A 71,340-nucleotide genomic window follows, 5' to 3' on the forward strand; every position below is an offset into this window, starting at 1 on the left:
AAAAATAAAGGAGACTATGAAGGCAACATTGAGAAATATAATTCAAGACTTTTTATTGCCAAAGGATTATTTTAGGGAAAGAAATTGATTATACCAAAATAATTTCTTTGGTAATTTAAGAAAAAATTCTATTATAGAATTATGGTATTGGTACATCAACTTAATTTTGAGTTGCATGAAATAAATGTGAAAATGGTTATCCTCAATGATGATTTAGAAGATTTACCTGAAGTAAATAACTTGAAAGATCTACCTCTAATAATAGTGATTACATAATTTGTAATCCTAATAAATTCTCATACAAAAGCCTCCGATTCATGGTACTTGAAATTTCATGATATGGTTACTCATTTGTTTTAAAGGAAATACCATAGATTATTATAGATACCAGAAGGTTAGTGGGAGCATTATTTATTTTTCGTATTATATATGGATAAAGTGAGCTTGCAACTAATAATAAGGATATGACATATTAAGTGAAACAAATTTCTTAAAGAATTTTGACATAAAACGTATAGAATATTTCTCTTGTACATTGGCATTAAGATCAAAGAAATAGATATAAGAAAAGATTTCATTTATCTCACAAGGCATGTGTCAACAATGTTTTATTGAAAGTTTAATTTGAGAAGCTATTCACCAAGTGTAGCTCCCATTATGAAGGGTGATAAACTTGATTTAAGTCAACTTTAAATGAATGATTTTAAAAAAATATTAGAGTATTGCAAATATTGACCACTAGGAAATACAAATAAAGTTATATTATACTTTCAAGATACAAAGAACTACATGCTCATGTACAAATCAACTATATTTGTTTCTCATGTGGTGTATGATTAGAATGATTGATTCTATATCTAGGCCAATAAGTTGTATATCAACAAATATGTTGCATTATGGTAAAAAATAATATATCAAATTAAGTACTCGACCATAAAAGATTTTTTTTTAAGAGACTAAAGTGTTCATTGAATACATTAACACAATCGATAATTTGTGATCCTTAAGTGAAGGCATACCACTTAAAAATTTTAAGGATCATGTAGTGTGAATGGAACTTTGTTCCTGATGCAATTTAATTTATGAATATTCGTCAGTTGATGAAAATCTTATTCAGTTTGATATTTTCTCATATTGTTATGTATACATTCATTTATCTTGAGAAAAATGATTTAAGTTGACTTGCAATAAACATTAGGTTTATTCATTATGATTGGAGACTAAGTTTAAGAAACTTGACATATTGTGATACAAGAAAAGGTAATACTCATTTGACAGTGGAACTATCACCATGATTTGATTGTAAAGTTTACCTAATTTGACCAATGCAAAGAGACTTATGTTTAGGGTACCAACTTAAATCCATCCACTAAATTAAAATTCAAGAATTTAATGGATAAAATATAAATCCATAAACTCCATTCAAAAAATAAGAAAAACCATAACCAAACTAATCAAATATTTACTTAATATTATGGCAAGACCCTCTTCAAAAGCACTTTCACGAAGCCTCTATCTCAGATTCTTGTTTTACTTTTTTGGATGTTCCGATGAAGTCAAATACCCCTTATGCAAATCTTTTTTCTAGTGAACGTGATCAAAATAATCTGAAAATAGCTTGGATGAAAACCCAAACAAAAGAAAAGAAACAGTTCAATGATGCCCTCACTTAATATATGATTTTCATCCTTAAAAGTATTCCCTGTCAATGGAGCGCAATAATTACAAGGCATAATGGATGGATATATAATATGGGATGACAATACCTTACTCGACCAACTTTGGTCATTGATCCGCAACTATATTTTATGTGGGTACCTAGTATAACGCTTCATTGTTGTTTTCAATGGAATTGAAGAAGATTGATTTTGATGCACAACTTCCATTAACGCCAAAATCTTTAAGGTTGCGAGCTCTAAATAGAATTAATTACTTTAAAACATTGGAATATTAGTTTCTAGAAGCATCAATTTCATATTCTAATGGAAAAAGATGTGAATATTGTGCAATGAATATAACACATAAATGACTACCAAAATCTGTTATAATAATAATAAAATTTAAATGTAAAATAGACATGAACATTGCCCCTAGAACATGCAATATATGGATAAACTATGAGCTTCATCCACCATCCACATATAGCGAAAGGTCTAGTTGATTAAAAAAAAAGACTTGTTAATTTTCCAATAGAGATTAAAAAAAAAAAAAAAAACAAATGGCGAGGTGTTGAGCCTGCTGCCTGCTTTTTTATCTATCCAGATGGTTATTTGATTTAGGAACTCTCAGGCACAATCATTTTCCTATGCTTCTTGGCTGCACATTTCTACGAACGAAAGGATGTATAAGTAATGGTTTGTGTGTTGTTTGTGTTAACTTGTAAAGTTCTAATTATACTGATTATGATTGGGGAGTAAAGACTTACCTCTTTCTTCTGCCTCGTACTCCTGTGTAATAAATCATGTTAGTTTGTTGTAAATATATACATGGACATATATATATATATATATAGTCATCTCTCACAATGTTTGAATACTAACCTAGAAGGTTGAGATATCACCCATTTTTTAACGATTATTTTCCATTCACTGCAGTCGAGAAAAATAACATTTCAAGTTATCAGAAGCTATTCATATATTTCATCTAGTGCTAATGCAATTGATGAACCAAGAAAGAAACAAATTGATTTCTATAAGCATAGACTTCAAATTAGATACAAATTCAAAAGTGAAAAATATATAATGAGGAGATAAAAAAAAAAAAAAAAAACATTGAAGTTCATATATTAATGGAAAAATAAGATCATAAATGGAGTAAATATTGTAAAACAATCGCAACACGTAATCAACTATGAAACCTTATTATAAGCAATGATTAGGTAGCACAAAATCAAACTTTAAATGAAAGGGGCATAATAACAAATTAAAGTAATTATTAAAATCCTTACTCGATAATTGCTTGAGAGAGTTTCCGAACTACCATTGATTGATGGGGATATTGCAATCTACCAACAGTTAATCCAATCTTTGTCTCCTAAAAGTATAAACAAATTCTTTTAAAAAAACATTATGGCACATATCATGGAATGATGAATCATACATCTGTAAAAAGTATCATCAAACCTCTAGATTCTCCTTCGTCATATTCATCTCATAAAGCTGCCTCAGTAATTGGACCATTTGCATGTCAGACTGTTGAATCCAAACAATTTTTAATCAAAACCAAACCATACAACATTCGATGAAAACTAGAATCTATCATACCAAATAGAAATCGTTCACACAATGCTATAAACAAAATTTTGAAGTTGTTGTATCTGGAATTCAAATATTCTATTCTTGGATGGCCTAAGAAAGCCATGTGAAAAATATATGTAAGGGTTCCTAAAATACTCCAAAAGTCCTTAGGAATAGATTGTTTTGTGTCTAATGGATCAGTAAATAAAATTGGATGAAACAAAAATTCGAAAAGGAACAAACATACAAAATGTATTAAACTTAAATTAGAAGGCTAGAAACAATAACAACATGCATAAATAAGTAAGGAAAAAAAAAGGCGGGATTGAACAACACAAAGAAAAACAAAATAGGATAAAAATAGAGAAAATTATAGTGTGTTTGATCAATGTGTTGTTCTTGTGTGTGTTGTTCTCGCTCATTCATCTCTCATTTATCCCTCCTTAAATGTTCTCTATTGATATTTTGAGTAACTATTGACCAAGCAACCATTTTCATGAGTGAGTATCTAGTTCTTTCATTATATATTTAACTCTAAGTAACCCATTTCTATCAATGAGTATCTACTTCCTTAATTACATGTAACGTTTGTAACCTCCATGGCCATTTTTTATCTCCCTCTCAATCGTTTTCCATCTCATCTTGGGATAATTATCACTTCTCCTTGGCCATCATCATCATCTTTATTTTTTGAGCCATGCTAATTTATTTATCTTCCTCTCTCATTTTTACAAGTCCAACACTCCTATTACCTCCTCTTCTGAATAAGAATTTAGGTTCCTCATTTGCACAATTTGCTTATCCCTCTTCCTAGTGTGTCCACCACTTCAACTTGGACTGAAATCCAATATTTTCTCATATACATTTTTTGGTATAACAAAAGTCATCTAACAAAAGCTACTTAAGAACATGACAACTATTTTATAGCAAGTAGTAAAACTTGTAAAATATATATATAAAAAAAAGCTATAAAATAAATAAACTAGGCAACCTTTTTGTTGCCATTCTTGATAATAGCTTTTATACTCAGAATTCTTTCAATCTTCGTCGCATTCGGCTCCTCATCTTGCAGCGCCTTGGCCTCATCTTCACTAACATGACCCAACCTCAATTTGTCCATCTGAAAATTTTAAAACAAAAGGTGTCGACAAAAATTAATAGACAAACATTTATATAATCAGAAGCAACTATATTAATTACGAAAAGAAATGATTTTTTTCCTTGTAAAAACTAAAGTTCTACCAAACTTTTGAGTGAGAATCACCTTAAAAAAACCTATTCAATTAAGAACCAACAAAGGAATATTGGTCCCTGAAATTGATTGTGTGAAGATTATGATGAACAAATGAAAAAATGGTGTTTGAAAAGGAAAACCAGATATTTAAAGTGGAGCTTTTAGATATTCCTAAAATGCAGAACCTAAGATCTTAAAAATTAAAATTGACCTAGTAAAAAATAACCTAGAACATGAATGAAAAAACGAGAAGATGAAGACTCTAATGAAATGAAAAAGAAGCTAATCTAACCAATAACATCCTACTAAATGCTCAAAGAAACACATAGGAAGACTCATTGGACAACGGGATGTCTATTAATTGTATCATCAAAACAAATTACCAGAAAGAAATAACACGGAGAACAAAAAGACCGAAAGAGAGTGATAGAAAGAGAAATGAAATCACGACAATGAATGAACCATCTCATCAAAACCTACCTTGGATGGGATTAAACTTGCCTAAAGGATTCGAGCCGTCGAAGCGAATTGAACTTTTCTTTTACCCTAAAATTCCTTTATAACATTAAAGAATTTATAGCGAGGACCAAAACTCACATGAACTTACAATGTGGGCCAATTCAAAAATCTAAAACTCAAGCCCAAACACAAAATCAACATTTATGAAAACAGAGGCTTAAGCCAGTCACAGAGGGCCCAACTGCCTACATCCCAACCTAGCTTGACCTAAATAAAATATGGGTCACTCCATACTAAAATTCAATAACAACCTAATCATGCATACCAAAAAAGGCCTATCAATTAAAAGTAGGCCCAAAATAAGTATAGTCTCAAAAGAGATGGGCTCCCAAGCACAAAAATTGGTCCCCTATTTCCAAACCATGTCAACCACCCCTAAAAGCTTCTCAATAGACATAAAATTTGTCCAAAATCCCCAAGAATCAACATAACAGAACCCAGGACCTATCCCAATGTCATGAACTAAGTAAATACAAGGCCTAGAATAAAAATATTTTTTGGAGGAATAATTCACAAACTTTCTTGGTAATATGTTATCAAACCAACAATTATTCTTTATTTGAAAACTATCTGCAATATCCTCTGGTTGATCCTCATGCCAATTAATGATAAGCCAAATTATCAATATAATATGGAAAATAAGCCGTCTTATCATCTTTGTCTAAATTGTTAGAACCTGAAACTTGGAATTTCAAGTTTATTAATGCCTATAATACCTCAGATTTGATCTATAATCTGGTGTGGTTTGAGAGTTTGGGAGGCATTCGTGTCACAAGCATGATCGGCAAGCTAGTCTGTCTGCGATTGCCTTCCTGATAAATATGTGTAACCTTGAACTTGAAATACCGAAGAATTAATTCCAAAATTCCAAAATTCTAGCAAGGCTTTCACCAAAGTAGTATCTTGGAGAAACAACTCGGTACTCGAATACAACATATAATAAATACCCTATTTTTTCCACCAAACGTCAAAAGAGGGTTCTAATATTTCTACATGTGATGTAAAATTAGTCGTATCTTTAGGAACATTAAGTATGCGATGGAAGCTCTTCAAAGTAAAGCCTGGTTGGGCAAAATGGAACTTACCATTTTCGAACACGTCGTCGACTCTTTCCAAAACAACACATATCTTCATCATAAAATGGGCGAACCTTCGTCGACCACCATGAGAAAATTGAATGGGGCCCTTCAAAGATACGACTTTTGCCCAACCAGATGTAAGCATTGGTTTATCCCTTGATACCTGCAAACCCGCACCGGCCATCTCTTCGCTCAAAGAGTGCAAATCTTGGAGGAATCCCTCGATATTTCTTGGACCGGAGAGGATCGAAATGGATTAGAAGGAGAAAGGAAAAATGGAGATTATGAGAAAAAGTGTGGGATAAGTTTTAGAAAAATCTTTGTTTTGAATTATTGTCATCAGGATGCACATGTGCTTGTTTGTTTGAATCTGTTTCCAAATCTTACAAAAAAATATATATTGGAGTTGGAAATTTTAATTTTTGCCCCAAATACTTTTGTAAGTGGGCATTTGTTGTCCACCAAAGTCCACATTGAGTCCAAGCACCAGCAACCTAAGGAAGAATAGTAGACCCGAAATATTTTACAGCACAAGGGGGAAGAGTCAACTATCGTGAATTAAGTCAAAAATAGACTTAGGATGTTGGAGACTAACATGAAAAGTGGGATAGAATTGTAAAAGTTGAGAAAATTGAGAGATAATAGGGAGGAATCATCAAGAACCAGAGAAACAATAACAATAACATAACCTTTTTTGTGTTTTTCTTCTAGTTTTCATTACTTTATCAAACCGGCAGCAGTTTAAGTTAGAATTGCCGGTATGAACAATTGTTTTTTAGTATATACATTAATTTTAATCTTAATTCTCAAATAGTATACTAATAAATAATTTTTTAAAATACTTTAAATATTTTTAATAGATTTCTTGAAAATAATGTCCTCTTTCGCTATTATTTTAATAAATACTTTGCTAACTTTTTTTCAAAAGGATTGGTAAAATAGGCCAAACCGGTGGTTAATGCCATAGTTTGCGACAAAGAGTTTGACTTAGCATCGTACTTCTTGGGTTTTATGTACCATCGCATTGACGATTTTCTATCTAAGATAATTGGATTTTTGTCCCAGGAGTTTTATGTCGGCGGGCCCCTATGGTTCTTGGAATTGTGGGTGTGGCTCTACATTCTGAGTTTTTTCAATTGCCCCATTGAATTTTTCTTATGTTCGTCATTCTCTAGTTTAGGGCTAGCACTATTCTGACATTCCTCTTTCCAAGGTAATGACCATTATTTTACCTATGCCTTGTTGCATTGAGAAGAAAGTCCACCAAACGTCTTATGTCCTTAGGTTGGGTGCACTCGCAACTGTTCTTGGTTTATTCTGTCTAAAGAGGGCGGACGATATAACACTCTCAGTTGGCTTATACTAAAAATGCTAATATTATACTATATCATAAGCTCTTCACCTCCTACTTCAAGCCCCACCTATAATGTTACATCTAAAATTAACTATAAAAATATCTTATTAGTGCAGACAAGCCGCTTTATGAATATTTACAAAAAAAAATAACACACTCCTAAACATAAGGTTTTTTCGGTTAGTAATTTACATACAATATCCTACTTATATAACCTGTATACCTCATAATATCTATATTATCCGATAATTAAATAAGAATGTTTAAATATATGAACAAGCAGACATGTGCAACACACTACTATTTTTTATTCAACTTGGATCGATACAAAATTATTTTAATATAACGCTAGAGCTAGGCTATTAGCTAAATAGTTATGCCGATCAATAATTATGCCAATCAAATAGCTAATTAACCAATTATAAATTTTCAAAATAATTCTAGTTTAATGCATTGGAATTCAAATTCATATTTAAAATTAATTAAACTCTATTCATAGTAATAATTTTAAAAAAAATCACAATACCAAAATCAGAATTAAAATCCATTGCTAAACTCTATTTTTCTGGTTGTGTTTGTTTAGTCATGTACGTATATTATTATTATTATTATTATTATTATTATCACCACCACCATCGTCATTATCTTATAATATATATTATTATAATATATTATTATTTATATATGTGTTAAATTTTATACATATCGATATCGTTATTTATCCATTCAATTATAACTGATATTTCAATAGAAATATAATTTATTTTACAATATTAATGTCTTGTTTTTATTAAAATTATAAAAATATTTATTTGATATAATAATATTATATTGGGTAAACTGTTTTTTAGTCCCGTAGCTGGACCCCTTATCATTTTAATCCCGTAAGTGGAGCCTGTCGCAAACTAGTACCATAAGTGAAAAATTTTCGTTGTTTTAGTCCTCCGGTGCTGGAGACGCCCGCGTGGCTCGCCGGAGGTGACATGTCCGCCAAGTGTCCCGCCAGCAACACTTGGCAGACACGTGAATTCATTTTTTTTAATTTTTTTAATTGGACCAAATAAAAAAATTAAAAATAAATGAAAATAAGTTTTAAAAAAAATTTAAAAAATTAAAAAAAAAAATCCACGTGTCTGCCAGGTGTCGCTGACCTGGCGGACACGTCACCTCCGGCGAGCCACGCGGGCGTCTCCGGCGCCGGAGGACTAAAACAACGAAATTTTTTCACTTATGAGACTAGTTTACAACAGACTCCACTTACGGGACTAAAATAATAAGGGAGTCCAATTACAGGGACTAAAAAAACAGTTTACCCTATTATCTTATATATTTCAAAATACAAGACATTACAATTGACCTCCCTTAAAAAGATTTTGTTCCTAAAATCTAAATTCGAACGTAGAACATTACTTAACTAAAAACCTATGAGCATAATTTAAACATCTTTTATTCTACTTTCCACATGGCTTCTTCTGCTCCATATTGGGACTACACTACCGGTACCATATGAATATCCATGTTCCTCGTGGTCCAAACTTTTGTATTTATGATCCCAAAAGATTTTTCTTCATTTGAAAAATCCTCATTCAACTTTAGTTCATTTAAAGATAAAATTTAGAAGGATCTACGATATACCAATGAAGTTGTGATACATGGAACGAATATGTTCCATGAAATTTGAAAAGGATCATAAGCAATAAGCCCAATCACATATAAACATGCTTCAATCACCACTTGATCAACATACGGAAACCACCAATTTAAGAAGAACCAAGATTAAGAAGCAAACTTAAAATATTTGTCACGTTCTGTAAACTTTTGGTCAAATTACAGAAACCTGATCTAAAATCCCACCATTGGATTGAAAAACAATGAATCACGAGCATGCACAATGTTGGGCGGAAATGTCATTCTGATTTTTTTTTTTGGACGATTTTGGCTTGATTATTTGGTTTATCTCTCCAATCGTGATAAAATAAATAATAAATAAATATTTGATTATATAGACTTTCTATAATTTGAACTTATTCTTCACATAGGAATAGAGTCCAATTTATCTCAATATCATTATAACAAACTTTAATTTATCTGCTTTTTCTAACAAATTTTAGTTATGAAAAATAATTTTTATAAATTATCCAAATTTATTAATATATTAAATATAATTTCTAAACCTAAACTATCAATAAAATAAAAAATTAAATTTTAAATATAAATCTATATCAACCAATTAGATAAATAAGAATTTAATAAATTAGTATTTGGGACCGCTTAAATATTTATATATTATTTATTTTATTTTAAAATATAAGAAAACAAGTTCTATCAACAATTTCATAAGCCATTTTGATTTTTTAAAAAACTTAATTAACAAAATGATATATTTATTTTCTTCTCTATCCAAACTCTAAGGGAGTATTTGTTTTGTGAAATTGATATTTTTATGTGAGCTATAGGGAATTAGGCAGGTAATATAAAAATAATGAAGGTATATAATATATTATTTTTTTGGGAAAAATATGTATAAAAAAAATAAAACAAAAAGAACACATCCTAATCATTTCCACTTTTATTTTTCTCTATTATTTTCTATTCTAACGACGAGCAAAGGCCAAGCGCAAGATGATTTATGTGTCGATTTGATCGAGGTTTTTTGGCTTGAGGTTGCTTTATTTGAAACTTTAGATTGTATCACTCTCTATTTGGCTTGTTATTTGCTAGTTTTTCTAATAAATTTTGAATTAATTTGAAATATACTTTGTTATTTATGTATATTTTTAATTTAAAATTAGTCTAAATGATGGAGTAATATTTTAATTGAAAAATATCGGAAGAAAATTAGTGTTGATTTAATAGATGACACTCCTGCCTCTTAATCCATTCATATTACTCAACTGCTAAAGATTTTGTTAACGTGATAGCCTCCCTTTAAATCCCACATAAATAAAAAATATATTTGAATATAATCCCAACCAAGTTGATACAATTAGAAAAGCTTATTTATTAAAGAGTCTTTGTCAACCGCAATGTCATAACTTACTTAAAAAAATTATCTGAGGTAAATTGCACTGTTTCAATCCAGATTAGTTTGATAAATATGCTAATTGTTTAGAGTATAGTGTCAAAGAAGATAAATTCTTTTGTTTGTGTTGCTATTTGTTTAGAAATCAAATTAATAGTAAAAGTGGTGGAGGGACTTTTGTGAATGACGGATTTTGTACTTGGAATAAAAGGAAAAAAAAAAAAAAAGAGGTTAGATGTCTATGTTGGTATTGTTAATAGTGTTCATAATATATTAGTGAAGAAGAGCAATGATTTAATGATATAAGAACAATCTATTGCATTGCTCATCATAGTCAATCATATATTGTGAGAAATGAATATCGAATTTAACTTTTGCTTCAATTGATTTTTGTAAATTTTTGTTGCACTAAGGATTGTCTTTTCATGATCATGATGAAATTATGAATTCTTAAAATCGAGAAATTTTTTGAAGATACTTAAATATACCATTGACCAAAATGAAATTGTTCGTAATGTTGTTTTAAAAAATTCTAAAGAATTGCCAAGTGATTTCTCCTTAACTTCCAAAAGGACATTGTTTAATGTTTTGCAGAAGAGATAGTGCATAAAATAATTGAAGAGTTGAAAGATTATTATTTCTCATTGATGGTTGATGAACCTAGGGACATATCTGGGAAAGAATAAATGGTTGTTGTTGTTCGATTTGTCGATTCTTGTGGGAATGTGAAATAGAGGTTTATTTGCGTTGTTTATGTCTCATCTGCTTTGTGTTTGAAAAATAGTGTCCATAATGTGCTTTCTTATTGAGGTTTGAGTTTAATAGAGATTTGAGGCTTTGATGGGGCAAGTCATATGAATGGAGAATTAATGAGTTAAAAGCTTTGATTATAAAAAAAAATCAGTTGTAGTTATTTATTGTTTCATTGGCTAGAAAAAATATTTATATTGCAAGCTTTTTTAATAGATTTCATTTTTATTTAATGTTGTTGGAGCTTCTTGTAAACTTAAAGACATAATTCAACAAAAATAAACAGAAAAGGTAGTGAAAAGAACCAAAAGTGATTTTCTTGAAACTAAAAAGGAATTAGTATGTGTCATATAAATTAGTAATATTAATGTGTTGAAAGTGATAAAAAAAATAATTTAAATATTGAGATAAATATGATGTAGATGAGAAATATAAAAAAAAATAACTAAGCAAAAATAATGTAGTAATAGATACTTTAAATAAGACTTTAGAATCATACTGAACTAATATTTTCTAGTAACTAGGACGGATCCGGGATATGCAAAACCCATTCGGAACCCGTCCGTTGCCGTCCTTAAACAAAACATACATTAGATAGTGTCATTACCATATCCAATACGACAACTACTGCAACGGCGACTTTTACGCCCCGTTGACTTTTGGGGTCGAGACGAGATGAGAAAAGCACCGTACCTAACCAGATGAGAGCCTCGTCTAAACTCGTCGCCCCCCCTCTCTACAACTTTGCAATTTTTCTCTCCCCCTCTCTCTCTCTCTCTCTCTCTCTCTCTCTAGGGTTTTGATATTCTTCGCATATTCCTAATTTTGGTCTCTTCACATATGCGAGGAGGAGGATATTAGAAGGAGGAATTGGGCAATTTCATTCCATCATACATTCAAATCCCCATTGATTTCATTCAATTCAATTCAATACCTCTATTTATTTCCTCAGCTCAAAGTTCGAATTTCAGATCTCGCAGAACACCGACCCCGGATCTCTCTCCCTCCTCTCCTCGCAAATTTCAATTCTTTTGCGTGTCGGGAATTTTCTTGATTTTCGCGTTACATTCATTGCCATCTCATCTCTTCTCTTCTTGGCCCCTTCCTTATCTTCAATGCTGATAAGGTAGATACATAATTTCGAGTGCGGGGCAGCGGCTGAAGGTGCAATGACCGAAACCCGAGAACCGATTTGAATGCCTCCTCCTTCCTTCCAATCGTAATTATTAACTTTGAAATCCTACTTGTTTTCACGCTGCGAACCCTACTATGGCGGCGCCGCGGATCGTGGTGGTGGAACCCGGTGGCTGGCACTCTAATAGGGATGAGGAGAAGAGCGGCGACTCTCCCTCCGGGAAGAAGTCTAAAGCGGAGAGATTTCCTCTCTCGCGATGGGAATTCGCGGCGGCTCTGGCGGTGTTTTTGGTATTCTCCACGGGGCTTTTGTGCATTTACCTGACCATGCCCGCCTCCGAGTATGAGATGCTCAAAGTCCCCCGCACGCTCGCCGATCTGCGCCTGCTCAAGTATGCACTTCTTCCATTGCTTACAAGCTTTTGCTTTAATTACTGTTTTCTCGAATTCTTAATTGAAGTATCTGCATTCTTTCAATTTATATGATGTTTAGTTCTTGATGTTCTATTCATAAGTTGAATTATTGTTTCTTGATGGGAATTGCTTATTGCTTGATTTGTCTGTGTATGCACATTCTAAGTTCATCTTTGTTATTGTTGATTTTTATTTTCCTGCAAAGGTTAGTTTTGGGATTACTGTTTTTCCTCTCAATTGTTATCTGAAGATAAATAAGCTTGTGTTCCACGCTTGTATCTCTGCGGCTAAGATGAAATGGTATTAGCTTCTAACTCAGAGCAATGATGAGCTGTCTTATTTTGTCCATCTCTAATATGATAATAGGTGAATTGTTCCCTTCACCTAATTTATTATATTCAAGGTTATATGAGTCAATGTGCCCTTTTTTACGAATTCTGCAGTTAGAAAAGTTCTGTGCATTATCCTTCTCTTTGTATAGATATTGCTTGTAATGGATAATACAGGATCGGTGGCCCTGTTCAATTGTATGGATGCATTATAGGGAATTTTTGGCTTATGGATAGTGTATATACTTATTGCAGAGTTTTGTTTTATGGTGCCAAGTTGTATGGAATCATTGACATTACTTTGTTCTGCTAGTGTTCCCCTTGAGAGTTGGAAGTTATCGGTTTTGAATTGATGTATTGGTAGTTTCTTCTTCGAATTATAGGTTCTTTTTTCTTGAATGCTAATCTTAGTTCTGAGCTTGGAATCTTACCTTCTAAATATTTGTTGGGGAATTAAATGAAATAAAGAAGTATCTGCAACCTCTTTTTTCTGATTATGATCTTTTGAATATGCTCCAGGGACCATTTTGCAACATATGCTGCATTGTACCCTGCAAAGTTCATTCTGGGCTACTGCTCAACTTACATATTTATGCAGACATTCATGATTCCTGGAACAATTTTCATGTCCTTGCTAGCAGGAGCACTTTTTGGTGTGGTCAGAGGTCTTTTCTTGGTTGTCTTTAATGCCACAGCAGGTGCATCATCATGCTATTTTTTGTCCAAACTGATTGGCAGGCCAATTGTTAACTGGATGTGGCCTGAAAAACTAAGATTTTTCCAGGCAGAGGTATCTTTCCTCCCTTTAAAAAAAAAAAAGTTAAAAATCCTTTGTGTGTGTATACATATTTATCCAAGTTCTCCTAAAATTGATTTGATACATTCAAGGGATTTGTTTTTACTGGTTTCAGGTGGCAAAGAGGAGGGAGAAGCTGCTCAACTACATGCTCTTTTTGAGGGTGACCCCAACATTGCCAAACCTGTTTATCAATTTGGCATCGCCAATCGTGGATATACCATTTCATATATTTTTTCTGGCAACTGTTATTGGTCTTGTTCCAGCCTCTTACATTACTGTTAGAGTAAGACGTTCTCGGCTTCATATATGACCATTTCTTTGTTTCCTTTGTTGTCCTGTCCTGTGCACCTAACATGGTTGTTGAACTTTTCTTTATATCCTGCAGGCTGGGCTTGCACTTGGCGATCTGAGATCTGTAAAAGATCTATACGATCTCAAGACACTTTCCATACTTTTCCTCATTGGGTCTCTTTTATTAGTTCCGACCCTATTGAAGAGGAAGCGAGTATATGAGTAGAGAGCTTCTCCCATCTTTTCTGAGACGGTGGCGCCCTATCTGCCATGATCAAGGAAGGGATGGAACGGGAGTCAGTCATCCCAGCTCGTTTGCTTGGAGTAGATTTATAAGCAATACAATTGCGCTAGTCATACCCTTCTATATTGTTCTCCTGATATATCTAACTCATATCCTTACAGAAATCTTGAATTTAAATTTGTATTGATTCCAAATTCAAAATTGCGCTACGTAATACTATAAATATCCATCGGAATCAGTTAAGAGTACACAGGTTGAACTCCATCTACATAAGAGGATATGACACTGAAATCTAACTTGTCATGGAACAAATACATCTGTATAATGCTCAATCTCTCTCTCTCTCTCTCTCTCTCCATAGCAGATATTATGTGAATTCTTGCGCGAAGAAATAGTTGCGTTGATTTTGGATTTTATGCAATTCATTCGTAGGCTGTAAACCATTATCCTCATGAGCTGTTGAGCATTGATTGAGTTACAATGTATGAGCATATTAGGATCTAAGAAAGCAAAAAATCTTATAAATATGTAGTATTATGTATAAATAATTACAAATTGATGTGGTGTTGCATGATTGAGAGAGACTAGTGACAAATTCTAGTTGTTCTTGAGGCAGAGATGATTGCAGTAGTGTAGCAAAGCTTGTAGAATCTGTGTATATGAATATGAAAAATGGTGCTTGGATTGTTTAGCTGTCTGTTTCCCCTTCCCCTGCTACTTTCTTACCTTCCAGGGCATCTGCTAAGTTAAAATTCAAGTTCCCTCTCATGGTTCTGGCCCCCAGCCCTTGATTCCCCTTCCTCATCATTGTAGCAAATTCTCCATAGTCTATTCTCCCGTCCTGTCAGTAGCAGTCAGTTGTTTTTAGCCTCACCAAGACTTGGCCTGTGTAAGTAATTCCTTTCCATACATGTATATAGTCATATTTATTTATTTGCCTGCTTACATTATCTGTGTCGATTTCTTTAATCATGTCTTCAAGATGAGCATCTGCCAGCCCGAAATCTTTGCAGGCCTGTTGGAGCTCATCTATGGTGATGTAGCCACTGCCATCCTTGTCGAAGAAAGCAAAGGCAGCCAGTAAGTTCTCCTCCCTCTCCATTTTATTCAGATGTAAAGTAGCAGCCAGGAATTCGCCGTAGTCTATAGTTCCACTGTTGTCCACATCGGCCTGCAGGAAAATCATCCTGTCATTCCCACCATTTTCTTGTTGGTGAGGTTAGGCTATTCAGTTCAGTTGTGATCATTGTGGATGCACTTAAAGAATATTATGATTGTTATTGTTATTGTTTTCGAAATACCGCAGCCATAAGCGCCATGATGTCTGCTTCCATCATTTCTGATCCCACTTTTCTCAGGCCTTTTTCTAGCTCCTCAAATGTTATGGTTCCACTGTTGTCTGTATCTATCATTTTGAACAACTGTCTTAATCCCCCGATTTCTTCTTCCGACAGTCTTTCAGCAATGACCTGTACAAGGATGATGACAACAACAATGATGATGATGATGCTCTAATCAGCACTGCAATCCAAGTATGTTACTTCGAACTAACTTACACGCAGAGCCATCTTCTTAAGCTTGTTCATTGCAGAAAATTGCTTTAGCCGTGAAAGAACAGCGGATCCGAGAGGCTTGTCCGGTGCAACATTGTCATCCACAATCCAAGGATGGCCTATTAACCAGGCGATCAACACCAGCCGGCAGATAATTAACACGAATGGACGAGGTGCGTATGAACAATAATTATAACACACTCACATAACACTTGATGCGCAGATATTCGCTTTTTTGGATCCCTTTCGAGCATCTTCCTTACCAAATCCTTTGCACTGTCTGAAATTTGAGGCCATGGTTCTGAAACCAAGTCTACCTTGCCATTCAATATCTGCTTGAATATCCCATTATCTGTCTCTGCAGATTCAGACAACTTACAAAATTTCACTGTCTGAAATTCTTTCTTGTTTCTTTCTTTGTTGTAAGGATGAGTTGACTTGATGATTCACTCACTCACTCACCTGCCCAAAAGGGAGGCACCCCTGACAGTAATATGTAAAGAATAACCCCTGCACTCCATACATCAGCTTCAGGACCATAATGCTTATGCAATACTTCAGGGGCAACATAGTATGGACTTCCAACAACCTCAGACAGATATTGCCCTGCCCAAAAAGGTTCTTGCTCATTCCCAATCCCACAATAGGATCAGCAAACCAAATCAAGCAAAAACATTGCAATGGATCCTAGATGCAAATTCAAGACCGAAAGATCGATAGGAATATGAGACATACCAGGCTTGTAGAAAACAGACAATCCAAAATCTGTGGCCTTAAGCTTGGCGTCCTCATCGGGGGTATCGAAAAGGAAATTCTCCGGCTTGAAATCCCTATGCATGACACCTAAAGAATGGCAGGCTTCGACAACGCCGGCAATGGTTTTCATGAGCTGGGCTGCCTTCCTCTCTGTGTAATGGCCCCTCTGTATAATTCTGTCGAAGAGCTCGCCTCCAGCGCATAACTCCATGACCAAATGCACGAAAAGGTTGTCTTCGTAAGTCCCTTTGATCCTCACCACAGTGGGATGCTCGGACAAATGGTGCATTATCTGAATCTCCCTCCACACGTCCTCGTAATCTTCCTTGCACAGAAGCTTGCGCTTGGGGATGGATTTGCACGCGTATTCTATCCCTGTGGCCTTCTCTTTGCATTGGTATGTTGTCCCAAACTGGCCTTGGCCTAGTTTCTTGCCTAAAGTGTAGTGATCCCTGAGTCTTGGGGTTTGGTAAGGAAGAACATTATGTGTGATCTTGGAGCCTGATCCCAGAGATCTCTTCATCCTCCTGTTTTTGTTTTCTTGAATTTCAATCTGATCCTGACTTTTTGAAAAACGGGATCTTAGTTTTGTCTGTGTTGTGTTGGATGTGCATCAGAATGGGAAAGAGGGAAAGAAATTTGTGGCAAAGGCAACTGTTTTTTGTTTGTGGTGAGGCTTAACTCACTGCTTTTGAGATGATCTAATTATAGTAGTAACATATTTTCCAATCCTACTTTATTTATGATTCTTGAGACAATGTATGAATGCAATCCAATTCCTTTGCCATGTTTTAGCTTGTTCCCTTTTTTGATCCTGAAACACAACAACAAGTGAGACAATTGAGATGGCTATTTACAGACATAGTACAAAGTAGCAAACTTCATTACATATTCAGCAGTGCAATACATTGTAGTCGACTCAATCCCATCTTATTTTGTTTTATTTAAACATGTTTCGATCTCACGCCTACTATACTAAACAGCATATAGTCTCGTCTCACGAAATGAAGAACATGATTTTATTAGCACATAGCAGCATTCATTCCACTGGTCATTTAGACTTGCTTCATCCCCTGTCCAGAATGCAGCTGGACAGTTTGGCTCGGGACAACCTGAAGAACACCCGGTTGTTCTGCAGCATAGCATATATTATTCATCTATCAGTATGGAACACCGAAAAATCTCATATGCAAAAGTAGCTCTGCTCAATCACAAACAAGAGAACCACAGACATGAGATGCAATGGACCTAATCAATTCATTAGACCAAACAATAATCTCATCATAAAAAAAACAGTGCAAGTCACAGGCAGATCCCAAAACAACAGAATATATTTCAGATAATATTACATTCCTACTAGATGTATGATATGATTTCAGAAACATCATAAATACTACAAGAAACAGACCTACAAATCAGGAGAACCTTGGTAAGCACGTATTTCATCAACAAAAACACAAAAAATGGATTTCCCAAATCCTGGGGCAATATTATTTATTACCAATGAAATTGAATTTGATATGAGAAATACAGAAAATTGGAAATTTGTCCATTCCCAGATTCATGGAGAGTTTTCACAAAAGAGGAAGTGATTCCATTTAACAGATATACACAATTCTAAAGCACTTGTGATGGTGGTCAAGCAATTCTAAACTAGTAAATCAATCACATTAAAACTTACTCGAAATCTGAGAGACCTGGTCGGCAGTCAGCTTAGCAGAAAATCCACTTGCAGCATGCTTGTAGCTGTACAACAGAGCCTCCTTTGCAGCATCCTCGCTTTTTCACCACCCAAAAAAAACAAGAAACAAAAAATGTTAAACAACAGAGCTAAGGTCTCCACTTTGATCCTCGCGTAGAATTCAAGCAATTCCTAACAAAATTCAAAACTCATAATCAAAGCATCTAATCAATCTCAAACCGAGCAGAGAAATTTCATATATGTGAAACCTAGATGTCTTTATGCGCTGTAGATAGATCAGAACATTTTGGCACGAAATAAAGAAGCAGTAGCAACCGACCTGCCAAGAACAGAGGTGAGGGTCCGGATATGGTAGGCTTCCGGCTCCACGCCTTCGGGACGTTCAGTATAGATGATGTGAACTTTGGGTTCAGATGAAGAGGAACCAGATGAAGGGGGGGCGGCCATGGATGGGATTATTGGGAGCAAGAGCAGCAGCGTTAATGTTTGTGCGAGTAGGATTGCAGGGAAAAGGTTGCTGTTCATCTGTGAGTGAATGAGTGATTCCGTCCAAGGAAGGACCGCTTCGATTTTGATTCGATTCATGTTCTTGGCTTTTTCTTACCCATTAAGGTTAAGCACCGTGTTGAACTCATCGAAGATTCCTACTACTACTATTATTATTGTTATTATTATTAGAATAAATTATATAATTGGATAAAGAAAGTGTTTTATTTATGTTTTAAACTTAATACAAAATTTTATGCAATAAATAAAATATTATTTTATATATATATATATATGTTTTTATTAACATACCATACAACAATTTACTTTTATTATGTTATATAATATAATATAATATTATTTGGTAAGTATATAAATATATATATAGGTATACGGCTATGTATATGTTTGTGTAGGAATATTAATATATGTATGTATATAAATATAAATGTATATAGATTATATGTATAAGCAATTAATGAAAATAGAGGGCATTGGGGAATTGAGCCGAGAGGGTATGAAAGTGTGGTGCTGTGATTATAAATTTTCTACTCCATATTCAGATACAAGACTATCATATAATATATATATATATTGAGTAATGTAATCATTACATAACACTCCACCTTGTTGGATTAAATGCATCCATACAATTTTTATATATTCAAGTTGTGTACTTCTTCCATTTCTATTCAAGAGTTCTTATGTGCCCCTAAATTTCCCACTGCTGCGTCTCACTCAACAAATAAAATACAAAATTTGTTGGATTAAAGAAAGAGTTTTATTTATGTTTTAATTTAATGCAAAACTTTACGCAATAAATAAAATATTATTCCTTCTGTCCCATAAATATAATCTTAGTTGGATTGAACAAGAGATTTAAGGAATATTATATTATATTGACAGTTGATAAAAATATGGACAAAAGACTCTTTTATCCTTGTAAGTGTATTAATATAAAAAATAATGACAATTGTGTAATAAAAATGAAAACGTAGGGGTAGTTTTATGGTGATGTGATTATTTATATAAACAAGACTATTGTTTTGAGACGGACAAAAATGGTAAACAAGACTATTGTATTGGGACGGAGAGAGTATTTTTATATAGATATATTTTTATTAACATACAATACGACAATTTACTTTTATTACACATATTTATATCCATTTTTTTTTATTTCAAATTATTTTTATTATTATATTTTATTTGTTCCAATTCAAATTATTATTTTTATTACATTTTTATGTTATATTTTAAAGTATTCTTTTTTTTATTTTACTAAAAATAATAATATACTAATACCAAAATATTTTAAATTTTATTTAAATTACAGATGTACGATTACATATAAATTACTTTATAGATAAAGTAAAATGATAAAAACATCAAAATTTTTTACACATTTTTACTAACTATTAAAAAATTATTATTTGTCAATATACTACAAAATCACAGAGGAATACATTCAAGTGGACGGAATGAGTATTTTTTTGTAAGAATTTAATTTATAATATAATAATATTAAAAAATATATAATAGTAATATATATTTAAATGAGAGAAAAAAATCATTTTAATCCCAATATAAGTAAAATCTATCAATTTTAGTCCTAATATATATTAAAAAATTATCAATTTTAGCTTAATTATAAATAATTTCAATCAATTTTAGTCTCACCGTTATAAAATAACAGAGATTGTTGACGTAAATATAATAGAATCAACGTGACAGATGACTTGAACTAAACACGACCCTATACAATGAAATATACATGTGGTATCACAGTCAACAACAACCCAGTCAAATAACACGGTCGTGTACAATTGTACAAGATCGTGTACTTTCTTACGGACATGTACCGTGTTAGAAATTTTTGTGAAAAATAATGAGATTGTGTTATTGATCATCAAAATAAGGAGCCTATATATAGGCAATACAAAACAGACTCGATAGACTCAAATCTAAGTAATCTAATCTATGAAAAAGATCAAATCTAGATATAAATCTACTAAATCTAAAACTAAATATCTAAAATATCTCAACATCCCCCTTCAAACTCAAGTGGTATAACAGAAACCAACTTGAGTTTGACGAGAAATTTGAATATAAACGCAAAAAGAAAACATAAATAAAATTAGCAGTCGACTTTCCACCCATCAGAGCAAAAAATGAGATGACTCTCCACCGGAGTAAAAACGAGATGACTCTCCACCGGAGCAAAAAACGAGATGACTCCACCGGAGCAAAAAACGACAGGACTCCACCGGAGCCGAAAACGACAGGACTCCACCGGAGCCGAAAACGATAGGACTACACCGGAGCCGAAAATTAGATGACTCCACTGGAGCCGAAAATGACATGATTCCACCGGAGCCGAAAACGAGATGACTCCACCGGAGTAAAAAACGACAGGACTCCACCGGAGCTTAAAATGAGCCGAAAACGACATGATTCCATTGGAGCCTAAAATGACATGACTCCACCGGAGTCGGAAACGAGATGATTCCACCGGAGCCGAAAACGAGATGACGCTATACTGGAGTAGAAAACGACGGGAGTACTCTCCACAAAATCGGAAATAACGGGACTCTTATTGCAATCAGAAACATGATGGATCATTGAATCAGACAGATGCACAGACATGACTTCAATCGCAGACAAAATCAAGACTCAAGATAAAATCAAAATTAGAAAAAGAAAGGGCTAGAAACTATAGAAAAAAATTTCAAAATTGGGAGACCTCTGGGTACATCCCATGTTGAATGTACCCGGAGAAACGCGGGTTGGTAGGTTATATCTACGGCATGAGAAAAATAGGCTCTGATACCATGTTAGAAATTTTGGGGAAAAACAATGAAATTGTGCTATTGATTATCAAAATAAAGAGCCTATATATAGGCAATACAAAACAGACTAGATAGACTCAAATCTAAGTAATCTAATCTATGAAAAAGATCAAATCTAGATATAAATCTACTAAATCTAAAATTGAATATCTAAAGTATCTCAACATACCGAAATGGTGTATGTAAACAGCTGTGTGTATCCGTAAACATGGCCGTGTACACCGAAACTTGACTTCAGCTTTCATGCAATCAAATACGGCCGTGTCTTTCCGATAAAAAAAATAAAAATAAAAATATGGCCGTGTCTTTCCGATCAAAAAAAAAAAAAAAAAAAATACGGCCGTGTCTTACATTTACATACCCATGTATTAGTCCAATTGAATTTGGTACCGTTGTGTTCAAACACGATCGTGTGTTACATTACACAGTGTGTTCTTCTGTGTTTTTACAAAAGACCTCTCATTCCCCAATTTAACGTGTTTTTTTTTTTTCACTCTTACATTTCTTCTTGTTTTTCTTCTACAATCCTTCTTCACGACTAAGGTTGTAAGTTTTGTTTTTTTCCACATTGCAAATTAAGAAAGTGTTAAATATATATTCTATTCTATATCACAGTATGTTTGTTATATTTTATAACTTTTTGGCTTCCTTTTGGTTGTGTGTTATAATACAAGAGAAATACAATATTTTTATTTTACATCTTTTGTTTGAATTTTTTATTTTATTTGTATAACTATTTTATTTCTTTTGAGATGATATGTATATGCATTATTTTTATAAATTGTAAAAATTATATTATTATTTGATTTTGTTTGTTATATTATGCTATTTTTGTAGGTGAAAAAATATTTTATTTGTAAAAATAAGTGATGCAAATGATAGAATGCAATAAGGAAAAAATTTAAGTTACACCATGAGGATATAAGAGGAGAAGAATCGGATTTTGAAAATCCAATGAAATGGATGCAGGAGTAGCTTCTTGAAAACACATAGTCTTTATTTGATCCAAGATATGTGATGTTTGCGTTGTTTCGAAGTGATCTATTAATATACTAATAAGTCGTTTCATGGTCGACTATTGTTGCCTAACAGTGAAGGTCTGTTATGTTGCTATTTTGATGACAATTGAGGATCTCGAAGATGATTTGATTGATTAATTTTTATACGAGAATATAATAGACATTGATGAATTAAATGAAGATCAATGTGTTGTGGTTAAAGCTGTTAAATGAACTGAATAGCTTGCGAGCCAAGTTCGACCAGACTCGTTAATAGCTCAATTAAGTTCGTATTAATAATATATTTATATTATTTATATTAATATAATATATAATTTTTATATAAAATAATATTTATTAATAAAAATTTGAATATATTGTTATAATAAATTATGAATAAAATTAAATATATACTCTCTTATTCCGTCTCTAAGAGTCGCATTTACCTTTTGCGTTATTGTACTTAACATTAAAAAATATCATTATATTTGCAATTTTTTTTCTTGATTTGTACTACATTTTGATATAATAATTAATATTAAAAAATCAATACACAAAAAGTAAATGAGACTCTTAGAGCCGGACGGAGGTAGTATAATTTATATACTCTTTTCGTCCCTTTTTAATGTACAATTTTGGGATTTTGTAGTAGATTAAAAAAATAAAAGTATTTTATTAGTTAGTCGAAGTGTGTAAGAGGTTTTGATATTTTTACCCTTTGACTTTATGTATAAAGTAATTGTATATATAATACTCCATCCGTCCTAGAAAAAGTGTCCAGGTTACCGTAGACACGAGAATTTAAGTAAAGTATAATTAGTAAAAATAATTCTTGTATAACTAAAATAGTTATAGATTAAGATTAAGATAACTAAATATTTTAATTAAAATAAAAACATTATAAACTGTGAAATTTAAAATGTGATTAAAGTATATAATTATATTTTGAAAAAAACAAATGACAAATTATGTGGAACAGACGGAAATAAAAAAAATGGACACTTTATGTGGGACGGAGGGAGTAGTATGTTTGTAATTTAAGTAGAAGTTAAAGATATTTTGATATTAGTGTATGATTATTTTTACTAAAATAGGAAATTGATACTTTTGAGTGGGAAAGACAAAAATAGTAAAACTGGTACTTTCAATTGAGATGAAGTGAGTATAAAAAATATGTATATTCAATCCGAACTCGAACTCGAGCTCGAGTTCAAGCCTTACGAGCCGAGTTGAAGCTTGAATTTGAGTCTAACAAGTCGAGCTCGAACCACTCTTTTGGCTCAAAATCTTAATGATCTGAGTCGAGCTGAGCTTGTACTGTTAACATGTTTAGGTCGAGCTCAAACAACCAATACTCGAGTTCGCTCGGCTCATTTTACAGCTTTAGTTGTGGTACGTCAAAATTCTGACAATGAGATGTATTTGGGCGATTCACAAGAGTAATATCTTACAAGCATTGCCGGATCAGATATAGAATACATAGATTCGCACACCATTTACAATCCATCTATCAAGTACAATCCAACTTTTGCAGTTGGGATGATCTTTAGTTCGAAAAAAGAGTTTAAAGATTCCATTCAGAATCACGCTATCGAGACCATAAGGACTCTATAGTTTGTAAAAAATGACAAAAGAAGAATTTTTGTTTATGCGCAATTGAATGTTGTAATTGAAGAATCAATGGTTCGAAGATGAGCGATCAATCGACATTTCAAATATCAGAGTGGATGTCTCTTAAGATATCAGATGCAATGTATCTCATCAACATGCATATAGGGCAAAGAAGAGAGCACTTAAATAATTGATGGTGATGTGGAGAAGCAATATGTGAAGTTGTGGGATTATGCTGAAACATTGCGGCAATCGAACATGGGATCACATATCTTGATGGAGTTGGAAGGTGAGTTTATTAATTGCGACAATGATTTAAAAAATATTATATATGTCTGAAATTGCTCGTTCATGGATTTCAGTCCGGTTGTCAACTTGTGATTGGGGTCGATGGATGTCATTTGAAGAGTCTATGTCAAGGTATACTGCAAACTGCGATTACAATTGATCCTACTAATGAATTATATTTTTTGGCCTATATTTTTGTTGGGAGTGTGACATGTGAGGCATGAGGATGGTTTTTTATGTTGCTGAAAGATGATTTAAATATATAACATGATGAGTCATATACTTTCATATCAAACAAACAAAAAGGACTTGTGCCCGCTATGGAAAAGATGTTTTTCGGATTGGAAAAAATGTTTTTGTGTACAATATCTTTATGACAATGTAAAAAGTATTGGGTTCAAGAGACTTGCATACAAACGATTGATTTGGATGGTAGCAAATGAAACCATTGTTCCGGAGTTTGAGGATACTATGAAGGAGACCCCACAGTTGGATGGCAAATGTGTAGATTGCTTTGCCGAAAAACCTCATTCGCAGTGGTTAAGATCACATTTTGTCACATTTTCAAAGTGTGATATGATTTCAAACAATTTGTGTGAATCATTGGATGCAAGAGAGATACCAATATTACCTATATTGGAGTGATTATAAGGTCCTTGTTGTCACGAATTGTTAAGCTAAGGGACATAACACTTTGAGAATAAGAAAATATACGATTTTGCCCAAATACAATGAAGATCATGAAAAAAAAAATATTCCATAAACTTCATCTTGTATAAAATGAGATCTGTGTGGGTGTAGAAAATGAGATCTGTGTGGGTGTAGAAAATGAGATCTGTGTGGGATTGGGAATTCTTGTTGTCATAGGATGAATGCTATATGTGGACAACAACTAGATTCGGCGGACTTTGTTGACGAAGTATATATAGTGTTGAGACATTTAAAAAGGTTTATTCATATTTTATTGTCCCCATGAATGGTATACAATTGTGGCTGAAGATCGGATTGCCTTCACCATTTTTATCTATTAATTAATGCTCTGTTGGCCGGCCTAAAATGGCAAGAAGGTATGAACCTGATAAGATTATAGAGAATGGATACATACGGAGACAATAAATAGATAACAATAGTTTGCCGAAACAGAAAAGACGAGTAACTTATAAATTTTGTGGTCTTATCAGTTATATACTTAGGATTTGTCAAAAGAAAAAAGCTCTGTTATATGAATCAAACTCCACTGCCATAACAATGCAAGCTACTAATGGATTATCTGAAACAAGTTATATTCGTACACAAGAGCTTTTGTTGTCAAGTTATATCCGTACTAATGGATTATCTCAAACAAGCTTCCACAATAAAATTAACGGTATGTATTTGTTGTAATTATGATTGCATTTAAAAATTTTTGAATATATATGATTGTTTCATGAAATAAATGAAAAAAAAAAACTTTGACCCAAGAAAATATGCAAACTTGTCGCGTGGGACACAACAATATTACATGATATCTTGAAGATTTCTTAGCATAGATTCCTATGTTTTGATATAGTATGATGCTTGGACATGTTTTGAGATTACTTAGCATGGATGATATTTTGGAGATTTTTTAGGTCCTCTTGTTTTGACTGATTTTATGACATATTAGATATTATATTGATTGAATTTCAATTATTTTTGGTGTCATTTTTTTGTGAAATTTGTTATACAAAATTGTAAAGATACGTAACAAAATCAAAAAATGAAAAAAAAAATACAGACCTAAACAATCGTGTCAGACAATACATGATTGTATTCACTACGTAGATTGTGTTCTAGGGAAGTAAAGATGTTATCCCAGAACTTACACGGCCTTGTGTAATTTTGGCAGTAACCAGATAGTGACACAACCGTGTGGTCATAAGAGTGAACTTTTTAGGTATCCCGAGATATACACAACCGCGTGCTTATGAAACACGACCGTGTTTTAGCATGTACTCTAAGGCTAAATTAAGGATACACAACCATTTTTAAGTGGTTATTTTTAAATACGGACGTGTAGTTGAAGATCACGATCGTATATACGACAGGATTTCAATCATTTTTTTTAGTTACATGGCCGTGTGAAATATTTACACGGCTGTGTTCATGTTGATTTGAAGTTTTTAAAGGTCTTCTTTTAATCGAACACGCATAGACAAAAGAAATTTCTCCCATATCTTACTATTTTTAATGACGCCGACGACATATCGACTAGCAAACTAGGCGCCCGGCATGTATTTGGGGGGAGTTGAAATTGGGAACGGGAATTGTACTTGTTTTTCAATTGAAATGTAATGAATGGTTATATTTATTTATTTTCCCTAAATTTGGTTTCTTGTAATTTGTATATAAGTTGTTTATGTTGAGTTTACTTGGTAAATCTTTTATTCATTTTTGTTTCATATTAGGTTTCTTCAAAGTATTAAATTATGCTATATTTTTTTTTGGAATAATTTATGTTTGAACAATATGTTATTTGATATAGAGGAATGACACATATGGAGAAGAGTAAGTGATCCAGGGAAACATATAGACTTAGGACGAATTACAACTCAAAAGGATAAACACCCTGTATTTATTTATTATCAATCTTCCAACCATAACAATGGATGTTTTTAAGATATAAATACTAAAGCAAATGCATACAAGACCAATAACAAAAGCCCAACATATTTGGGTCCAACATAAAATAAAAGATTAATATATTAGATAATTAAAATTTTAACATAGTTGGATCGATCTTCTCCAAATATTGTATCGCAGCTTCATCTCCATCATTCTCCTCCTCTTCACAGCGATTCACCCTCGAATCAGACACAACTTCATCTCCATCGGAGGAATCAAAATGGTAAGGGACTAGATGTTTGACATTGAAGACGTCCGATGTGCGAATGTGACCGGGAAAGCGAAGACGGTAAACATTAGGAATAATTTTCTCGATGAGCTCAAAAGGCCCGATTTTGCAAGATGCCAACTTACTGTACTTATGGGCAGGGAATCGATCCTTAGTAAGGATAGCCCAAACATAATCACCAACCTCAAACTGAACATCGCGCCGTTTTGCATCATCAGAAAGTTTATATTTGGAGTTTGCAGCTTCCAAACGGGCATGTGTTGTCGCATGAATATGTTGGATTTCCTCGATGAGATCGACGACACGCGTATCAGCAGAAAGGTTGGACGGAAATTTGAGAAGATCAATAGGCGCACGGGGCACAAAACCAGAAACCACCAAAAAGGGAGAGAAACCTGTGCTACGATTCAAAGCTTGGTTATGAGCAAACTCGGCAATACACAATTTAAGATCCCAAGTCTTCAAGTTGTCCCCAACCAAACAACAAAGCATATTCTCCAAAGAACGGTTTACTACCTCAGTTTGGCCATCAATCTGAGGGTGATATGCACTTCTAAAATTCAGATTAGTGTTAGCCATGCGCCAAAGAAAATGCCAGAAATGCCCGAGAAAACGGGAATTGTGATCCGACTCAATAGAAAGCGGTAAACCATGCAAATGAAATATATCACAAAAAATAAAGTCGTGACATGCATTGCATCAGAGGTGCGTTTGCATGGAAGGAAATGAACCATCTTAGAAAACCGATCAACGACAACAAAAATTGAATCATGTCCACGTTAAGTGCGGGGGAGGCCGAGGACAAAATCCATACTATATCAGTCCATGGACAAGAAGGGACTGGCAAGCGACGATACAAACCCACATTAGTGGTAGTGCCTTTCGAGACCTGACAGATATGACACCGAGTAACAAAGCGGAATACATCCGACGGAGGGTCGGCCAAAAAAAGCTCGACTCATAAGCTCAACAGAGCGATCGCAACCAACATGTCCCATATTATGAATATCAACAATAAGGTATAGGCGTAAGCTACATACCATAATGCATAAACGAAGGCCCTGAAATAGAAATCTATCAGTAATAGAATAGTCGTCGTAAGCACCTCGATCCAAGAGGGCAATAAGTGGTCCAAAGAAAGTATCAGAAGTATATAGGTCCCAAAAAGTGTCAAAACCTGTCACTTCAATACGCATATCAGTCAATAAAGAATGACGCCGACTAAGAGCATCGGCGACCTTGTTGTCTGCCCCTGCATGATGTTGCAGAGTAAAAGTAAATTGCTGCAGAAAGGCAGCCCACTTAGCATGCCGTGCAGACAGAGAATCCTGAAAAGGCAAGTGCTTTAGTGCCTCATGGTCAGTGCAGAGAATGAACTCGCGGTGAAATAAATAATGACGCCAATGCCGAACTGCACGAACTACAACATAAAATTCAATATAATAAATGTTGTATCGAGTACGAGCACTGCTAAGTTTCTCACTAAAAAAGGCAATAGGACGACCAGCTTATGAAAGAATAGCTATAATCGCAACCTTAGAAGCGTCACAGAACAAATCGAATGGGGTCGAAAAATCTGGTAAGGTGAGAAAAGGGGTAGCGGTCAAATGATGTTTGATCTCATGGAACGCAGTCTCCGCTTCAGATGACCATGGAGAATTCTTACCATGCATACTGTCGGTAAGAGAAGCCATAATAGTACTAAAATGTCGAATGAAGCGCCTGTAAAAGGATGCTAAGCCATGAAAACTCCGAACCTCTATGAGAGAAGTAGGTGTGTGCCAATCCCAAATAGCAGTCATTTTTGCTTCATCTACCCTTATGCCATCCGCAGAAATGCGATATCCCAAGAATAACATGGATGTAGTGAAAAAGTATACTTCGCTAATGAGGCGAAAAAACGCTCAGCGCGAAGGATAGACAAAACAGCCCGAAGATGGGTTGCATGCTCGGTGTCGGATCTGTTGTATATCAAAATATCATCAAAATAAACCACCACACAAGTGCCAATCAGTGGATGAAGAGATTGATTCATAACACGCATAAATTACTCGGCGCATTGGATAAGCCAAAAGGCATGACCAGCCACTCAAATAAACCTTCACGAGTCTTGAAAGCCGTCTTCCACTTGTCACCAGGCCTAATGCGGATCTGGTCCAATTTACTAAATATCACATCACTCATTAATTGATCAAGAAGGTCATCCAAACAAGGATTGTGAAAACTGTAATGCACAGTAATTTTATTGATAGCCTGGCTATCAACACACATACGCCACTCGTCTGTCTCTTTTGGAATGAGCAAAGCAGGAATAGCACAGGGGCTCAAATTCAGGCGAACAAGGCCCTTGCGAAGTAGGTCTTCTACCTGGCGTCGAAGTTCCTCATGCTTAACAGGACTCATACGATAATGCAGTCGATTAGGAAGATGAGCTCCGGGAATCAGATCAATTTGATGTTGAATGTCCCGAAGATGTGGTAAGCCTTCTGGTAGGGCATTAGGAAATACATCATGAAACCCCTCAATAATAGGCAACGCTGTAGAAGGAATGTTAGCGGACTTACAAATATCATGCCCAAGTAATAAGAGCGTAATAGGGGCTGCAGACATTTCCTCAAAAAGTAGCATAATGCAGAAAAGAATCTTAGCAGGAGAAACCGGAGTTAGAGGTTTCGGCACAGACGGTAGTAGTACAATCTTAACGCCAGAAAAAATAAAGCTGTAAGTATTTTTTACGGCCATCATAGAGCACATTGCGATCAAACTGCCAAGGTCGACTAAGCAAAATATGACATGCATCCATGGGGACTACATCACACCAAATAGAGTCCACATACGTGTCGCCCACAGAAAATTTAACCAAGACTCGTTTATCCACATGTGCATGATTACCATGTCCCAACAACGACAAATTATAAGGGTGAGGGTGGGATTCAGAGGACAAACATAGTTTCTCCACTGCATATTTGGAAATGATGTTCTCACAAGAGCCAGAATCAACAATGAAATAACACACTTTGCCATTAACTGTGCACGTAGAATAAAATAATGTGTGGCATTGTACCTCATCAACAGGACCTTTGGGAGTAAGGCATGATCTGTTTACAAGCAGAGAAGGGCCTGTGTCACCAGCAAGAAAAATTGCAGGGACATTATCTTCTGTAATGGCGTCAAAAGTGAGTTGGGTATCAGTTGAAATCTCAGAATTGGCAATGAAAATTCCACGTGTAGACTTGGGGCAAGAACTCAATCTGTGGCCAAATTCACCACACCCAAAACACGGACCACGAGCAGGCCCTGTAGGGTGAGGCATCGAGAAGAGCGGTGGGGCAGCGGCTGGACGTGATGAAGCTGGCGGCGCTGCAGAACTTGAAGACGCAGGTGCGGGTGACAGTGTCAAGATGGAGGGTGACAAAAGTCGCGCTAGTTGGCGTTCCAATAACAAGGCTCATTGGTGCGCTTCAGAGACAGTTTTTGGTGAGAACATGTTTAGGGTATCTTGAAAATTAACCCGTAAAGCCCCGATGTATCGCGAAATTAATTGATCTTCGGATTCATTCAACTCAATTCGTGAAATTAAATGGTAGAATTCCTCTGTGTAATCATCGATTGTGCACATCCCCTGGCGTAGATTTTGCAATTTCTGAAAGAAGGTAGGTGAGTAATTATAAGGCAGAAATTCAATCCCCAGATGTTTTGCGAATTTCTCCCAATAGGCGATCTTGGATTTGCCACGTCGTGTGCGAGAGGCCTTCAATTGATGCCACCAAGATGCTGTTCGGCCACAAAAACGGGTGGTGACAAGAGCTACCCTACAAGTCACAGGGACGTCCTTGAAGTCAAGGACTTCTTCCACCGAGAGAAGCCAATCGAGGAAATCGTCAGTTTGTGATCCACCATTGAATTCGGGGAGATCAAGTTTGAAACTACTTTCCCGCTTGTGATCGGTGTCGGCATGACAATTTTCGCAGCCCGCGAAGGGGGCAAATGGGTTGACGAGCATAACTTCATCATCCGATAATGGCGCATCAAACGGGAGAGGAGGCTGATTGGGGTCGCGTTGGTCACGACATGGGGGAGGATGGTCAGCCGCCAGGGGAGGTTGTACGTGCTCAACCTGATGTTGAAGCAATTGAACAACGGTTCCCAATTGTTGTGTTAATTCATCCAATCTATTCGCAAGGGCAGTGTCACGAGGTGGGGGTTCGTGTCTAGGCGGCATGACGGATCGTGAACCTTGGCAATGTGATACCAGATGATGCAGGGAAGCGTATAGACTTAGGAAGAATTACAACTCAAAGGGATAAACACCCTCTATTTATTTATTATCAATCTTCCAACCCTAACAATGGATGTTTTTAGGGTATAAATACTAAAAGAAATGCAAACAAGACAAATAAAAAAAACCCAACATATTTGGGTCCAACATAAAATAAAAGATTAATATATTAGACAATTAAAATTTTAACATAGTTGGATCGATCTTCTCCAAATATTGAATCGCAGCTTCATCTCTATCAGTAAGGCTAAGAGAGGCCGAACTGATGCAAGTTCTTCGGCAGCTATTCCTCGGGTTAAGTCAGATGATGATGCTCTAAGTTTTAGTGAATTAAGACATGTCGAACTAAGAGGTAGAGACTTTAGTTTCGGTAGGGGCGTGGGCTCTTTTTTTTTTGGAATTTTAGAGTTGAGTTATAGAAAAATTAACTTTAAAGTTCATGTGAACTCTCAATTATGGCTCTTTGAAATATAATTACGAAAAACCCAAGACTTTGACATTTAGGTTACAACGAAGGATGGGTTCGATTTCATTGAATGAGTTTATAGTGATACTGGGTTTATATGATCGGAAATTTTGTGTAATCGAATGACTTCCAAGGCTTGCCTATTCTGATGCTTATTTAAGACAATGTATTGGTCTAGAATTCATATAGAATTGGCTTACAATTCTAGACGTTCTAAGGCATCGGCTATCTGGTTCCCACCACTATGGTATATATAATATATTTTGGTTCATTCACTTTTCGGTAGTGGCGAGAGCATCAAGGTAGTATCGGATATTTATTTATGCTATCTTTTTAGTATGTTTGAATGCCATGCTATTAATTTGAGTTTTATGTTTGCTCGATTTATGATACTTCAGGTCGAGGACGGCCATCTTGGGAAAATTGCTCTTGGCCCGTATGTTATGATCCGATCTATGTCATGATGCCTTATGGTTTTTGGACGTTGAAAATGATAGGTATGACTAGGAAAGTGACGAGAGCATGAGTAGATAGATATATATTGATTGATAGGTCTAATGAACCAATAGATGAGGCGATCAACTTCCCGATGATCACCCCATCTCATAGTTCAAGATACCATGCCCATTGACAGGTCAATTATTGATAATATACGCTATGAATATGCATTGCCGTTTGGACAATATGCAAATGGAGGTGTATCGTCGGATGGACAATATGCGGTTGGAGATGAGATCATTATTCTTATATATTTTTCAACATTTTTCTATTCATGTTCCATACGCCAAACGATGGAGCTGCACATGTACCTACGCCCAGGACACAGAGATGTGACCATTGACACTAATGACTTGTTTGCAAATCATCCAAGCCGGAACGAAAATGAGTACACTACCAGAATTTTGTAAGAATGCCTCGGAAAATTTCCTCGGAAACACTTCCGAGTCTATTATAACCATTTTATTAACTTTATTTATTTTTAGTCTCGGCAAATCCGAGTCCATTGTTGGAGATTCCAAGCCTTACATGGAAAAGGTCTCGGTATTTCCGAGGCTAGTGTATTAATATTAATTGGAATGAGAAGAGTCTTGGAATTTCCGAGGCTGATGTATTATTCTCGAGCCAGGCTAAGGCGGCACTACAAAACTATTTGAAAAAAAGTCTCGGTATTTCCAAGGCCAGTGTTTTATATGGTGATATTAATATTTTGAAACAGAAGTCTCCGAATATTAGAAACTAATGTATTTTTCAATATCTATTAGAAAAAAGTCTCGGTATTTCCGACGTCAGTGTTTTATATGGTGATATTATTTTTTAGAAAAAAAAAGTCTCGAAATTTTCGATGCTAATTCTAATGTTATTTATTTCAATACCTTGCCTCGGACTATTCCGAAGCAATATCTGAAGCCATTCAAGAAAAGTCTCAAAATTTCCGAAACAAGTACTTAAAATATTTAATAATTTTTTTATGAAAGAGTCTCGGAAATTCCGAGACTATTGTCCATTATTCCCACCTTGCAACCTTATCTTCAATTCTTCTGCTTCTTTGGCTTCAATCATTCACTTGCCTTCGTCTCCACCGCCTTCATAAGGTATACTTTGTATAAAAAATTTATTTATTTCTAATATTTCTTTAGTTATAATTTGCAGTGTTTGGTTAGAGATTTAGTTACTTTTAACATTAAACATTAATGCTTATATATTAATTTATCATTAAAGTTTATTAATTAATTATTATGAAATTCAGCTAAATTCTTTTTATTTAGTTACTTTTTATTATTGTTAAATATATATTATATATTTTACTAATTTTTTTTGTTAGATTAATAAATAAAATTTAGTAATATTATTTTATTTTCAAGTTGAGATATGTTTTACAATTAGTTTTTGAAAATTCGAAAATAAATTTATATATTTAATTGAGTACAAGCATTTTCTATTTAAAATGCTACAATTATTTTTCTAGTTTCACAATCACTTTATAATATTCACATAATTGGAATATATCTCCTATTAATTCAGTGAGAGAGCTATAGTTTGTTGATTTTTGTATATATCATGAGTTGATTTTACATAAATATATTTTAGTGTATTTATAATTTGTCGAAATTTATAAAATTATCTAGATTATTAAATAAAGATGTGTTACATATTTTTGTTTTAACTTTTTAAAGTCTATTTATTTTTTATTTAGATTATTTAAATATTTTAGACATTTACATAATGTACTAGAATGCAACAATTTTCTACTTACTGTCTTAGTTAATTGAATTATTTAAAAATTAAATATCATAACAATGAGAAACTCAATATATAATTTATGTAATCAAATTGATTGTTTGTGTTTTTTCCTTTTCTTTCAATACAAATTTGTTCTAATAATAACTACCGCGTTTGAATTTTAATTTATTTGATAATCAAATTCTTTTTCTTAATAGCATTACCTTACTTTCCAATCATTTTTTACTGTTAATGTTCACAGCACATATGAACCCCAACTCTCCAAGAGCATGAATGTATTCCAGAGAAGTTGAGGGCCAAAATAGATTGTCTCCACAATCTGAAGTAGGTGTGGCAGACTTTGTAACATGGGCACAAGTACAACACGGTTGGGTCGTCGGAGCAGAAATTTTATGTCCATGTTTGAAGTGCAAAAATAAATATAGAAGCCCCGAGGAAGTCACGGTACACCTACTCAGAGGGGGGTTTATTGCAAATTATCATACATGGTTATTTCATGGTAAGGTGTTGACATTTCCGAGTAGCTGTTACGTGGGAGTCGGATCCAACTATAATCAAAATAAAAGGCAAACCGATTGGGCATCTATAGTCACGCCAGTTGCTGCGGATAGCAGCGATGATGCGATCGATCATGATGGATTCGAAGGAGTTGCAAATTCTCCATTTTATGAACACTTAGATCAGGAAGTGACATCTCCCAGATTAAGTGACACACTACGGATGGCAGATAAACCCCTGTACGAAGGTTGTGTTGGTGAAACAAAACTTTCGATTGTGACTGAGATGTTGCGCATTAAGGCACAAAACAACATATCAGATGGTGCATATGACGATCTTTGTATAATGTGTGAGCGAGCACTGCCTGTTGGTAATAATATGCCAAAAGACTATTACAACACACGAAAATTGACTTCAGATAAGGGGTTGCCAACTCTGAAGATTGACTGTTGCGTGGATGGCTGTATGTTGTTTTGGAATGACAAAGAGTAGTTAGACAGGTGCGACTATTGTGGCGTATCTAGGTGGAGAACAAGATCTTGGCGTAAGAAAGTCCCAGCGTCACAGATGATCTACCTCCCATTAAAAAGCCACGTCTTAAACAATTGTACAAGTTCAAAGAAACCGCGCATGCGATGTGGTGGCATGCTACCCACTCTAACGAAGACGGGAAAATGAGCCACCCTTGCCACAGTGAAGCATGGAAACATTTTGATCGTACTCATCCGGAGTTTAGTCGAGATCCTAGGAATGTGCATTTCGGACTATGTACTGATGGTTTTGCACCGTTTGGTACTTACAGTGGGAATTACTTGTGTTGGACCGTATTTCTAACTCCGTACAATTTGTCACCAGGTACTTGTATGCAGAAAAAATATATGTTTTTATCAGTGCTCATTCTTGGACCAACGAACCCCAAGAAGCTCCTCGATTTTTGTCTTCAACCTCTTGTCGAAGAGTTGGTCGATCTTTGGGAAGAATAGCACATAATATATGATGCATACACAATGCACAATTTTCGGGTGCGTGCTGCTCTATTGTGGACTATTGGTGATTTTCCTTCGTATGGTATGGTGTCTGGATGGAGCACGGTTGGGATGTTAGGATGTCCTGTATGTATGGATGACAATCCAGCGTATATACATTTAGGAATGATGGTAGAGGATTTATACGAGAAAAGGTGGAGACTGATATGACACGAGATCGTTTGTCTGGGGAGGTGGTATGGGAATGGCTTCGTATGATACCACGAGTTGTGGACGATCCACTTGAAAAACGAACACACGGATATGGACAAGTACACAAATGGACAAAACGAAGTATTTTTTGGGATCTTCCGTACTGGAAAGACTTACTCATACGACACAATTTAGACATCATGCACATCGAGAAAAATGTGTTCGATAATATTATACATACAATAATAATTGCAAAATATATTAAAAATATTAATGAATATTATGTTTTTACCTTCTTCTTCTATATATCATAATTTATTTGCAAAACAAAATAAACTAAAAAATATTTACAAAATATATTAAAATTATAAATGAATCTTAAGTGTAATCTTTTTCTTTTTTTTCACATTGTCTGCAAAACAAATAAAAAAAAAATCTGCAAAACATATAATTAAAAAATAAAATTTATCCAAAATTGATTAATTAAATCCAAAAATAAATATAGTATGAGGCAGAAGGGAGAGTCACCAAATTCTTGGCGAGCTTTTAACGAACTTTCAACCAACTTTCCTGAAATCCAACGTCTAAGGCTAATCACCGATATTCTGATTTTTCCAAATTATTGAGAGAATACACTACACATATACATTTGTATTACATGATATACAAATTAAATTCAAAAACTAAATTAAGAAACTACCTCACTATCCCATTATTTTTTTTAAAACAAAAAAACTGTAATTGAGTAACTAAAAAAAATTATATGTTTATATATTTTGAAAAAACCAATAAAAAAAATTAAAAACTCAAAAAAAAAAAGAGATTGCGAAAATTATAAATGTGGGGCCCATACCCTTGTGCCATAGATATGTATAGGATAGGATATGATATGATGAAGTATATAGCCTCGGATAATTCCGAAGCAATTCTTCAAAGTCATAAAAATGTTCAGCAGGTTCCGGAAGGTTCCAAAGCCATATATTTAATATTAAATTCCGAAGATTCCGAAGAAATAATCCGAAGTCATCCAAAACATGCCTCGGATTTTCGGAAACAATTCTTTATATATTTAATATTAAATTAGAAATAAAGAAGTACCGGAATTTTCCAAAGCTAATTTTATATATACATAATTTTTGTTTTATAAAATATATGGCTTCGGAAGATTCCAAAGCAACAATCCAAAGTCATCCAAGAAACTCTCGGATTTACGAAGACAATCCTTTATATATTTAAATTAAATTAGAAAATAAAAAAGACTCGGGATTTTTCGAAATGAAAACGTTTTTGTAATTTTTTTTTAATTTGTACTATATTTTTATATAATAATTAATATTTAAAGATCAACATGAAAAAATAAATAAGTTTGTTAAGAGTTGAATGAAGATAGTATTTAATATTTTAATGTACCAAATTAAAAGGTTCGGTCTTTCCGAAGGTAATTTTATTATTTAATCTATGCCACCATTTTTCTCTCACCTCTGTCTCTCTCTCTTCCTTCCTGCCTCTTCTTTTCCCAATTTTAAGAAACCCATTGATTAAATAATTCAGTGATCGAACCCTAAAAAAACCCTCTTCTTCACATCCCGCTCTTTTGTTCGTTTTTCTCCTTCCTTGATAACGACCACGATGCCATGGAATCACCAGCCTCGAACCACCGGCCTGTGACCCGCTTCACCCCCTCCTCCCACAACCGGCATGACACCCAAGCGTCCGACGGTATCTTTCCTATGTTGTCTCTTCTCCCGAAATTCCAGTAAATACGAAACTTGCTGGTTCCTGCCGATAGCTTTTACTTATATCCAATTTTTGGAATGAAATTGTTTACGGATTGTGGAAGTTTCTACATTTCCTGAAGGTAATCCTAGGTAAATCGAGGTGAGTGGGCTTGCGTAACAAAATGTGAGTGTGTCCTAAATTCCTAGTCTGATTGTATTATTATGTTTTATCGTTAGGTGATTATATAATATAATGCCCCTTTTTTTTTTTAATTTTTTAAAAGGATGCCTTGATCCAAACACCTTGTTCAATGTTGTCGTTGAAGAGCACTAAGATCTGTTTGTACACAATGTGTATATATATGTATATATATATATATTTATATGTTATACTAAAAAAAGTGATTAAGCAAAGACTTGTTAGCTCACTTTGTTGCGAATCTTGATTTTGCGGTGGAAATTTGGTTCTGTTTAACAGATAATATCACAATTAGTGATCCCCAGAAGTATTTATCCTTTTATTTGTTAGACCTCTCTTTTTCGGGAAAGGATTGAATAATATAAAGCAACAACATAATAAAATAATTTTAAAGCTAATACTTAGATTATTTGTTTCTTTATTTGTCCTGTTGAGTTATACAGTCTTTTATTATATGTATGCATACATATATTTATTATAATACGAGATATATTCGCCAACACCTAAATTACTATGTATTGTTAGCATGCCTATATCCAAAATGTATTATATAAAAGTTTGAATATAGATCTCTTATATGTTTTGAATGTAATATCATCCGAATTAATATTCAATCATTATTGTTATACTCTTTGTTATTATTGTATATACACAATAAATGACTTACTCTTACAGCAGGTTGTACGTCAATATTTTGGATGGGCAATTAAAATTTCCTAAAAGCGGGGTTCGAATCCACGGTCCACGTTCCTTCCGGCGCATCAATCACGCTTATTCACAGTTGTAAATGAGATATTGCGGCTTTCATGAACCGTTTGCTATATCATCATTTTTTACAGTGATGGAAAATAAACCGCCACTTTACCCGCACGACGAGGACATGTTCGACGAGGCAAAGCAGAACGCAGCCAGGTGTAAAGACCGTGACGAACAACCACTGTTGCCAGATAATCGACAGACTATTTCGTCAGGGACTTTTCAGTAAAAAAAATATGGTTCATACGCGTATTTTGTGTTTACCTATGTAGGAAATCACGAGGTAAAGCTCAGTGGTTGACGTGTTGTGTTTTGTTGTGAAGTGCCACCGCTGGTCTCAGTAAACAAATTCGAAAGATCGTCACCTCAAAATTTTACAGATGGGTGTATAACATGGTTTGAAGTTCCAAGTGATACACGGGATCGATGGTTTCAATGTTCATGATTAGTTGTAATATTTTTATGACCTAACTTTCCTAACGCATTTACATATTTCTTTAATATCAAAATGGATTTTATCTATGCTTCAAGTAGATCATATTCATTTATTTGGTGTGTTGAATATATAATCGAGTGTATATATTAAGTTATATAGTGTCATATAAGATGAATGCCTTAAATAAATGCAATACTCTCTTCTGATATGACATTTAGAATTTATATCGCTGGGACGCTACGGATGAGGGGAACATTCGGACCCTATTTGAGAGAAAAGGGTCGACGAAATTTATCGCGGGCTTTAAGGGACGCCCGAAATAAATTAAAGCTGTCATAATGGCTCAAGCCAGAGTTGCACGCCGGCATGATTAGCAAGTTTACAAGCCCGGAGTATCTAAAAATTCGGGAGCGCAACAAGGAAAACAAGATTAAAAATAAGGATGCATTGTTGAATAAGTATAGAGGCGGAGCGTGGTTGATGGATATTGTACAAAAAAAATGGTGAGAACATGTATATTTAAATTTAAAGGTTTTCGATCGAGCTTAATTTTCACAGCAATAACTACATTAGTTGTTGTTTATTGTTTAATATAACATTTGCATGGTTGTTTAACAGGAAGAGAATTTGGGTCGACCTCCCTCTACAATTGAGCTCTATGACCGTTGGAAACAAAAGGATGGAACGTATCCTTCTACGAAGCTAGCCGAGATAGTGGTATACTATTCTTTATCTATGTGCACAACATGTTTTACATGAAAAATGAATCTCATATATCTCAATAAATGAAAAATTACTCAAATTTGATGGAAATGCATGAGTGTGATATTACTTGCAAAATGTTAAGTTATTGTTGATACATCACTTCCTTGTGTAATCCATTATTGGAAATGTAGGAGAGTTTTGAAGAAATATTGTAAAGAATACACGTAAACTACGTTTACATCGATAAATGAGCTTATCAAGTCTTACAGGGGCTATGATAAGAAAGGTCGAGTGGCAGGGCTCGGCTCACAAGGGAGCACCGCAAGAGTAGTATTATGTGGATCTAGTTCGCGTGCCGTCCATAACACCCCACAGACTCACATCTACCCTTCGGAAATAGAGATGGAAGCTCAACAAGAAGCTTTGAGACAGACCTAAAATGCTCTTCAACGTCAGGAAATGATGATGATACAAGTAATACATGTTTTGTTAAATTATTGAACGTTTAACATCTTTTCATATTTTTATTTTGATTATTTCAACCATGTACCATTTATTATGTTAGTGAGCACAATATCAATTTTGTTTAGACATAATCTGTTGCGATACTTTGTTCGACTAATAAAAACAATCAAATCCATGTTAAAAGAACTACACAACTATCTCTTCTATTTTTCTATGATGAAAACGTATCTAGTTGTTGTTATATAGTTACTTTGAAGGATACTATTGTTGTAATACCTGACGATAAATTTGTGGTAGGTGCAACGGAGTGTTGCGATAATATTGGAGGCTTTTGTGTCAAAAAAAAAAACCCAACACCGGGCTTTTATTTCCACTTCTTGCCAGCAAGGGCCTTCTCGAAAACCCATTTATGGCAACAAATGAAAATGATGTGGTTGGAGCAATCAATGGAGATGATGATGTAGACGACGGATCCGGGAATGACGACGATGATAGTAGGGACTCGGATAAAACAATAACTCCAACTGAGTATCAATGATGTTCGTAAGTAGAAAAATAAAAACTCTAATTTTCCTACCGATCGAGATATTGTGCATTATGAACTTGTGGCCTGTGACTACTCTTATTTTGTTATATTATGAAAGTCTCGTATTCGACGTGCCCTTACATTTTGTTAGATTAATCGATTGTATAATGTATAGTTGAATGCGAATTTCAATAAAAACGTATATTTTGTACCCTTTTGTCGAAATTGTTCGTGATGTCTACGATTTTGGTTGATATAAAATTTTCTTCATATTTGTAGTTTATTTTTTTATATTAAATTTTTAGTTACCGGTATATAACTCCCAGTAAATATAATTATATATACTATAATAAATATAAAAATCAAGAGAAAGAAAAAATTTGTAAATACTTCTGAAACTTTGAATTAACAGTGTCATTGAATGGCCTCGTATTTTCGGAGGGCATTGGAAATACACAAGCGCGCGAGTCTAATGGCCTTGGAAATATCCAAGGCCATGTGAAATTACTATAATAAATATAAAAATCGAGAGAAAAAGAAAAAATTTGTTAATGCTTCTGAAACTTCAAATTAACACTGCCACTAAATGGCCTCGTATTTTCCGAGGGCATTGGAAATACACAAGCGTGTGAGTCGAATGGCCTTGGAAATATCCGAGGCCATATGAAATGCATTGGCGTGTGAGTTGAATAGCCTCGGAATATTCCGAGGCTATTCAACTCATGCGTCCCACACTACACCATTTTTTAGTTCAACAATAGTTTCGGAAATTTCGAGGAAATTCCAAAGCTTTTGAAATTAACCTCGGAATTTCCGAACCAACATAAATGGCGACGGCCTTTTCTCTGCGGATACAGTTCCGAAACAAAATCCGAGAAAAAAAATAATTTGCCTCGGAACTCTTTTAAATTCCAAGGCAATTTTTCCAAGGCTTTTGTAACAATTAAACTAAGTATGATCATATGTGTGTATATATATTTATATAAAATTAAATTTAGTTTTTTTTTTTTTTTTTTCATATCTGAACTCAGGGAACTTTCAAATATCTTCTCTTAGGAATACTTCTATTGTTTATTCAAGTAACATATTATATATATATATATATATATAGAAAAAGAGAAAAGAAAAAGATGATAAAATGTAAATAAGGATTAATGATTAGACTAAACATAATGAAGACTATGTTTCTTTTCAGAGAAGTAATAGCAAGAAGCATGTGGTAAATTAATACTATGTCATATCAAACAATAGATGCGTGTATTTATATACACACGTTTCAACACGAGCATGTTCATTAGAACAACTGCAATAGTGAAAAAAGAAATTGTTTCATTCCACTTACGGTCAAGGCAATTTGGATGTATTTGGGATAAAATCATGATTAAACTATTCAATAGTTTTTATTTGAAAAGTAATTTTATAAATATATTAAGAGAAAAAAAAAAAAAGGATATTTTCTCTCCTCCCCTTCCAAACCCCTCAAAAAAGTGCTCCTCCGCCGTAACCATCCTCCATTTCGATTTTGGTTCTAAATCAGGCATCTTTCTTGTTTTTTTTTTCATTCTACTCGTTTTTGTATCGAATTGTGTGGTGAGGTATTTTTTAAGTTTTCTAGAATTGGTTGAGCGAACTCTCTGAAATTAGGGATTTAATTGAAAATTTGTATAGATTTGTAGGGTTTATAGACCGACGATTTACAAGCTCCCTGGTAAAATTTGAGTTCAACGGATGTTGAAAATGACTATGGTGCTAGCGAATGAGATTGGATTGGGAGAATAAAATGAGAGAGCGGGATGCAAAGAGAAGATAATTGTCAAGGCCTCTACTTTATGAGGCGATAGGGATGGGCGTCTGAAATTTTGGCCGCCACAAAAGGTCAATTGTATATGTTAAATTTTGATTGTTGCCTTCAAAATAAAGGGAAGTGCCTCCTTTATTAACCCTTTGTGATTGCTTTTAGAGAACACACTATGTTTTTCACATATCAGCTCCACGTCAGCGCTCTTATTTGTCTTTATTAACCATTTTGTTGGGTTTCATTACATTTTTTTGTTTAGCTCTCTCATCCACACCATATCCACATTAACATTCAAATTACTCTTGTTAACATCCGTCATAGTATCATAATCTTTAACCCATTATCTTTATAATTTTTAAAAAATTTATAATAATTGTTTAGTTTTATATATTTTTATAATATATATATTATATAATATTATTATATTTTAATTTAATTTAAAATTATTAATATATATAAATTTTGATAATATTATATATTTTTATTATTATAATTTTGAATATTAAAATTATTTGAATGTGTGAGATCATTGGTATTTAAAATTTAATATTGAAATAAAGTTGAATTAATGCATTGCCCGGAATTTTATTTTATTTTTTTCGAATAGTTTTGTTAAAGGTTAGTTGAAAAAATTACTATTTTTATTGGTCAGATAGTTTAAATTGAATATAACTTTTTTTTAAAAAAAAATAAATATTGAAATTGGATATCTATATATATATATATAATATGATTTTAAAATATATAGGTGTATGTGATATTTTGAAATAAATTTAAATTATTTTTTTATTGATAAATTTAAAATTTAAATTTTAGGTAATAGTTAATTAATTAATTTTTAATTATTTTTATTAGAAGTAATGATTTTTTTTTTAAAATAAAAATAATATGTGTGTCTTAAGTAACTTGTTGTAATTATTAATAAAAGTAATAAGTCTTGTTATAGTTAAAATTTAGAAGATAATAATAGAAGTCACTGAGAAATATTTTTAAAAATTACTTTCAATTGAATGTTTTGAATGAAATAAAAAATACTCTCTCCGTCCTAGATAAGATGGACATATTACTGTAGATACGAGAATTTAGATAAAGTATTATTAATAAGTAATTAAGAAGTGTATTAGTAAAAATAATTATAGATTAAGATTAAGATAACTAAATAGTTTAATTAAAATTATAAAAAAATTTAAATTTAAAAATATGATTAAAGTGTATAATCAATTTTTCAAAGAAAAATGAAAAATTATGTAGGATAGACGAAAATTAAAAAATATAAACAAATTATGTGAGACGGAGGAATATGACTAAATGTTATATATTCAATGGGATCAGGGATAATTTTGCTCGTCACCAAAAAATTGTTGGACACAATGAACTTTCTGTATTAATTAGGGCCCATATAGATCGAGCCCACGTTAATCATTTGGGCCTGAGTTCAATAATAATATTAATGGAAGGGTAGCAGTATTGTTTGAAAAGAGACCGACCCACCCGTACCCGTACCCGCACCCGCACCCGCACTAAAAAATATAAGGTGAATTCCTTCCCTTCCCCACTTCGCACCTTGCTCTCGTCCGGCCTACGTTTCTTGAAGCACAATTTTTCTCTCTTGCTGCGTTTTCGTCTTTGATCAGTAACAGTAAGTGTTTCTTCCAGTTGCTCCTCACTCATCCGCTTTATTGTGAATCCCATTGCCTTGTTGATTGAGGATATGTTATTGAAATCAGGTTTTCGAATGCATCGTTCTCATTTCTCGCACACATCTCTACTTACAATTTAAGAACACAAATTTGTACCTTTTGTTTCAAGTGCGTTATTGTATACTACTAGAAATTCATATCTGTGCGCTGGATGTGCTTTTCCATTTTTGCGTGGCTGGTTGATATTGGGATTGGCCTGAATCCTTCTGGCACATATATTTCATTGAGACTGAAAATTGGTTTCTTTATGAATATGAACGGCTGCTTTGGTGTCTTGACTTCAAATCCTTTTACAAGTATTGAAGAAATTAGTAATGAATAGAAGTCTTGGGATGTTTGTGAAGAACTGCTACAATTGGCATAAGAATTGATATTCTGATTGACTCAAAATAATTAGATGCTGCTTGCAACTCATCTTTGTAAGTTGTAGGTCGTCATTTTAGGTATCAGCTATTATGATTTATGAATATAGAGCTCTGGAATCTGCTCTGCTATGGATCCCTCTCTGAGCTCCTTGGTATAAAATGGGTGTGAGTGAGGGTGAGTTTCATGAGATTCACCCACTCAAATTTTTGAGTGGGGACAGTAAATGGAGATTTGAACACTTCAATTGCAAGTGGCTTGTATTTCTTATTTTGCTGCTGGTTCAGGTTTAAATCTTTCTGCTCTTTGGCATCACTCTAAGAATTTGTGAGGTTCCTTGCCTTTTATCATTCTCATTGGAATGAGCACATACCCCTATCCACCTGCCCCCAACCCTCCTGGAAAGAAGTGTTGAATGGGTGCATTTTTCTGGTGATTTGAGAATTGTCTTGTTCAATTCCCTGTTCACTCAGATTTGTGAAAGTTCAGCTCTTCAAAAGTAGTGGCTTGATGCCAAAGTAGAGGTATTGGATTTAAATCCGAGGCACAGTGTGGATGTAAATTAGTGAGCAGGCTTAGTGAGCATTTTATAATTATAGGAAAGCTCCATTGATGGAAACTTTAACCTTCTAAAATGGGCATAGTTAACTTATCTTTCTGCTGTTTGTTGCTGATAGAGTTCTGTTTCCTTGAATTATTAGGTTTATTTTTGAACAATGTGAATCTATTTCTGATTTTGCAGATGTCTCGAAGATATGATAGCCGTACTACAATCTTTTCTCCTGAAGGCCGCCTTTACCAGGTTGAATATGCAATGGAGGCTATTGGAAATGCAGGGAGTGCTATTGGAATTTTAGCTAAAGATGGAGTTGTATTAGTTGGTGAAAAGAAAGTCATATCCAAACTGCTCGAAACCTCTGGGTCAGTGGAGAAGATGTACAAGATTGATGACCATGTAGCATGTGCCGTGGCAGGAATCATGTCTGATGCCAACATTCTGATCAACACAGCAAGGCTCCAGGCTCAGCGGTATGCTTATGCTTACCAAGAGCCAATGCCAGTCGAACAGCTAGTTCAGTCTTTATGTGACACCAAACAAGGCTACACACAGTTTGGTGGTCTTCGCCCCTTTGGTGTTTCATTCCTCTTTGCAGGCTGGGACAAGAATTTTGGGTTTCAGCTCTACATGAGCGACCCCAGTGGGAATTATGCAGGTTGGAAGGCTGCGGCAATTGGAGCTAATAACCAAGCGGCACAATCGATACTCAAGCAGGATTACAAAGATGAGATCACTAGAGAAGAGGCTGTGCAGCTTGCTCTTAAGGTACTCAGCAAAACAATGGATAGCACAAGCCTTAACTCAGAGAAACTTGAACTTGCTGAGATATTTTTGTCTTCTGGGAAAGTGAAGTTCCAGATATGCCCAGCGGACAACCTCAACAAGTTGTTGGTGAAGTCGGGATTGACCCAAGCAACTGCAGAAGCTTAACTACTACTTAATCTTATCTACAGACTCATGCTGTGCTCTTATCTCTCTCTCAATTCATTGCCTGTTTATGGAAGCATTTATTGTGTGCCTTATTTTGCTGATGATGCTTGAGGGAGGATATCTGAATTTTAAGTTTCATTTCTTCTATCAGAAACATCATACTTTGGTTGTGAAATTAGGTTGCTGTTTTTTATCTTGCAAGTTGTTCTGCATTAATTAAAAATGGTTTCTATTTCAAGTCTACGGTATTAATTATCTGCAGGGGATGGGTTTTGGCTGGGATGGTTCTTGGTTGTTGAGAACCATCGGTGATGTTATAAGTTGCAATGATTCCCAGGTTGTGCGTATTTTTATTTATAGTTTGTTTATTTGGGGATTAAGGCTGTTATTTCTTTCTTGCTTTCGACTGATTCTGAAACGGCCGCATGTTGAGCTTCTGCTTTTCTGTTGGTTTCGTTTTTGTGTGCTGCCTGTGCTTGTGCTTTCAGGGAAGACTTGTGCAAATGTGCTCACGGCTTCTTGTAGCCAGAAATATAGCTTCATCTTTTAAAGCAATTGAAGGTAATTTTTGTTGGTACATATAAGGGGAGTTTCTGTTTGATTGGAATTCTATTGTATTCTTTGGAATACTTGTAATCACTCAGAAACTTCACAATTTCTTGGACATTTGTACAGAAATGGCTAATGCAAACCCGAATGAAGGGCCTTTAATTTGCTAGTTAGGGTGTAGGGTGTGTGTGTTTGTGGGTTTGGGATTTTGGGTTTAGATTTTTTACTCTTGAATTTGAATTTGAATAATTGTTTGATGTAATATAAATAGACATTAAAGTGATGTTTTGAATGTAAAATAAATTTATAGTATAATATAAAAAAAAAAATTAATTATTTGATATAAAATTTTTTTAAGAAAAAAGAAAAATCCGAATAGTAAACTAAAAAAAAAAAAACACAACCTTCAACCTTAGATATTTCATAAGCTATGGATCACTTGGCACATATGCGTTGTTGTTCCTGGTATGAAGATTTATACTACAGAAATATTTTTGGAACTTTCTTGCTTATCAACAAATTTTCATTTTTATTTTCATATTTTAAACATCTCATCGAATACTTATTTTAACTTACAAAATATTACTTCAAATAATAATTTTTTACCATTTTAAAATCTTTTCATTACTCCAAAATTGTATTATATGAAAATAACCTTAAAGCAACTGATGCTTTGATTATTGCAACAGGATTATGTTCAGCACATATAATAATAACAGTATGATAATAATAATCTCTGAACAGATTCAATTTCACCATCATCTCAAATTATACAAAAATGTAATGCAACCAACCAGAAGTCAACCGATAAATAATAGTGTTTGCTTGATCTCAACTAAATTATGGCAAGAATAGAAGAACAAGAGGCATCCAAAAATGAAGAATCAAACCACACCCTTCCATTCTTCAAGGTCAAGGATGCACCTTCTAGAGGAAGCTCTCGACGTCCATCTCCACAAAGGAGCATGGGTCTGGAATATCAAAGTTTTCCAACACCTGGAAGAGGAATTCCGACAAACGTGGAGTCATCCAAGATCGAATCAACCAAAACCAAAACACAAGGGATTGTACCCATTCATACCTGCGGATGCACAATCCCGAATGTTCCAATTTGCTTTCCTTTGTTAATGATGCTTGCTTGTCTGCCAGGAAGAAACTCGGGGTCCTGAAACAAGTATAACAATTTAGCCCGTTGGTATGACCAGAAACCCAACAACAGACAAAATACTAAATAGGCAGGTAGGGACATACATCTGAACTCTGAATATAGTAGCCCGTCTTATCCCCAGGGGATACAAATGGTGTTCCAATCATCTCCATGACTCTATCCACAAGACCGTGTATCAACTGAAAACAAAATGGCCAACAAGAAAATTGCATCACATTTTCAAATTCTAGTTGTGATATTCTTTACAGAACCAAGTCAATAATCAAATTGTTAGCATTAATAGCATATAAAAGGGTAATCATGAATAAAGTTCATGACTCATCTATCACCGTGATGTGATGTGATGTGATGATGATAAAAATAATAATAATTTACAAGTAATAACCTCAAATCCAGAGGTAGCTCCACAGTATAAAGCTGCAAGATGAAGACGGTTTGACGCACCAACATCCTTTGCCTCATCTAATAGCACCACATCACCTACTTCAAAAATCTAACCAAAAAGGAAAGTCCAGCAGTCAAATAATAAGTTAATTTTGAATAATATATATATTGTTTACAAGAATTTTTAAATCTGTCCTAGATATATCATAGCAATAGTTCCAGTTTCTATGAATCCAAATTACCCAAACAATGCCCGACATAGTCCACTTTGAATAAGGAGTTATACCAGCGTAGAAGAAAAGATGTGATGTAGAAAGTAGAAATTAGTACAGTGCGTATCAAGCCAACAACTTTAAGCTATATTTACAAAATAATGATAAGCTAAACAACTTCCATGATTTATACTTATTATTCCTCTTCGTGGGGAATGAATGGAGTTGAATTACGAAGGAAAATAAAAATAATAAAAAAATCACAAGGCATCTCACATACTTTTATGGGTTTTGGATGGTCCTTATTGTGTCCAACAGTTTTCAGTATGCCAGGCATAAGACTAGTGCGCACAGCCTGAAAAGTAGAGAGCAAAGACCTTTTAAGTTAGGTAAAATGTAGGGGGAAAAAATGCTGCAATCAGGTTAATAGTTCATATGTAACAAACCTCAAAATCAGCTGAACGAGGGTTTCCAATAATTGCTCCTGTTGATTTATCATCTTTGCGGTTAAGCATTGTGAAATTTTCTTTGTAGGAGCAGAGTATCCAGGTTAACACCTCCGCATAACCAATCATGGCAATCTAAGGATAAGCAAAATTTCAAGATCCCATTACACACAACAACCCATGATGAAATTATTAACATAGAAGGTTGAATTTTTACTGACATAGGAACGATGATCAGAAACAACTGGATAGATGCTTGTATAATTCCTACCTCAGCTCGAATAAGATCTTTGAACTCATTCAATGACTGTGGTTTCAGCGATGGAAATTTGATCTTTGGAATTTCATTATAACCATAAGCAATTGCCACATCCTTGAATGCAAGATGAAGAGAAAACGCCAAAATTAAGGACAATCACAGGCAGATAAAGCTGGTATTTGGCGCAATAAAAGAAGCAAAAACAAGTACCTCTGCAACATCACAAGGATGAAGAATGTCACTTCTTGTGGGAGGAACAGATATTGTGAAGATCGTCTCTTTGCAGTCCAATATCGAGTGCTTAGCATGTAATTGCATTTTATTCAACAAGTGAGAAACCTGCAATTCTATCCCAGTCAATGCAAGCTCCAAAGATTTATTTTGTTATGATTACAGCAAACACATGAAGATGGTACTAATCTGTATGAATAACTTCAATCACAGCAAGGAGATACATATTAAACCAGAAAAGAAACAAAAGACAAAGAAAACAAACTGTGCTACAGTTATTACATATACAACAAACAGCCAAATGAGAAATCCTTCAGGTAAAGACTGTAGTATATACTTCTTTCAATAAAACACAGAGCAATGGTAGGGTTTAGCAAATGCTACTTTGTCTTACACAACAGTAGGGACAACATATATAATACATGAAATAGTATTATCTATCTCCATAATTTTTGACAGCACACTAGAAATAATTTGTGATGAAACACATTGCATTAAAAAGGACAAAATTACAGATAAACCAACTTGAAAAATATAGCTAAGGCTAAAACTAAGAGAAGTAAAATAGATCAAGGGACAGAAAGTGACCTCATCAGCTGGAAGAGGAACACCAACTACACTGGAAATGTAAGATAAGGGGACCTCCATTTGGTAAAGCGCCAAATCAGGGCAAACATATGATGTTCCATTAGAGTATATTACTTCAACTGGTTCAACCTCAAACTTGTTCTCACAATAGACTGAAAACATGGTTACCTGCATGCCAATAGGCAATCATAAAAATGAAGAGAGATAGCCAGTGCCAAAAATGAGAGGCATCTTTCAGTCTTGCTCATTACCATTGTGTTCAAAACAATATTGGCTTTCGTCAAATCAGTTGCAGTGCATTCAATAAAAACATTCTTGGTCTTCAAACTAATCGCTGACTGTGAACCATTAATAATTGGAGGCAATGACAAAACGGTTCTGCATTAAAGGAACAGCTTTCTTCAGATATGGAAAAAACAGAACATCATTAAAAGAAAACTTTCCAGGAGTCGACAGTAAGATGTAGTGATTATCAACAAGCGCAGATATAATTGAGATACTATTATGGTCTATTAATCCAAGCCAATAATCAAGCCGAGCAAGCTTGGGGATTTGATGGCTGATTGCTGAAATTATGGAACCTGCTCTATCCTGTGTAATAGTTGTATATTCATGATGGGTATTATTAGTACTTGGTTAGTGTTGATTAGTGTTACATCAAATTTGTGTCTATCCATTTTCCCCTGAATGTATGTATATACTCAAGTAATTGAAGTGTAAAGGGAGTAAGACAATTCAGTCTTTGATCCAAAAACTTATCATAGTATTAGAGCTGATTATGTGAATTCTCAGCCTTTCAAAGTTTTCTAACTTGATGTTCTTCTTGGGGATTATGTTGATCAATTTAGTTTTAAGATATCCTTTTTGGGTCAATCATATTGTGGTTGGTAGTTGTTTTTGCAATTTGGTCTCTTATTGTATTCTTTGAAAGAATATTTGTGGAAAACTTTTTGGAAAAAACACATACAGAATCTTTGGGTATGAAGCTAATTGGAATAAATTATGCAGCATGGGAAATTCAATTTAGGATGTTCCTAAAATGGAAAGAAGTTTGGAGTCATATCCATGGGTCTTCTACAGCACCTGAAGATGGGAAGTCAATGGGAGGCAAAGGTTGCTAGTACTATTACTTGGATTTTAGCATCTATTGAACTCAAATGATGAACAATTTATGCTCCTTTAATACATAAATAAGATGTGGGGTAATTTGAAGCATGTATATCATAAGATAATAAGATTTCAACTTGAACTAGTAACTACAACCAAGATGCCTCCTCTCTATTGAGCAGTATTATTTTGGATTCATTCATTTATGGAGCTAATATAATGGTATAATTGATTCTAAAGTTCCATGGAAAGCCTCAGTCAGAGTGAAGGCAGTACGTGAAGATAGTAAATGTGAACAACTTCTAATGAAACTGAGAACTGAATTAGAAGTGGTGAGAGTTGGACTGGTAAGTAGAAATCCAATCCCCTCTTTAGATGTATGTCTTGGTGACTTGTTGTGTGAAGAACAGAAAGTGGCTAGACAACTGTCAACAGGTACAGAAAAGGCTGAAGTTCATGTTGCCTATGCTGCTCGGGAGGAATTGCTAATTGCATCGAGCTGCTACATTCTGATAATAGTAGGGGATATATGTCACAAGGCTTTCTGACATTTTAGCAACATAAAAGCATTATATCTCTACAATCAAGCCCTTATAACCCTCAACAAACTAGGGTGTCTAAACATAAAAATCGTCATTTGTTGGATATACTATGAACCTTACTCTTGGAATCTTCAGTTTCACCTGAATTTTGGTAGAAGCTGTCCCTACAATTTATTCGATCAGGCAACCATCTGCATTCTCAACAGTTGAATTTCAATTCTCCTTATTACCGTATTTTTGGTGTGCATCTTGATTATATGCCTTACACACATTCTAAGGTCAGTGTTGTTCACTTGCCTCCTTATAGGCGCTACAAACTTAAAACTCAAGCTTCAAAATGTGTGTTTAGGGGTTACAATACAACTCATAATGGTCTTTTTATGTTATGATGCCAATGCTAATTCTCTAGACATTTCTCAGAATGCATTTTCTTTTATTATTCTTTTTTTGAAAAGGAGTATTACTTTCCATACAATGTTTCTATACATGAAGGTGTTATTCTCATTAGCTTTGAAGCCAACATACTGATGTAAACCAAGGGTTTCTTATCAAAAATATAGGCGTCATCATCACAACCTTTTTCTTGATCCAAATCCAAATTTTGCTCCTACTTCTCTTACGACTCTGAGTCTTTGCCATCCAACTGATAAGTATGGTTTCTCTTCCACTATAACAGACACTACAATTCCTATATCCTATTCACAGGCAACTAAACAAGCATATTGGGTGAACAAGTATGAGCAAAGAACATTAAGCTCTTCAAGTGAATAATACTTGGGATATTATATTGCCCCGATGATATCAAGTTCATTTGTTGCAAATGGGTGTATTCTCCTAATTAAGAGCTAATCGCTTACTGAAAGATAAGGCTTGTCCAGTGGCTCCCCGTCATAGGCAAGAGTATGAAGTGGATTATGGGGAGACCTCTGCTCCTCTAGCAAAGATGACCATAGTTATACCTGTTATAGCTTTTAGTAATTCTACAAGCTTATGACAGATAGAAGTTCAGAATGTTCTTTTACATGGGCAACTTCAAGAAAATTTATATGACTCCCCCTTTAAGGTTAATTTCTACACCTTTTCATGTTCTACACTTATTAGCTTATCATCCGTTCAGAATCAGTGTGACTCCTTTTTTCTCTTTGCCAGTCTGCTAAAGGACTTGTTTTGCTTTTAGTATATGTTGATGATATTGTTATCATAGGGAATGACTCTGAATTTATAGCTCAAACTTTATGAGAATCTTCAACATTCCTTTCGAATAAAGGACTTGCGTCTTCTATGATAATTTTTGGGGTCTCAAAGTACAATCTACTCCAACTAGAACTTTATTACTCAACATAAATGTATCTAAGAATTGATTGCTTTGGCTAGTCTCTTGGCAGTAAATGTTAAAGATAACCATGATGAGGGTGGTTTTCTCTCAGGCCCACTTTACATAGACAATTGATGGGAAGCCTCAACTATCTAACTATAACTCTGCCCAATATTTCCTTTGTAAGTCAAAAAGTTAGCCAGTTTATGCAATCACTTACACACCACCATCTGATCATTGTTCGTTGCATTATTCGTGTACAAGGATCTCCCTATTGTGAACCTTTTTCTTCTCTGGAAATTCTCCTATACATTTGGTTGCTTATAGCGATGCTAAGGGTTGGCTATTCGAATACTAGGCATTTCATTATTGGTTGGTGTATGTTTCTTGGTAATTATTTTATTTATTGGAAAAGAAAAAGGCAAGATATGATGTTTAAGTCCTCCACTGAATCAGAGTATCATGCCGTGTCATTTGCATGTTCTGAGATCATTTGGCATCGAGGCCTCTTTGGCAGGATTAAATTCCCCCAACTAGAGCCTACTCCAATTATGTTTATAATACTAGTGCTATTCAAATTGAAGCTAATCCCATCTTTCATGAGTGTACAAAACATATTGAAGTTGATTGTCATTCTATCCAAGAAGCATACGATGCTTATTCATCTCTCTTCCCCATATCGTCAGATCTTCACATTGCTGAATACTTTCTCTCAGCATCTGGTTGACAAATTGATGGTCAACCAGCATCAACTGGGGGGGGGGGGGGGGGGGGGGGGATACCAAGGGCAGAGTAGGCAACAATTAAGGTTTACTAGTCTCAAGGCCATGATCAAGGCCAGAAAGTTACTGTCTTTGATGGCTGAAACTATAGGATCTGCCTTATCATGTGTAATAGTTGTGTATCGGTGTTAGATATTATTAGATTTAATTAGTACTAGGCATTAAATTTGTGTCTATCCATTTCAATCTTATGAATGTCTATACATACTCACGAATTATTGTGTAAGGGAGGTAATACAATTCAGTCCTTGATCTAAAAACTTGCCAATGATAACACTATTTCGTAAAGTTAGACACATAAGCAAGGAAAATAACTATAATGTTATTGAGATTATTAAACAAATCAGACTACCTGTTATGATCATATATGACAGGGAAGACTGGTGATTCCTCAATAATATGCAAGAATTTCTTCAATTTCAAATCAGACTGCCAAATGATATAACAAAAAGCTATACTTAAAAAACTGAAATCAATAGCAAACAAACACATGAGAGAATGCTAACTAGAATAAGAAAAGATGTGAATTGCAACATAGGATAAACCTTGTAATACTCCATTAACTCATCTGCTCTGAAGTTTTTCACCTGTACAAAATCAGATTCAACCATTTCAATTTCAACATAATATATGCTATGAGACTGTAGATTAAAAAGTTGATCACAAAGAACAAAGAACCCAAAACACTAGCCTGAACACACATACAATAATATTGACACTAAGAGCAAGTGAACTACAGGAAAAAGCCTTTTCAGCCCTATTGAAACATATATAAACAAATATATTTACACATGACAATACATGAAATACACGAAAGAGCATATCCATATCGAATATTGATCTAACTACATAAAATATAAGGGTGTGTTTGGGTTTGTGTTTTTTATATTTATTTTGTGTTTAGCTAGTGGTTGGATGTGAAGTTTTGTGAGAGAAATTAATATATTTTTATTGGGAACCGTGGCTATGCATAGTAAAGAAAATGGAAAAAAAAAAACTAAGAAAGAACAGGAACAAAGGAAATCAAGAACAAAATGTGGCAGTAATATTTGATTTATCATAAGAGAGTGCTAGATTCAGTATTGATCAAACAAAAATAAGTACCTGTTTCAGTGGAACAAAGTTTATTTCTGTTGGTGGCAATGCCTGAAATTCAAGCAGACCCCATTCAGTGATCCTTAATTTCATACCAGAAAAACAAACTACAATCTCAAAATGGAATACAATGAGGTATGAAGAAGGGTAAGAATATGAAGTTGGAACTATCATCCTGCTGTAATTGATACAAATTAACATGTAAAAATAAAAAATAAAAAATAAAAAATTAATAATAATAACAATAAAAACAACAGCAACAACAACAATAACAACAACAACAATAATAAGTAAGCAGAGTGGATTGTTGATCTCAACATCAAAATTATATTGCTAAAAACTCCATACTAAACAGCATAACAAGCTTCTTACAGATTGAAGGTGCTAATAGAGAAAAATCAGCGGAAATGGTATGGATCCCAATTAGAGTAATCATAGGCCATGCTTACTTTACAGTATTACACAGTACCTCATATGTGAAAGGCCCATCAATTTTGTCCAAGTCATGTGTTCCTATAGCAACCAGAGTTCTTCGTCTGCAGAGAGAAACATACGAGAAAAGAAAAACAAAAGGGAAATATGAGAAAGTTCCAAATACAAGGTGCTCACCCATACCACAATCCTTAACAAAGCATTCTATTGAATAACAAACTATAATTGTTAATATAAGTTCATGAACTAAAAACTTCTTATAAAAAGAAACCATCTTCTCATTGGCAGGAATCAGTTAGGAGATATTCAATGGTTAAATGAGAGACATCAACAGCATTACCGGCAGATATTTTGATGGAGTCGATCTTGCAGATCAATGAAGCTATTGTACCGAGCCTCATCAAAAGTAACACCTCTCAATACGGCACACACAATATATTTACGAATCCTTGATGTCTGCAGTGATAGAAATTACATCCAGCACAATTTAAGAAAATAGGAATAATCAATAGATAAAAACACCAAGTTGGCTTGAGAAATGCAAACCTCCGGTTGCACGTGCATTTTGCACATAGATTCCTTTTTTATGCTTGCCAAATGATAGGTAGGAATTGGATCGACCCCATTAAAGATACGAAGGGCTTGTGCCAATCCCTCCAGACAAAGTAGATCATATCTGTCACAAAATTAAAATCCAACGAAAGTAAAGTCACCATTTGTGCGCGCGCGCAGGCTGATCCAGCAAAGCACTCATACAAATTGTGATCATTCCCCCAAACTTGTAACTAATCCACATTACTAGTTAGAAGAAGTGCAAATTGATTAATCCAGCAATTCAATATCAATTTACCGATTTGCAGGGACATCAATTTTGTATATAACTTCGTCGTCATTAGACGACTCTGTCTCTTCTTCCAAGTGCTTCTCTTTCCGAATAATCGCCTTTTCGGTGGTCTGGGAGCATAAAAATTCGACACCAGAAGGTTTAAAAAAAAAAAAAACTTGCTATGAAGATTGCAGAATGCTGAGAACGGAAAATATCAAAAATTGAGTCAAGGAAGTAGCGAAAACTGAATCGGAATTTTAGCCGCCATCACCTACATACCACATCATCGAGTTCAATGCCGAACTTAAAGCACAAATCTTCAAACTCTTCTTGAGCTGCACGAAACAACAGTCGGATAACAAGAAAATGAAACAAGGCAAGGGCAGGAAAAATGAAGAAGCAGTATAGTGACTGACTGTAGGTGCGGCCTAGGGCTTGAAAGAGGCGATCTCTGCCGACGCTGACGGTTGGCATGGCGGCGAATGCAGGCGCCGGGATGGATGGAGGGAGGTTGAAATGGTGGCGACGCGACGCGAGGAAGGCCTTGGAATTTATTTACGTTGGGCTGCAAAAAAGTCTTGAAGGTAAAAATAAAAAATAAATAAATAAATAAAAAGGCCATATAGAGGTTTTGCTGCTGTTCAGCCCACCCATTGTGGCCAGCCCAAGTGCATGCTATTACTGTTATGTTACTGTTACTAGCGATGAAATATTATTAAAAAATATTTAACATACCAAACAAATATACTAGAAAAATGCTGAAAAATATTTGTTCAATAAGGATAAGAGTTTTGAAATTTATTTTAGTTTGGAGAAATTTTGATATTGAATTTCTTTAAATTATTTTTTTATTGTAAATATTATATAGGAAATAACGTAGAAATAAAATATTAATTAATATTTATACATTCAATTTAATTTTAAAAATAAAGTAATCTAGATATAATAATATTTCCTCTGTCTACACATAAAAATTAAACATTTATTTCGGCGCAGTATTTAAAAAATAATAATATTTTAATTATAATTAGTAGTTAAAAATAGTATAATGATATTTTTAGTCTTGTTTTTTTTTTTAAAAGTAACGATGATATTTAATTAAATGTTTACTTTGTAATTGGAATCACAAAATAGAAATATGTATACTTTCTAACCGGACGGAGGGAGTATAAGTATAATTTTACATAATAAAAAAATAAAAAATAGGGAAAATTTATATTTGGTCTCAATATAACCAAAATTTATCAATTTTGGTCTCAATATAAAAATCTTATCAATTTTGGTCTCAATATAACCAAAACTTATCATTTTTAGTCCCAACATAACCAAAACTCATCATTCTTGGTCCCAATATAAATTTTTTATCAATTTTAGTTCCAATATAACCAAAACTCATCATTTTTTGTCCTAATATAATCAAATATTATCTTTTTTGGTCCCACCGTCAACATACCGACAGAAAATGCTGACGTGTACTTGCAAGATTGTGCAATTTTTTCGAATATAAATTTAAGGTTTGATTTCTTCTCACATCAACATTTTCCATCGGTTTGTTGACGGTGGGACTAAAAAAGATAAAGTTTGATTATATTGGGACAAAAATGATGAGTTTTGGTTATATTGAGACTAAAATTGATAAAAAAATTTGTATTGGGACCAAAAATGATGAGTTGGTTATATTGTAACCAAAATTGATAAAAATTTTATATTGGGATCAAAATTGATGAGTTTTGGTTATATCGAGACTAAAAAAGATTTTTTTCCAAAAAAATATTATTTTTTATATATTATAGAATAATTTAAATTACAATTATATATTTTTCATAATACTCTCTCTGTCGCATAACAATACAACATATGTTTCATTTTTGTCTGTCCTATAATAATTGATATTTTTTTATTTTTGGTAAAACTTAATCAATACATACTTAACATATATAAATCAATTTAATTAACTACATAATACTCTCTCCGTCCTAAACACCGTGCAATATTTGTGTATAGCGCGAGAATTTAGATGGGAGTATTAAATATTATACTTTGACATAATTTGGATATTAAGTGATGTGATTGGAGGGAGAATGATTATTTATTTATTTTATTTGATAGATGTAATGGGATAAAATGAAGTGTATATTAATATATGTATATAACTATTATTAATTATTTCTAAATTTGGAAATGTTCAGTGAGTTTGGGACAAATAAAAAATATATATATCACAGGATGTTTGGGACATAATATCATAAATCATATAGGATTCATTCAAAATCCTTTTATTTCTATATTTCCTAAAAAAATAAATATTTTTTTATCAAATTAGTTTATATTAATTATAAATAAATAAAATTATTTTTTTATTTACTTATATTATATTCCCTCAATCCCACTAAATTGGTCCACTTTTCCATTTTTAATTGTCCCACCAAATTAGTCTATTTTTTTATTTAGTAATAATTAACAACATAAAATACAATTAAAACATTAATTAATCTAATTACTTTTACAAAATAAATTACTCCCTCATTTCCACCATATTAATATATTTTTTCTTTTTAATTTATTTTATAAAATTAGTCCATTTTTCTAATATAATATTAATTAAAATGAAAATTTAATTACATTTAGTTAAACTATTATTTTTTCTAACTTTATTGTATATTTGATTGCAAATTTGAGAGTTGAATTAGAAATTTGAATAATAAAAATTAAAGGGTAAACTGTTTTTTTTAGTCTCGTAACTGGACCCCTTATCATTTTAGTCCCGTAAGTGGAGCCTGTCGCAAACTAGTCTCATAAGTGAAAAATTTCCGTTGTTTTAGTCCTCCGGCGCCGGTGACGCCCGCGTGGCTTGCTGACGTGTCCGCCAGGTGTCGCTGACCTGGCGGACATGTGGATTTTTTAATTTTTTTTTCATTTTTTAAAATTTTTTTTTAAAACTTATTTTTAATTTTATTTGTATTTTTTTATTTTTTTATTTGGTCCAATTAAAAATAAATAAATAAATAGAATGAAAAAAAATAAATAAATCCACGTGTCCGCCAGGTGTCGCTGACCTGGCGGACATGTGGATTTTTTAATTTTTTTTTCATTTTTTAAAATTTTTTTTTAAAACTTATTTTTAATTTTATTTGTATTTTTTTATTTTTTTATTTGGTCCAATTAAAAATAAATAAATAAATAGAATGAAAAAAAATAAATAAATCCACGTGTCCGCCAGGTGTCGCTGACCTGGCGGGACACCTGGCGGACATGTCACCTCCGGCGAGCCACGCGGGCGTCTTCGGCGCTGGAGGACTAAAACAGCGAAAAATCTTCACTTATAGGACTAGTTTGCGACATGCTCCACTTACGGGACTAAAATGATAAAGGGGTCCAGTTACGGGACTAAAAAAACAGTTTATCCAAAATTAAAATAAATATTTAATATAAATATAAATAGATATTTTTGTAATGTTTAAAATCTTCAATTATTTTTTAATGTAATACTAAAAAAAAGAAGTTAATGTTTGATTTGGTATAATGTGATTGGAAAATTAGTTAATAGTGAAATTTGATTTTGAATTTGTTTTATCCATAAATTTGGTATACTAAATTATTAATATGGTATCGGATGGTAAAATATCAAACTAAAATTTTTTATACGGGGTTGTTTGGCAATCAGCTTATAACTTTTAGCTGTTAGCGTTTAGCTGATTCAATTAGTTGGTTTGACTAGCTGATTCAATTAGTTGGTTTGACTAGCTGATTCAATTAGTTGGTTTGACTAGCTGATTCAATTAGTTGGTTTGACTAGCTGATTCAATTAGTTGTTTGTATAAAAGTATTTGGTAAAATAGATGTTTGATATTAGCTGTAAAATGACAACTACGGACATTTATATTTTAACTTTTAAAATTTTTTAATTGTGTTTTTTAGTTTTAAAAATTTTAAATTTTTTATTATTAATTATTTGAAATTACGAATGTGTTGTAAAATATTTTTTAATTAATTTTAGATTGAGAAAAATAATAGTATATACTTTTATTAAGAAATATGAATATTTTTTACTAAGAATGATGTAAAATATAAAATAATAAAATTTTGGTATATATATTTATTATATTAATTATTGATTAATTTATTATATTTATAATTTTTAGTAAATTTATTCTATTTTATTTAGTTTTAATATAAAAATAAAATAATAATAAAAATATAATTATAGTTTACAAATAATATTAGTTAATTTTAATTTATAAAAATTATAATTTAATAAATAATATATTAAAATCTTCTATAATTATTGCAGTATAAAATATATTTATGTATACGTGAAACAAATAATAACATATTAAGGGTGTTGATGTATTTTTTCAACAAACAAAAAGTAAAATTAAAAAATATGGAAAATATCTTTAAACTTGATTAATTAGCGTCTGAGATTAGGAATCTCTAAACACTGTATGGTACATAAGATAATTAACTGGAAATTAAAATGCTGAAAATTTAAAGTGGTGATCCCCGAATCTGACTTTGCTTTGTTGAAGTTGATTGAAGATGTCTTCTCCAGAAAAATCCAAATCCTTAAATACTCCTTGAGAAACTGTACTGGAAACCGTCGCCCGAACGGTTACAACGTCTCATTTTCAACCGTCTGCCAACCCTTCTTCTGCTGACACGTGTCTTTAGCAGACCAAAATTATCACTCTATTTTCACTCTTTGAGCCGACCACAGACTTTCCACCCTTTTGGCCCGACTGCCAATCTACAACCGAATTGGTCTGACTGCCAATCCTCCCGACTTGCAAACCATCCGACTTGTTTGGTCCAGCCGCAAACCTCCCGACTAACAGACCATTCGACTTATTGGTCCAGCTGCAAACCTCCCGACCTGAGGACTTTCCGTCCTGATGACTTTCCGTCTTGAGGACCTCCCGACTTGAGGACCTCTCGACCTGAGAACTTCCCGACCCAAGGACTTCCCGACCTGAGGACTTTTCGTCCTGATGACTTTTCGACCTGTGAACTTCCCGATCTGAGGACTTCCCGACCTGCGGACCTCCCGACCTGAGTACCATCCGACCTGAGGACTTTCCGACCTGCGGACCTCCCGACCTGAAGATCTTTCGACCTGCGGATTTCCCGACCTGCGGACCTCCCGACCTGAGGACCGTCCGACCTGCGGACTTTCCGTCTTGCGGACATCCCGACCTGAGGACTTCCCGACCTGCGGACCTCCCGACCTGAGGATCTTCCGACCTGCGGATTTCCCGACCTGCGAACCTCCCGACCTGAGGATCTTCCGACTTGAGGATCTTTTCGTCCTGCGGACTTCCCGACCTGAAGACCTCATGACCTGAGGACCTCCCGACCTGCATTTTCCTTAGAAATAAACCTATTTTCCCTGGGTTCCCCACGGTGCCCTTCAGCCAGTTCGATCAACTCTATTGGCAGGCCCATTTTTTCTTTTACCTTGGGCTTTTTAACCTAATTTTAAATTTCATACGTAACAACTTGCCCGCCGCCAAGGGACTTTCAAACGCCATTTATCAATCGTCGTTTGGAAGTTCATAAATCACAACCCTCCTGAAAAATTCCCTTAGCAACTGCACCAGTTACTGCAACACTCCTGATTAACTTCCCTTTCTTCAATACGAGCCAGATTCCAATTCTCTAGGGAACTAATCAATTAGTCTCCTGTATAAATACTTGCAGTCCTTGCAAATCATCAGATAAACATTTACTCACAAATCAACCTTGCACACACCTGCCAGACATTGTTAAAATGCCTTCTCACCGTCCTCATGTTCCTGTAAACAACTGGCAAGGTGTTATCCAGCCCTTTTCTGTGGGTAATCATCCAGTTGAAGGTAATGCCGAAGACCTGCTATACATCCTCAAACAATTAGACTTCAAATTCAGGTTTTCCCAACGAGGTAGAAAGACCAGCCACAGTGTCATTCGCCTGATGGAAAACGTGCTAGAAGGATATGAGACCTTTCGGGATATCCACAGTCGTCTTCCCGACATTGATCATCATATGGATTTGATTGAACACCATGTGACAACCATGCTTCCAAACCTTGGCTGGGATCATACCTTCTCCAACCAACGTGTGGTCTTTTCAAGATTACGCACTCTTGTTGATCGTGAACGCCAAGCCATAACTTATATGAAAGCCCGAACTGACTATGATCTTGAGAAGATGCAGGACCAATGGGAGAAGTACCGACCTAGCTTTGAAGACCTTATTGATGAAGAGCCAGAACTTATCCCTAACCATTGGAATGATGATTCTGACTCAGGAGAAAGTGGCCCTCGGCATAATTCAACATATGACAATGAATGAACCCTTGTTAGGTTCGAACCCTTGGAAAATGGGTTCAGAAAACTTACTGTTTCTTGCTTTCTTGTAATCTGAAAAGGCAGGAAAATACCTCTTCAGATATCTAGCATTAATACAGTCGTGTACCATTTTACCTTCTTGATTTATAATAATAAAGGCACCATTTCCAATCTCTTTTTGAATTATGAATGGCCCCTCCCAATTCGGGGACCATTTTCCTAATTGGTCAACCTTCTTATAAGTTGGAAGAATAGTCTTCCAGACCAGATCTTCCTTGAATGTTCTGTAAAAAATTTTCTTTCCATAAGTCTTGGCCCTGATCTCATTTTGCTTCACAATCTGATCAATTGCATGAAGTCAGTTGACATCCAGATTTCCAATTGCTGCAACATCATTTGTTGATATTCCTCAGTAAATTCATCATTGGTAAAGCTTGTGCCTCCAGATGAGACCTGCACTTCGGCTGGTAACACAGCATCTTGTCCAAAAGTGAGTTGATATGGTGAGAACCCTGTGGCAGAACTTCTGTTATTCCTATATGCCCATAAGGCTCGAGATAACAACACATGCCATTTCCTTGGGTTCCCCTCAATCGTTTTCTTGATAATCCCAATGATAATCTTGTTAGCTGCTTTTGCCTGCTCATTAGCTTGGGGATAATAAGGTGAAGAATGACTCAGACGAATGCGAAACTCTGCCAAGAAGCTCAAAAACTTCTCTCCAGTAAAGACCAGACCTTGGTCGGTTGTTATTGAATGAGGTATACCATATCTATATATGATTTGATTCAGCACAAAATCAATCACCTCCTTCTGATCTACATTTTTCAAAGCAACCGCCTCCACCCATTTGGTGAAATAATCTGTTGCAACCAAGATAAAACAATGGTTCTTGGACGAAGGAGGATGAATTTCACCAATAATATCCATAGCCCAATATTTAAAGGGCCATGGTTTCACCATCGCTTGCAATTCTGTCACTGGTAAATGAATTAGTTGCCCATGCCTCTGACATTCTTGGCAGCCCTTGGAAAATTGTATGCAATCCTCGTAAATCTTTGGCCAAAAGAAACTTAAACGATGAATAGCCCATCTCATGTTCAGACCTGCTCGATGAGCTCCACATATTCCGCTATGTACTTCTGTCATCACCTCCAAAGCCTGCACGGGACCCAAACATTTCAAAAGCAATCTTTCGAAAGTCCTTTTATATAACATTCATTCTACCAATTGAAATCGCAAAGCTTTCAAGCAAATTCCAATTGGCACATTTGCTCCTGGATCTTGCAAATACATGACAAGTTCTATCCTCCAGTCGGTTCCTGCTTCAATCCTCTAGTCGGCTCCTGTTTCAGTCTCCCGGTCGGTTTCTTTTTCCGTCTCAGGACCGACCTCTGCGCACATATCTTTTAGAATTCCCTTGCAAGCTTTCTGAGCTAAATCATCTGCAAACTGATTCTCCTCTCTAGGGACGAACTCGATCATCACTTTGGAGATCTTCGATAGCAACCGACCTACCAAATCTCTATACCTCCGCAGGTGGGGATAATTGCAAACATATTTTTTGTTCACCTGGTTAATCACCAATTGAGAGTTTCCTTTTATAATAACCGACTGAACTTTTCTGGCTATCAAAGCCTCTAATCCCAAGAAGAAGGCTTCATATTCTGCTGAATTATGGGTCATATCTTCCAATTGCAATTGCAAATTGACCCTTTGGCCGTCTGGTCCTTCCAACAGGACGCCTGCACCGGATCTGTTTCCTGAGGTCGAACCATCAAAAAACATTAACCAATTTCGGGTGTTTACATAAGATATACACCCAGTCGGTTGCTCTTCACGACCTGTGAAGTCTGCCAAAAAGTCTGCTACTGCTTGGCCCTTGACCGCCCTCAAAGGAGAATGATACAAATCAAAAGGGGCTAACTAATTGCCCACTTCATAAGTCTCCCCTGCATCGTAGGTCTTTGCAAAATCAACTTGATGAGATTAACCTTTGAAATAACCTCAACTCTTCTTGGCAGCATGTAATGTTCAAGTTTGGTGCATGCAAATACAATGAATAACACATCTTTTCTGACATTGTATAATTTAATTCTGGTCCTGTGAGAGTCTCGCTCAAATAAAAAATTGCCCTTTCCTTTCCATCATCTCCATCTTGAGCTAATAAGCAACTGACCACTTTATAGGTGTTTGTCAAATAAAGTTTGAGGGGACGACCTTCCTTGGGAGGCATCAACACAGGTGGTTGAGCCAATGCTTGCTTTATAGCCTCTAAGGTTGTCTGTTGGTCTGGTCCCCAATCAAAGTTACTTCCTCCTGCCTTCAATAATTTAGTGATTGGCCTGACCTTGCCAGCAGCATTAGAAATGAACCGCCTGAGATAATTTACTTTTCCCAACAGACTTTGAATTTTTTTAACCGTCCGAGGTGGTCAGCTAGTAAGGATTGCCTTGGCCTTGTTAGCATCAATTTCAATACCCCTTTCATGAACCAAGAACCCCAAAAAACTCCCAGCTGATATGCCAAAAGCACACTTAGTCGGGTTCATTTTCAATTTGTATTTCTTCATCCGACTGACAGCATCCTTGAGATCCCTCAAATGTTCCTCAAAACTGGAAGACTTGACAGTAACATCATTAATGTAAACTTCCATAGACATACCAATGAGATCATGAAAAATTGAGTTCATGGCTCTCTGGTAGGTCGCCCAGCATTCTTCAAGCCAAAAGGCATAACTGTCCACTCATAAATGCCTAATGCCCCTAGACATCTAAATGTTGTCTTATGGATGTCTTCCTCTGCCAGAAAGATTTGGTTATATCCTGCATAACCATCCATCAAACTGAGAATTCTGTGCTCTGCTGCTGAGTCAATTAGCATGTCGGCCATAGGCATCACATACTCATCTTTAGGGGTGGCCTTATTAAGATCTCTGAAATATGCATATCCTGATCTTACCATTTTTCTTAACCACTGGTACAATATTGGCCAACCAGTCTGCATAACATCAAGGTCGGATGAAACCTACTTTAAGAAGCTTCTGAATCTCTTCTTTGATCTAAGGCATCAAGTCAGGACTCATACGTCTTGGAGATTGCTTACAAGGCTTGAAGTCCTTCTTAATGGGCAATCGATGTTCTATTAGACTTCGCTCCAGACCAGACATTTCTGAATAGTCCCAAGCTAAAAAATCAATATTGTTTCTTATAATTTCGAGCATCAATGTCTGTTGTTCTTTAGACAAGTAACCACTCAATCTAATTACTTTTGGAACCAGGTCGGTTCCTAAATTAAACTCCAGCAAAGGATTTTGTGCTGAGAAAGTTGACTCTGTTTTTTCTAACAAATCAGGCCAACGAAATTGTTCATCTTCTTGGAAATGAACATCAAGTATATTTTTGACTTTTTCTACTCTTTTCAAAAGCTGATCTAAATAATACTTATTAATAAGTAAACTACAATCTTGTAATTCTGCTTCTTCCATAAGAAAAGTATTATATAAAGTAGGTCTGGCTTACTAAAGAGCCATATAGTACAACTGTTCTTTAAAAGAACATTGAATTTTGGCCAATGAACTTAAAACCCTTCTTCGGGTAGTCATTAGCCATAAAAAACTGATATATTGGAGGTACATGACCAGAATAGAAAACTGATTCTTCAACTTGTTCTGATGCTCCAAAAGGATTGTCATTTGCCTCCATTTTGAAGACCAGATTGCCTTCCCAGAACATCAATTGCTGATGCAGTGTTGATGGCACATATTTAGATGAATGAATCCAATCTCGTCCAAACAAGATTGAATATGTGGTGTCTGCATCCACCACAAAGAAGACAGAAGAAATCTTTGGACCGACTTCAATGGAGGCGACTAGCATGCCTTCTGGTCTGGTCGGCTGCCCTGTAAAGCTAGTCATCTCAAAATCCACAAGAGATAGATCTTGAATTCCCTTTCCTAGTTTCTTGAGAGTCTTTAATTGCATTACATTGAAGACGGCCCCATTATCTATGAAAACCTTTGTGATTGGTTTCCCACAAATGTGAGCATTAACGTATAGAGGCTTTAAATGAGACGCCATGCCTTCTGGAATGGGAGGGAAGACTATAAGGGGGACTTCTGATTGAAAATCAGGATCTGCAATTTTTTGCCCATTCTGGTTCTTCTACAGACTCATCCACCAGACTTGCCCACAAAGGTTCTTCCTCAACCCAATTAATTTCTGTCATTCGGCAGGGGATATGTGGCCCTAGTCGAGATTTGACAGACCTTGAATCCCTTTATGGAATTTCATCTCCAACTTCAATTTCTGGTTGAACAATCGAAGATTCCAAACGAAATTCCTCCAGTGATGGGTTAATGTTAACCTTCTCACAATGTTGACATCTGAAACCCTTAACTCTTTCATCCGACAAGCCTTTACCTTTCTTTTGCATGGACCGACCTCCCTCATTGTAATTAGCATTGGTCGGCTGCTTTGATAGGCAGTCCCAATGAGCCGACCTTCTTCTGCCTCATTCGGCTACTCAAACGAAACGACCCTGATGGACCGACCTCCCTCTGAATATTTGGCAGCGCCTTGGCTATCGTTCGGTTGCTTTGATGAGGCGACCTTGTCTCTATATCTCGCAGCGTACCTACGCTTGGCATTCTGAATCTGAGTACGATTCATGCCTGGGAAGCGAGGATCCACATCAATTGGTAAAGGTTTTTTATTTCGAGTCCATTTGCTTCCGACCGCACCCGTCTTCCTGGTCGGGTGGTCCCGAACTACAACCCGGTCCTTTAATTCCACATTAAAAGAACCATCTTGGTTGTCCCATTTTTCAGCCACTGTTTTTTCACAAACCTTGAGTTTCTCCTCTGGTCGATCACTGTTTGATGAGTTCCCTTTTTCTTTTCTAGAAGTTGCTTGCATATTAACCATTGTTGTGGTTACTTTTGGAAACGGTTGCTGCTCCACTCCCAAAGTAATATACTTGAGCCGACCTGCCTTAATCGCCTTTTTGATCTCATTTCGAAAATGAGTACATTGACTTGTATTATGTGTGAAGGAATTATGCCACTTACAATATGGTATCTCTTTAATTTCTTCTTTAGTAGCCAACCTCTGCGCCTTTGGAATTTGGATCTGACCATCAGTTAGCAGAATGTCAAATATTTCATCGGCCTTTGAACTGTCAAAGGTCGGTTGCCCTTTAGCTTCTGTTCCTGGTGCAGGCTTTAACTTAGAGCATACATAAGGTTTCCCTGAAATTATTTCGGCCGCCATCTCTTCTGTTTGATCATAATCAAAGTCGTATGCCTCTGTTTCCATACTAGCCATATGTTGACTTTTATTACGCCTGAAATTTTGATCTCTTTCCCTGAAAAGTGATTCCAAACGTCCAGCCTTCGATGCGAGGCTTGCCAAATCCTCGACATCATGTGCAGTGAGTGCATCTCTTAGGCGATCATGCATATTTCGGACTACTAAGTTGGTCATCTCTTTTTCATTGATTATTGTAGGGCATCTTCCTTTCATCAATCGCACCCTCTCAATAAATTGTGAAGCTGATTCCTCTGGATATTGTTTCATCTCCAATAAATCAGTCAGAGAAACCGTTAGTAGGGGATTGAAAAATCTGACATTAAATGCCATCTCTAAACCTTCCTAAGTTTGTATTTGCCTAGGTGGCAGACTTACAAACCATGAAAAAGTTGTCCTAGTTAGGAACAATCCAAACAGTTGTAACTTGTAAAAAGGGTTGTTACCAATCTCCCCTAACTGTGCTGTAAAACGCCCCACATGCTCTATAGTAGTGGACCCATCCTCTCCAAAAAAAGTATGAAAATCTGGTGGCTTGTAATTCCTTGGGAGAGGATATTCATTAATAATCCTTTCTGGAAACGGTCTCTGATAAGCAGGTCGGTTGGCCATCTGAGGATTTAAACCAAACTGAACCCTCAATACGTGAGCAATTTTATCACCAAAACGAAACTGTTGATGATCAGTAACATCAATGGGATTTTGTACAGGAATATGAATGGGATCCTGCACATGTCCCCCTGGCCTTTCATCTCTTGTAATATTTGGTTGCACATTTTCAACACTTGGTCCCAAAGGAATATTATTTGGGAAAGTCAAAGGAGTCTTTCCCCTATCTGTTCGGTTGAAGTTTGTGACGCTTGGTAGTGTGCTGTCCACATATGATGGCCCTGCAAAATTTGCTTGCATTCTTGATGGTGACACCCTTGGTGGCATCTGAGTGGGTTGAAGAGTAACCCTTGATAATGCTTGATCTAGCATGTTTTGCAAAAGATTTTGTTGCTCGCGCAACATGTTCTGCATAAACACATTCTACTGATTGTTCATTTGTTGAACATAAGACAACCAATCGGTAGGTGGTTGGGGAATCTCCCATGGATTTGGCATAATTGGTGGTGAAACATTTTCTCCCACCGGTACTGATGATGATTGAGGTTGTGTGCCTGCCATGTTGATCCTTCTGACGATTCGGCCCGACCTCAGTCGTATGAAATTCTCTACTAATGTAGGATCAGCAATCTTGCCTTTCTCCCACTATGGTCGCCAATTTGTTGATGTATTTTTTCAACAAACAAAAATTAAAATTCAAAGATATGAAAAATATCTTTAAACTTGATTAATTAGCGTCTGAGATTAGGAATCTCTAAACACTGTACGGTACATAAGATAATTAACTGGAAATTAAAATGCTGAAAATTTAAAGTGGTGATCCCCGAATCTGACTTTGCTTTGTTGAAGTTGATTGAAGATGCCTTCTCGAGAAAAATCCAAATCCTTAAATATTTCCTGAGAAACTGTACTGGAAACCGTCGCCCGAGCGGTTACAACGTCTCCTTTTCAACCGTCTGCCAACCCTTCTCCTGCTGACACGTGTCTTTAGCAGACAAAAATTATCACTCTATTTCACTCTTTGAGCCGACCACAGACCTTTCGCCCTTTTGGCCCGACTGCCAATCTACAACCGAATTGGTCTGACTGCCAATCCTCCCGACTTGTAAACCATCCGACTTGTTTGGTCCAGCCGCAAACCTCCCGACTAACAGACCATCCGACTTATTGGTCCAGCCGCAAACCTCCTGACCTGAGGACCTCCCGACCTGTCCCGACCTGAGGACTTTCTGTCCTGATGACTTTCCGTCTTGAGGACCTCCCGACCTGAGGACCTCCCGACCTGAGAACTTCCCGACCTAAGGACTTCCCGACCTGAGGACCTCCCGACCTGAGGACTTTCCATCATGATGACTTTCGGACCTGCGGACTTCCCGACCTGCGGACCTCCCAACCTGAGTACCATCTGACCTGAGGACTTCCCGACCTGCGGACCTCCTAACCTGAGGATCTTCCGACCTGCGGATTTCCTGACTTGCGGACCTCCCGACCTGAGGACCGTTCGACCTGCGGACTTTCCGTCTTGCGGACCTCCCGACCTGAGGACTTCCCGATCTGCGGACCTCCCGACCTGAGGATCTTCCGACCTGAGGATCTTCTGACCTGCGGATTTCCCGACCTGCGAACCTCCCGACCTGAGGATCTTCCGACCTGAGGATCTTTCCGTCCTGCGGACTTCCCGACCTGAAGACCTCCCGACCTGAGGACCCCACGACCTGCATTTTCCTTAGAAATAAACCTATTTTCCCTGGGTTCCCCACGGTGCCCTTCAGCCAGTTCGATCAACTCTATTGCCAGACCCATTTTTTCTTTTACTTTGGGCTTTTTAACCTAATTTTAAATTTCATACGTAACAAAGGGCAAATAAGAAATAAAAAAAAATTAAAATGAAAAAACTTTTCAAAACGCTGGGTTATATAGCTTTTTAGAAATTAGCTTTTAGAGGCCAATAAGCTATTTCAAAAAAGCTAATTTACCAAACACCTAAATTAGTTTTTTGACTGGTCAAACAGCTAAAATCTCTTAAATAAGCTAAAAACTTTTGAAAAAATTGTTTGCCAAACACCCTCATAGTATATAATATGAAAATATAAAATTTGGTATGTCAACGAATAATTCCTATGAACAACCAAATTTGACGAAGTTGATGTAGTGTTTATTTTAATTTTTTTATAATTACAATTTTTTATTATATTAATTGCATTTAAATTTTTAAAGTTAATTTATTTATTTTTTTATTATCTAATTGCACATATTGATTTATAATCAATACAATTTGTATATACAACAGTGAGAAGTGTGCTGACAATATAAACAATAATAATAGTAATAATATACTATTTTTTTATAACGTGGGAACCCGCAGTTGCTATCGGAAAGCGTGCATAGGGTAAACCTTCGACCGAACCTAATACCCTGCAAACTAGGTCCGACATGACAAATCACACTAGGTGAACCATGTGTAGCAGTTCACAAGTTTACTCCCCACACCACTCGTTTTTATTTTACACAGTTTTAGGGTGTGTTTGTTTGGGGGTCTGGATTTTAAGTTAGGGATATGAATAGTAAATTTTTTTAATTAGAATAGTAATATGATGTGATATAAATAAGTGTTGATATGATGTTTTGAATATAAAATTGATTTTTAGTATAATATAAAAAATTAAAAATACATATTTGATTTGATATTTTTGGGGGAAAAAAATCTAAAGAATAGTAAAAATTTGGAAAATTACCCCAAACGAACACACCCTTAATAAAAATATACTATTAGTTTATCTTATAAAACATCACACCAATCAATTTCAAACCCAACCAAACAAACA

The 71,340-nt window shown here is 34.9% G+C and overlaps 6 protein-coding genes and 2 long non-coding RNA genes across 12 annotated transcripts; 4 read left to right on the forward strand and 4 right to left on the reverse strand.

The window, feature by feature from the left end:
• Positions 1-2,016: 2,016 nt before the first annotated feature.
• Positions 2,017-5,018, reverse strand: LOC127264474 (uncharacterized). Its single transcript, XM_051294021.1, has 7 exons — positions 4,951-5,018; positions 4,228-4,356; positions 3,123-3,191; positions 2,948-3,033; positions 2,541-2,588; positions 2,426-2,447; positions 2,017-2,326 (listed from the first exon to the last, which is right to left on the reverse strand). The coding sequence occupies exons 2-7, from the start codon at positions 4,354-4,356 to the stop codon at positions 2,276-2,278; spliced, it is 405 nt and encodes a 134-aa protein (XP_051149978.1). The 5' UTR covers positions 4,951-5,018; the 3' UTR covers positions 2,017-2,275.
• A 6,871-nt stretch (positions 5,019-11,889) lies between these two features.
• Positions 11,890-14,755, forward strand: LOC127264330 (uncharacterized membrane protein At4g09580). Its single transcript, XM_051293807.1, has 4 exons — positions 11,890-12,720; positions 13,591-13,861; positions 13,983-14,153; positions 14,256-14,755. The coding sequence occupies exons 1-4, from the start codon at positions 12,464-12,466 to the stop codon at positions 14,385-14,387; spliced, it is 831 nt and encodes a 276-aa protein (XP_051149764.1). The 5' UTR covers positions 11,890-12,463; the 3' UTR covers positions 14,388-14,755.
• Positions 14,756-15,093: 338 nt separating this feature from the next.
• On the reverse strand, positions 15,094-17,237 carry LOC127264329 (calcium-dependent protein kinase 11-like). Of its 2 annotated transcripts, XM_051293804.1 has the most exons (7): positions 16,694-17,237; positions 16,421-16,564; positions 16,164-16,316; positions 15,962-16,077; positions 15,707-15,874; positions 15,352-15,576; positions 15,094-15,246 (listed from the first exon to the last, which is right to left on the reverse strand). In XM_051293804.1, exons 1-7 carry the CDS (start codon positions 17,235-17,237, stop codon positions 15,094-15,096), a joined length of 1,503 nt encoding a protein of 500 aa, XP_051149761.1. The 2 variants fall into 2 exon arrangements, with proteins under 2 accessions (XP_051149761.1, XP_051149762.1); XM_051293805.1 differs by lacking the exon at positions 15,094-15,246 and having other exon boundaries at positions 15,455-15,611.
• LOC127264332 (uncharacterized) lies at positions 15,179-16,496 on the forward strand. 3 transcript variants are annotated; one of them, XR_007841661.1, is made up of 5 exons: positions 15,179-15,294; positions 15,419-15,485; positions 15,860-15,937; positions 15,997-16,131; positions 16,386-16,496. It is a non-coding gene; the product is annotated as an uncharacterized LOC127264332 (long non-coding RNA). The 3 variants fall into 3 exon arrangements; XR_007841660.1 differs by having other exon boundaries at positions 15,860-16,131; XR_007841662.1 differs by lacking the exons at positions 15,179-15,294; positions 15,419-15,485 and adding an exon at positions 15,544-15,623 and having other exon boundaries at positions 15,860-16,131.
• Positions 17,238-17,576: 339 nt separating the features above from the next.
• On the reverse strand, positions 17,577-19,039 carry LOC127264331 (subtilisin-like protease SBT3.15). The gene is made up of 3 exons (XM_051293808.1): positions 18,736-19,039; positions 18,396-18,493; positions 17,577-17,846 (listed from the first exon to the last, which is right to left on the reverse strand). The coding sequence occupies exons 1-3, from the start codon at positions 18,999-19,001 to the stop codon at positions 17,770-17,772; spliced, it is 441 nt and encodes a 146-aa protein (XP_051149765.1). The 5' UTR covers positions 19,002-19,039; the 3' UTR covers positions 17,577-17,769.
• Positions 19,040-37,698: 18,659 nt separating this feature from the next.
• LOC127264471 (uncharacterized) lies at positions 37,699-40,840 on the forward strand. 2 transcript variants are annotated; one of them, XR_007841727.1, is made up of 6 exons: positions 37,699-38,060; positions 38,775-39,306; positions 39,510-39,794; positions 39,910-40,008; positions 40,266-40,470; positions 40,759-40,840. It is a non-coding gene; the product is annotated as an uncharacterized LOC127264471 (long non-coding RNA). The 2 variants fall into 2 exon arrangements; XR_007841726.1 differs by having other exon boundaries at positions 38,778-39,306.
• A 3,467-nt stretch (positions 40,841-44,307) lies between these two features.
• LOC127264525 (proteasome subunit alpha type-4) lies at positions 44,308-46,512 on the forward strand. The gene is made up of 2 exons (XM_051294094.1): positions 44,308-44,424; positions 45,591-46,512. Exon 2 carries the CDS (start codon positions 45,591-45,593, stop codon positions 46,335-46,337), a length of 747 nt encoding a protein of 248 aa, XP_051150051.1. The 5' UTR covers positions 44,308-44,424; the 3' UTR covers positions 46,338-46,512.
• Positions 46,513-47,591: 1,079 nt separating this feature from the next.
• Positions 47,592-56,843, reverse strand: LOC127264491 (phenylalanine--tRNA ligase beta subunit, cytoplasmic). The gene is made up of 19 exons (XM_051294047.1): positions 56,690-56,843; positions 56,553-56,608; positions 56,298-56,401; positions 55,994-56,123; positions 55,788-55,903; positions 55,485-55,551; positions 55,025-55,066; positions 54,466-54,507; positions 54,273-54,349; positions 50,426-50,552; positions 50,175-50,342; positions 49,566-49,694; positions 49,368-49,469; positions 49,097-49,231; positions 48,931-49,005; positions 48,440-48,547; positions 48,138-48,233; positions 47,968-48,051; positions 47,592-47,882 (listed from the first exon to the last, which is right to left on the reverse strand). Exons 1-19 carry the CDS (start codon positions 56,745-56,747, stop codon positions 47,814-47,816), a joined length of 1,785 nt encoding a protein of 594 aa, XP_051150004.1. The 5' UTR covers positions 56,748-56,843; the 3' UTR covers positions 47,592-47,813.
• Between the last annotated feature and the right edge of the window lie 14,497 nt (positions 56,844-71,340).

Source organism: Andrographis paniculata, unplaced genomic scaffold (assembly GCF_009805555.1).
Source record: "Andrographis paniculata isolate CXL003 unplaced genomic scaffold, ASM980555v1 Contig70END, whole genome shotgun sequence".
Classification (NCBI taxonomy): Eukaryota; Viridiplantae; Streptophyta; class Magnoliopsida; order Lamiales; family Acanthaceae; genus Andrographis; species Andrographis paniculata.

Excerpts from the sequence above, each read along its gene's own strand:
- LOC127264474 (XM_051294021.1), bottom strand. The coding sequence starts at position 4,356 with ATGGACAAATTGAGGTTGGGTCATGTTAGTGAAGATGAGGCCAAGGCG. Across the intron at positions 3,034-3,122 it reads TGACGAAGGAGAATCTAGAG|GAGACAAAGATTGGATTAAC; the intron begins GTTTGATGATAC and ends TTATACTTTTAG. Across the intron at positions 2,327-2,425 it reads GTACGAGGCAGAAGAAAGAG|AAATGTGCAGCCAAGAAGCA; the intron begins GTAAGTCTTTAC and ends TTTCGTTCGTAG.
- LOC127264330 (XM_051293807.1), top strand. The coding sequence starts at position 12,464 with ATGGCGGCGCCGCGGATCGTGGTGGTGGAACCCGGTGGCTGGCACTCT. Across the intron at positions 13,862-13,982 it reads TAAGATTTTTCCAGGCAGAG|GTGGCAAAGAGGAGGGAGAA; the intron begins GTATCTTTCCTC and ends TACTGGTTTCAG. Across the intron at positions 14,154-14,255 it reads CCTCTTACATTACTGTTAGA|GCTGGGCTTGCACTTGGCGA; the intron begins GTAAGACGTTCT and ends TATATCCTGCAG.
- LOC127264329 (XM_051293804.1), bottom strand. The coding sequence starts at position 17,237 with ATGAAGAGATCTCTGGGATCAGGCTCCAAGATCACACATAATGTTCTT. Across the intron at positions 16,565-16,693 it reads GTCTGTTTTCTACAAGCCTG|GGCAATATCTGTCTGAGGTT; the intron begins GTATGTCTCATA and ends CTTTTTGGGCAG. Across the intron at positions 15,577-15,706 it reads TCATGGCGCTTATGGCTGCG|GCCGATGTGGACAACAGTGG; the intron begins GTATTTCGAAAA and ends ATTTTCCTGCAG.
- LOC127264331 (XM_051293808.1), bottom strand. The coding sequence starts at position 19,001 with ATGAATCGAATCAAAATCGAAGCGGTCCTTCCTTGGACGGAATCACTC. Across the intron at positions 18,494-18,735 it reads CTCACCTCTGTTCTTGGCAG|CGAGGATGCTGCAAAGGAGG; the intron begins GTCGGTTGCTAC and ends GTGGTGAAAAAG. Across the intron at positions 17,847-18,395 it reads CCAGGTCTCTCAGATTTCGA|AACAACCGGGTGTTCTTCAG; the intron begins GTAAGTTTTAAT and ends GCTATGCTGCAG.
- LOC127264525 (XM_051294094.1), top strand. The coding sequence starts at position 45,591 with ATGTCTCGAAGATATGATAGCCGTACTACAATCTTTTCTCCTGAAGGC.
- LOC127264491 (XM_051294047.1), bottom strand. The coding sequence starts at position 56,747 with ATGCCAACCGTCAGCGTCGGCAGAGATCGCCTCTTTCAAGCCCTAGGC. Across the intron at positions 56,124-56,297 it reads ATTGATGTCCCTGCAAATCG|ATATGATCTACTTTGTCTGG; the intron begins GTAAATTGATAT and ends ATTTTGTGACAG. Across the intron at positions 55,552-55,787 it reads CTCCATCAAAATATCTGCCG|ACGAAGAACTCTGGTTGCTA; the intron begins GTAATGCTGTTG and ends TTCTCTCTGCAG.